This window comes from Rattus norvegicus, chromosome 13 (genome assembly GCF_021556685.1).
Source record: "Rattus norvegicus strain SHRSP/BbbUtx chromosome 13, alternate assembly SHRSP_T2T, whole genome shotgun sequence".
NCBI lineage: Eukaryota > Metazoa > Chordata > Mammalia > Rodentia > Muridae > Rattus > Rattus norvegicus.
This window is the reverse complement of record NC_141546.1, coordinates 106157162-106228358: the sequence shown is the minus strand read 5'-3', so window position 1 is coordinate 106228358 and position 71197 is coordinate 106157162. Positions and strand designations below refer to the sequence as shown.

The 71197-nt window shown below is 46.6% G+C and overlaps 2 protein-coding genes across 17 annotated transcripts in view; both read left to right on the top strand.

The window, feature by feature from the left end:
- Positions 1–10942, top strand: part of Rcor3 (REST corepressor 3) — a 40372-nt gene extending 29430 nt beyond the window's left edge. For 2 of the 15 annotated variants that reach the window (XM_087581639.1, XM_087581644.1), the window contains 2 exons: positions 1570–1627; positions 8531–10942. In XM_087581639.1, the coding sequence (XP_087437765.1) occupies positions 1570–1627; positions 8531–8766 (294 nt within the window). In that variant the 3' untranslated portion in view covers positions 8767–10942. Of the gene's footprint in view, positions 1–1569; positions 1628–7460; positions 7595–7827; positions 8307–8530 lie in introns of those variants that run through there. The other 13 variants (XM_087581638.1, XM_087581642.1, XR_015635399.1 and 10 more) reach the window with 12 other exon arrangements.
- Positions 10943–17400: 6458 nt separating this feature from the next.
- On the top strand, positions 17401–63816 carry Traf5 (TNF receptor-associated factor 5). 2 transcript variants are annotated; one of them, NM_001398702.1, is made up of 12 exons: positions 17401–17535; positions 17655–17757; positions 37727–37945; positions 41691–41748; positions 46065–46166; positions 49797–49961; positions 50995–51072; positions 51377–51451; positions 53569–53661; positions 58802–58942; positions 61574–61742; positions 63035–63816. In NM_001398702.1, the coding sequence occupies exons 3-12, from the start codon at positions 37728–37730 to the stop codon at positions 63610–63612; spliced, it is 1677 nt and encodes a 558-aa protein (NP_001385631.1). In that variant the 5' UTR covers positions 17401–17535; positions 17655–17757; position 37727; the 3' UTR covers positions 63613–63816. The 2 variants fall into 2 exon arrangements, with proteins under 2 accessions (NP_001385631.1, NP_001385630.1); NM_001398701.1 differs by having other exon boundaries at positions 17401–17757.
- Positions 63817–71197: the final 7381 nt, after the last annotated feature.

Sequence of the window (71197 nt, the reverse complement as noted above, 5' to 3'; positions counted from 1 at the left end):
GGGGCTTCTGAGCCCTGAAACTCATATAAAGGTGGGAGGAGACAACCAGCCCTACAGAGCTGTTCTCAGATCTCCACATATCCACAAACGTGCACAGCACAGGCATGCATCATCACACAATGTAATAAATACTTCACTTCATAAAAAGATTGAACGAGTTTATAATGCTCCTGTTTTCTAGGTCAGTTAACTTACAATGGGCCCTTTATTTTTTTCACTATTTACTCCGAAATATTTGAACACATTTTAAATGGCTCTAGTACAGATCTCCAGGAATCCAGTAAGCTCCTTTGGTCACCAGCTCAGCGCCTGCCCTTCCTCTGTGCCGCTGTCTTCCTGTGAATGTGCTTGGGCACCTCAGTGCCCAGTTCGTTGTACTGAGTCCTTTTCTCTGAGGAGAGGATGCTGGGAATTGAAATTCCCACACACGATCTGGTCCGCGTCCCCGGCCCTCTTTGTGCATTTCATTTTGAGATAGGATCCTACCATGTTATCTAAGCTGGTTTAGAACTTGAGATCCTCCAGCCTCCGCCTTCCAAATAGCTGGAAAAGGCCCTGAGCCCCAGCTGATCTGGCGACTTCTTACTCCTGCATCTGTGTGAGCCTGTCCTCTGCCTCCATGCGGCTCTGAGTCTCTGCCGCTGATTCTCTGCTCACCCCAGCTGCCGTCGTCCCTCTTGCCTCCTGGAACTCAGTCACTTATATTTCTGATTTTGGTTTTCCTCACTCTAGATCTTTAAAGCTTTTCCTTCCATCCTTTCAAAATTTGGTTTCTGACTTTGAAGTTGCTTCTTCCTTCTGAATACTTTATAAGGAGGTGTGAACCTCTTTTCATTGGTGCTACCCAGAGGTGAGAGCCGGTGCTCCTTCCCAGAGGATACTGCCTGCCCCTCCCCAGTAAGCACTGTGCCAGCTTGCTCTCCCGCAACAATGTCTCCTGTGATCATCTGTGAACTGGTACACCGGCTCTATCCTCTGCTTGTAATGGCCCTCAGTTTATTTGTCACTGGTTTGAACTACTGAAATCTGGTTACGTTATTGATAAGGTAGGATTTTTAACAGTGATTTTGGAAGAAACATTAGGAAGTCCTGGGATTTAAAGAAAAAAAAGAAGTCTTATCAGTGGTTCATTTCCTGCTTCAGAAATTAAAGACGTGCTTTAGGACTTGGGTTTATCCTCCACTTTAGTCTAATTTGTACAACTATTGTAGGGAAAATCATGGTTTTACTTAATGTGAAGTGAAACAATGTAAGAGTCACACAGACCCTCTCTAAAGAACACGATATCTTAAACGTTAAGACCGGGCTAAAACCAGCACCTGTGGTAGGAAGGAGGAACACCGTAAGTGGGAAATTGTGCGGCCTCCCACGTGGGTGCAGTTCTCTTTCATTACCTCTCTGTGTGGATAAAAGGTAACTCAAGATGCGTTTAACCCTCCTGAAAATGGAACCCCCGTGACTCAGCATATTAGTCTCATGTCTATGATGTGGTGAAAAGTTTTTAAAAAGCAAGTTGGAAAAATGTCTGTCTTCATATCCTCATTAGGAAACTTCTTTTTAATTTTGTAGTCAAATCAGAAAATTAATGCCCGTTGGACCACAGAGGAGCAGCTTCTAGCAGTGCAAGGTATACTAAAGATAAGCGGTTACTGTTGTTCATTACGACTGACTGTCATGCAAGGCGCCTGCTGCAGCCCTCCCTCCTCTAGCAGTGGTCGCCGCACCATCCTGGTGACCAGGGATTATGTGTTGTGTTTCTGGGTGTGGCCGACTGAATCTGCATTTAGGGTCCTGAGGAGCACAGCCAGTGGGGCGCCTCTGTCGCACCGATGAGTGCTTATGAACATAAACTCTGAGGTTTTCATCTGTCTAATTCCTCTATACATGTGAGGTGAACGAAACTCTTTTAACTATGGGCTTTCAGTGTGCCATTTTCTACAAAGAGGTAGACCACCGGGTCCCTTTAAGGGACCATAGACACTGAACATGTGCTCCCATGTCTGGTGCAGTTTGTGGAACACTCAGCGGCTGTACCCGTGGTCAAATGGGGAACGTTGTAAACGTGGGTCTTCTTCTGTTCTGATCTGCTCAAGGGCAAATTGTATATTTCTGTTCAGGATTCTGCTTCTCCTTAAGACGCACTCTCTGCAGAATTCACTGTGTGAATTAAATGCGGTCTGCTGATTGCTTTATGAGCCCTTGTTGTGTTGAGTGGGAAGAGCTTTCTTACTGGAGTTGACTGCTCTGAGAGTGGGGCTCCCAGGAAGCGTGAGCACAGAGTTTATAATATCCCCACGCACTCATCCTTCTCTTTGTGAGAGGCTGCATCATGTGTATTTGGAGCTGTAGCTTAGAACTCTGCCAAGAGTTTGAGCAGGCCTGCCTTTTATTCACGCAAAGCCACCATGGTGTTGCCTGATAAGGACTGACCCCTGCTCTGCAGTGTTTGGTTAGCCTGTTAATTCCAGATCGTGAGAGATACTATTCCAGCAAAGGACTTTCTGAAGAGAATGTCCAAGGGAAATTTGGAGTAATCTTTCTCCACACAGCGCTTGAGATTTGATAGCGTGCTGAACTGCTCTCAGGGGCAGAGTCTTCCAAATGGAATAGCTTGGTCCCACCGTACAGAGCTGCACTGGAAGAAGGGGCCATAGTGAGACTCCTGCACGCAGCCTGAGCTGAGTGTGCACAGGCAGCTAGAGGACAGCATCCACACTGAGTCACAGCCCCTCCCTGCCGAGGCGTGGCCAGCTCTGTGATGCACATTTAGAAAAGTTACCTTTAAACAAATTACTCTAACAGCAGTTTGAGTGGAAGTATGCTTGTTCTTGGGTTTTTTTTTTTCTTTTTCTTTATTAAGGTCCTTCTAAAATAATGTATTAATGCCTCAGTTTTAGTTCTTTAAACTAAAAATCATTTAGAATTTTTGTTTGGCCATTTTGTTTCTATTCTTAGTACATAAATTGAAACAATATGTATCCATTTGTGTCTAAAGTAGTTGTAGAAGGACTAAAAGGTGCTGTTTTGTCCAATATGCCCACACACGGACATAAAGACCCTGCAGCCTATCTTAAAAACAGTGTACTGCAGTGGTGCCCAGTGCCCCCACCTCTCTGGTTGAGGTGTGTGCCTAACTGTAGTGTCTGTTTAATGTGCAGACTTTGCTAGTAAGTTGCTACTAGGGTTCTAATAGCATATCACACCTTTCCTGTTGTTACCAGCCGCTTGCTGACAGTTTAAGCTTTTCCCTTCTTTTCTTCCCTCGCACAAAGTGGAAGCAAGGGTCAGTCAGGTGTGGCAGGAATCTGTGTGCTTCTGTTTCTTCCCTGTGCCCATTCTAGTTCTGCTGTGTTCAGTGGGGCATCACTAGTGACAGTAGGAATGGGTCTTTTCCTGTTTCTCCATGTCCGTGGCCTTTTTCATGGGAGGCAACAATTATTGACTAGCCTCTGAAAAACAGAAACACAGCATGGTAGCAGTGTGGGATGTGGTGTGTACTGCTTACTGTTGTTTTAGTCTACCTCAGAAGTATACTCATATCCTAGTGCTTAGAAGACTCAGCTCTCTGATCTTTTTTTTTTTTTTTTTTTTCCGGAGCTGGGGACCGAACCCAGGGCCTTGCGCTTGCTAGGCAAGCGCTCTACCACTGAGCTAAATCCCCAACCCCTCAGCTCTCTGATCTTAATGCTATTTCAGAAAAGTAAAAAGGCAAAATGTTAACAAGGTGTCAGCTTAAGATGTCTGCTTTCACGTTCCCTGCTGTGGCCTCTAGAACAGGCAGCAGAGGCCCTGTGTCCTAGGGCTGGGCCCGTGTTGAAAGTTGCTGTCTCTTATACACTTTGTACTATTGATCCTTTTAAGAGAAATGAAGCTACAAATCTAGAAAATGCCTTTTTAGATTTATCTGATAGCTACGAGCCCAAAAGGAGAATCATTCATGAAGCAGAAGACTTCACCATTGATGAAGTAGGTTCGACCATTGATAAAATGTAAGGATGGTAAATCTAGCCCATGAATAATCGAAAGGAAATGGAACAGGAAACTAGCACTTTGGTATCTTAAGGACACCCTTTAGATTTGAGGTGTCCTTTCTGTTGTAACAGAGCCGTGAGCGCAGACACCTTAGAGTCTGTCAGCCTCTTGTGCGCTACTTCAGGTCATCACTCATTCAGATCTCACATTGTTTTTGGAGTGGAATTGAACTTACCACATGTAAGATGTGAGGGCAGGAACCAGAGAGCAGCAGTGAGCAGTGGAAGGAAAAGCCATGGTTTGGACCTCACTGTCTGCACTGCCCTTGTCTGTATCTGATTTAATAAACAAGTCTACAGTAGTCTGGGTAGTCATATCCCCAGAGATGTGAGTTTAAAATGTTTATCTTAGTTATTGAAAAGGTCATATCCTTAGTTCCTAGATACCAATACTCTTATCTCAAAATAGATTTTTGATAAACCTGTCTTCCCCAGTTATATTAAGTACCTTACATCTCTCCTTTCACAACAGGAATCTTGTTATGGGAAGGCAGGGGAGAGTCCCTCAAGTTTGATCCCCTCACCACTGTGAGCACTTTGCTTTCTCTTGTCTCTAAATTCCAAGAGCAGTATCCATGCTGTCTGTCCTTCCTGGCTTCTGAACCATGACTGTAATTGGGAGACACTGCCTATGTGCCCCTAAAGTATGAGTGGACACAGTCCTCCAGCTGAGTCTGGGTTACTCAAGCAGTATCTGTGTCCATGTTTACTAGTAAGAAAATCACCTTTAACATAAATAAACGGTGTTTAAGGATATGTATGTGGTGGTATATTTACATGTCAGATGATGTATAACATGTCAGGAAGATGTGAACCATCATGAAGTGTGATGGTGACAGTCCCCTACTCCCACTGTTCCAAATTCCCAGGCAAATTTTTTTTAAATTCCATCAAATATTGAAAGTAATTACTTGCAAGAATAGGAAGTTTAGAAACCTGACTGAAACAATATTTTCCTCTCTTTTTGGCTCTGGAGGGGTCTCCAGATGTTCATCTGCTGACCTTTGAACCTTTTGCCCTTAGACACGGACTGTCCACTTAGATATGCCTTAAACCATTTGATGGATTTAACGACCACATTTAAACTCCCTTGCTGAGAACCATGTAAAGAGCATGGGCCACCTCTCCCCCGGTTACAGAGTGAGACTCAGTGGCTCTGACACAGTGTCCTCTGCTTAACTGCTCATCACTAGGCTGTCCTGATTCCCTGACAGTATAGCAGCTGGCTGCTCACCATTTGTAGACCTAGGCAATGTGCTGAGGCCGACTATTTTGTATAGGTTTTTAAAGAGTTCCATCTCCTGAGCAAAACAAACTGTTGAATAGTTCTACGGATTTAAACATGATCAAGCAATCCTCCATTGGCAAGGGACATGGACCAATCAGTAAAGTGAAAAGCACAAGGACCTTGGTTCAATCCCTAGAATCAAGGTTAAAAAACAAACAAAACCCCCATCAGGTATGGTAGTGTGCACTTGCAGCCCCAGTACTGGGAGGCAGTGAGTGGCAGATCCTGGGGACTCTGGACTCTGACCTGCCAGCTTCAGCTCCTTAGTGAGTTCCAGGACACAGAGAGACCCTATCTCAAAAAAACAAGAGGGACACAGAGAGACCCTAACTCAACAATACAAGATGGATGGTTTGTGAGGAACTACAATATCTGAGCTTTTGTATGCTCATGTATACACACATGTGCACGCACACGCACAGGGCAGGCACGCACACACACACACACACACACACACACACACACACACACACACACTTCAAGACACTGTGTTTGGCCCTCATCGTTTGAGGAAGAACAAGAGAAGTAAGCCTTATGGTAAAGAAAACTCCATTTCCCGGTCACATTATACAGCATTACAGTAACGCTGGTGCCACACTGCATTTTCTTCAGATTTTTCCACATCAAGGTGAGAAACTCTGGAGTTTTCAGAACATAGGAGCAAACTGGTAGGGCTGCCCCAGTCCAGAGATGACTACTAAGGAGCTTCCACTAGTACAAGGTCTGCCTGTTTCTGGGTGCATTTGTTCTCAGGACCCCAATTAGGATCATCCACCAAACCAGAACGATCTGCACAGCAGTGAGGGCTTCACTTGAGTTCATCATAAACATGCCGGGTGAACTGAGAAAATTCACAAGAGTCTTCAGAAGCACTACACTCTCATGGGAAATAGTTTTCAGTTTAGAGTCTACAATGTTGCAAATGTAACAGGCTTGTTAAACCAGAGAAGAGTCTGGAGGGCAACAGTATAAACAAGTCAGTCTGGGAGAGGGAGAGAGAGAACTAAGTAATGTAAATAGTAACTAAGTAGCCCTGGTGAGAGTTAGGGAGCGTCTTGCCTGGCTTCTAATCAGGTTCCCTTCTGTGCAGCTATCTCGGATTGTATTTAGAATTGGCACAGAACCCTTCTAAAACCTGCTACTCCCAAAGAACTCTTAGTGTGTGTTGACAGTCACTGCTATGGGTAACCTGGGATTTCTGTTGCCATACAAACCCTGTGTCACTAGGTCTCTGTTAGAATTCATCTTGAACCATAAAATTGGATTTGGATTTAAAGAGAGATTATGTATTTGTTTATGTTGATTAAACATTAGGTCTGTGCTGTCCTGCATGTCTTTCCCGTAGAACAGAACGTTCATGAACATGGCTTATAAACCCCAGTTTCTGTTTAAAGTGAGATATAGTTAAATGTTACGGTCAGTCAAGCCAGCTAGGTGAATTTAGTTGGAGATAGTCCCAAATTCTCAGTTCAACATAAGAGTAGGATTTCCCAGGAGATGGTATTTTCAGTGTTTTGCACACTCGGTGTCTGGGAGAACACCACTGCTGCAGTGTTAGTAGGTCTTTAATTCACACTTGTCTTTGACCACACTAAGTGGCAAGTACTAAAGCCTCCTTATCTTGGTGTCTTTCTCATCTCTTTCATGAATGATTTTTTCTGATTATAAATATACCTATCAAAGTATAAATCAAAAATAGATGAGCAAGGTACATCTATTTCTAAATATGAATCCTTGTATTTCTTTTGGAATTCAGCTCAGCAGATTATCACCTATTTTAAGTTCTGAAGCAAAATTGTTGATCTCAACTTCATAAATCAGCTGCTGCCTTTCCTCCAGAAGCAGTATGTTCCCTTCTTAAAGTAAGGCAGAAAAGACAGTTAGGAGTAGATGGGCTAAATGTATCTTCCCTTTCCATAACCCATCAGATTGTGTTAACTCTGATTTTATAATTTAATTATTTCTATTTGTTGGTACTCTGGTGGGGTAGGCAAGTAATCATGATGAAGTTACTACTAAGCCCCAAACTATGTTGCTTTTCATCATGGGGGAACCGTGTGGCACACTCAGTCCATTGAGGGGATAAAGAGATGGCTCCTTCCCATCCAGTTTTGTTTACAAATGGTGTTGCTCAAATTTAGGTGACTGGCTACTAGGGAAATAAATGAATGTGGAATTGAGGATGGAACAAAGAATTCAATGCTTTGCAATAAATGGACTATATTTGAGAGTTCAAGAAAGGATTGGAGAAAATAACTGAGTATGTAAAAACATGGTAAGTTTCTGACTGTTCAGTTGAAGGCAAGTGGCTGGCTCAATGAAATGACAAAATTGACGGTTTTCATCTGTGACCTTGGTTGACAGCTTAGCCTCTGCCTCAGGACTGAGAACTGAGCAGAGTTTATCAGAAAGGTTGTTCATTGCTGGTGTTTGTGTGAGCATGATGTATAGTACACACAGCTCTCCTTGCTGATCCTTCACAGGTGTATTATTTACTTTGCCTTCCAGGTGTCCGCAAATATGGTAAAGATTTTCAAGCTATTGCAGATGTAATTGGCAACAAGACTGTTGGCCAAGTGAAGAACTTCTTTGTAAACTACAGGCGTCGGTTTAACTTAGAGGAGGTATTGCAGGAGTGGGAAGCAGAACAAGGAACCCAGGCTTCTAATGCTGATACTTCTGCTTTAGGGGAGGAGACAAAAAGTGCTTCTAATGTGCCGTCAGGGAAGAGCACTGACGAAGAAGAGGAGGTGTGTTTGTGTCTGGAATTTGAGCTAATATGAGCTGAGGAGCCACCCTTCTGGTGGTGCACTGTGAGGGTGTGTGAGGACTAGCTGAACGAGCATAAGGCTGACAATACACTTCCTCGTGAGGCGTCTCTGACTGCTTAGTCCTAAGGCCATGCCAGCTCCTGGTCCTAGCAGAGCGAAAGTGTATTATTTCTACTGTTAAGCTGTTTGTTTACTAATAAAGATGTCTGTTTGGTAGCCTTGTTGGGTTTTTTGTTTCTTGTTTTGGGGTGGGGAGGGGGTTGCTTATTTTTTATTTTGTTAAAAATAAAGAAGCCTGTGCTTCCAATAAACACTGGTTTTACATTTTGGTTTTTGGTTTTATTTGTTTTGTTGTTTTTCCTGTGACAGCCCAAACTATATTGTATCAAATTGGTTAGGATTTAAATCTCACGCATGTATTTTTGTTTCCTCACCTCTAGGCACAGACCCCACAGGTTCCTCGGACTCTGGGTCCATCACCTCCTGCCCCATCATCCACTCCAACACCAACAGCCCCCATTGCCACTCTGAACCAGCCGCCACCACTTCTTCGTCCAACACTGCCTGCCGCCCCTGCTCTTCACCGGCAACCTCCTCCTCTCCAGCAGCAGGCTCGGTTCATCCAGCCCCGGCCAACTCCCAATCAGCCTCCACCACCTCTCATCCGCCCTGCTAACTCCATGCCACCCCGCCTAAACCCGAGGCCAGTGCTGACCACGGTGGGTGGTCAGCAGCCACCTTCACTCATTGGGATTCAGACAGAGTCACAGCCTTCACTGCACTAATTACACTGGACAAATTCTCACCTACCATTGCACCAGTGCTCATTTGACTGATCCAAACAAGGCAAGCTAGTTCTTCCCGCGGCGGCGGTCTGGCCTCAGTGGGTGCTCACACAGGAAGTATGGCGGTGGACTAGTGTAAGTGGTGTGACACAGCAGGAAGCCTCTAGTTGGCCTCCTTTCTAGTGTCCACTGAGAACTCCCGGGAAGAAAGTATTCTGTATACCGAGGGGTTTTCGTTCATTTTTACTGTATTTATTTTGTTGAGGTTTTTTTTTTTTTTATTTCCTGCCTCTTCATACTCAAAACTGTTAGTACAAAAAATATTGACTTAGGAATTATAAAAAAACAAAAACAAAAACAAAAAAACAACTCCTTAAGTTCCTTAAGGATGTTTATCTTTTTCCTTTTTTCTTTAATTTAAATTAAAAACAAACAAACAAACAGACACTTTCCTATGTTAGGAGTGCAAGATAAATAGCCTGCATTTCAGATTTTGATATGTTCATATTTAAGAAATTATAGCTTCATATCCCTTTTTTTCAAAATATGTTGCTTTTTTTCCTAAAGGAATTTTAATACATTCCTTTAAAGGAAAGCAATTAAGTCAATTGCAAAGCAATTATGAAACCACAAAGAATGTATTGAACCTGCTAACCCTTTAACATAGTCTGGGGTCCTAGGCAAAGTCCTTATTTAAAGGTCGTTGCCCCTGTTATTCTGTCAGTAATAGAGGTTTGGAATCACTCACATGCAGAAAAAGGACTTAAAATTTGGTGAGATATAATGTTTTTTAAGTTCTTTGAGAATATTAATTTTGAAAAAAAATGAGTTTCTAATGCTATTTGCTTTTAGCTGGTATCTGCCTATGTTGGGAATTTAGAACAGTCTCTTGTCAGTTATGTAGAGACGGTGGTTATGGAAACACTTATTTACAGTCTATCTTCTGAACTTAAAGTTCATACCCTCTAAGAGGACCTGTGTTTGATACAGAGTAGTTTTGTTTTTCCTGATAAATCTCTGTTATACATCTGAATACGTTCATACAATCCTTACAACCAACCTGGGCTTGTGGTTTGATTTAGGGCTAAGTCACCGGCACCACAAGATGACTTAAGAATTCGTTGTGATATTGCAATAAGTGTGCCGTTAGCTAAAGTACCAAGACCCGTTTTCATGAAGAAACCGAGACTTAAGGTCTTTTTATTCCAACACAAAATCAGTTAGCACCCACAAGGAATATTTTACACTGACAGCATTTTGATGGCGTGTTACTGACAGCTTCGATAGAATGACTTCATTTCGGAAGCATGGCTTGCCGCAGAGGGACAGATTGTTAGGGCCACAGGCTGCCCACATCAGAGGGGTCGTGTATTCCCTACGTACTGGAAAAATAACCCCTTTATGGGCTTTCCAGCCCATTGGTCAGCTTTAATTTTCAGGTATTCCTCCTAAAGGACCCTCTATTCTGATGTAAATGAAGGTGGCTTGCAGGAGAGGCCCTTTTTTTCTCATCAGATCACCTTAACAGTTTATGCCCCGTATAAAATGTAACTGATCTAAAAATAATATTAAAGAATTTATACTTATTTTTACTTTAAAAGCCATGGAAGACGGTTATGTATCTTAAACTGTCTAGAGCATTTTTGAAAGCACTTGTCTTGTGTGTGTGTGTGCATATTATACCGTGACAGCTCTCATTGTCTTGTCTCTCGTCAGTAGACCCTCAGTACAGTCTGTGGGAGATGTCAGTCAAGTCATTCAGCACCAGCATCTGTCCAGATGTTCAGTATCTGTGGTTCATTTAAAACCTGTTCTGACCCAGACGTGGGCTTAGATGCTGTATCTGAGGGATGTGTTGCAATTTTATTTACAAACACTAGAGCACACAGTAGAAAACTCGTAGTTTCATTAGTAATATGACACTTGTATATAGTGAGATGTCTTTATTGTGCGCTTTGCATATTTTGTAAATATTTTGCACGTCATTATTTTCCTTTTTTGTTTGAGCAGTGTTTGGCCTGGAAGAGTAATATGCTTGCTGCTTAAAGGATTAAAGATTTAAAGGTGTCCATGTCTTCTATTTTTATATACCCTCATATTGTATGAGAATTTAGGACCTCTTCACTGTGAAATTCTAAGTATTGGTTTATATATCTATATATATAAAGCAAAGCCTAGAAATCTCTTAATGACCATTTTTGTTAATTCTGAAGTTATCTTTTTTGAGAGATCTACACCAAAGTGTTTTTATAACATAACAAAAAATAAATCACATTGTTGCTACAACTGTTAAAATTAACGAAAAAGTATTTAATTCCAGTGTAATATAGATGGAAACAAAGGTAAGTTACGATCAGGAGCGAGCTTACAATTGAGTAAAACACAAAGTGAAAGAATGTAAAATTGTCATAATGTGGACCTACTTTTAGACAGTAGTAGATGTAGGGAGGAAGCCAAGAGTGACAACCTGTGTTTCCAAACCTAGGAAGTACTTTGGTTAAAAGTACCAAGCTCAGTCGTTAGGTAGGTGTCTTGTATTAATGCTCCATGCTGTCCTTTAAAAAAATCCTAGCCTTGGCTAAAATGGGGATACCGGGACCCTCAGGGGAAAAGGTAGCTTAGTACTCAAGATTCATCATTCTTGGTGGGCTTCTCCAAAGTAAATAACAACCTCGTTTTGATTCAGAAAATCTATGAACAAGAAACCAAAATGTGTTACAATGTTTTTAAGTTTGATGCTTAGAGATCAATGGTAGTAACTGAGTGCAGAAAGAACCCAGCTCAAGCTTAGGAGCCTTGTATGGGGTCAACAGCCTGTTTGATGACAGGCTAGCTTGTGAAAGTGCATAAACACTTTTCCATGAAAGACAGACAAATGGACGGATGGATGGACGGACGGACGGACGGATGGATGGATGGGAGTTATCAGAGTGGCTTACAGGCAGTGTTCTAAGTAACAATGGCTGTCTCCTGACAGAAAAACCAAGAATCCAGTAGTTGTTCAGTCACAAGACTAGATGTCACAACAGTCCTGCTCTGGTGTTGGAGTCCAGGGAATCTCCTAGAGAGCTGCTGGTCTTCAAATTGTGTCACAATTTGAAAGAAGGGGGCTCTGATACCATTGAAAGAATGGCTGGGCAACAAGAGAGCTGGATTTACCAGTGAGAACGAGGTCAATCAGGAAAAGGCAAAAGAAAAGCTTCCTTCTTCCATGTCCCTTTATGCGGAGTGCCGTCAGAAGGTGTGGCCCAGGTTGAAATGCTTCTTCCCAACCAAGAAAAGCCTTTCGTGGGTGTGCCCCACCACTAGGGTTTTAGCTCATTCCAAATGCGGTCAAGTTGACACCTAAGATGAGTTATCACACATACGGTCCACCAAGACCTTCATCTTTGTCTGTTACTGAAGGACCAGGAAGGTACCTGCAAGTCTTTCATTTGTGGGTTTTTGTTGTTGTTTTGTTTTGTTTTGTTTTGTTTTAGTATCATACAAAGTATCAGGTGTTGGCATTTTCAAGCAAACTTCACCCCAGCCTTTTCTCAGATATCTGCTCCCCTCTTGACTTCCCACGTCACATCCTTTGTCCCCTCCCCCTTTCCTCAATATGTCTTTTATCCCTGAACACTTAATGAGGGAGCAATGAAGGAAGATGGTAGTTGAATTGGGGTATTTGCAAGCTGTCATTAACAAATTAGAGACTACTGATGAGGGTGGGTTTTCCAGATGTGATGTCTTAGGACTCTGGCAGGAATTTGGATGAGCAAGATTTTTAAAGACTATGTTGGGGTGCTGTTAGAAATGGGTTCAAGATCCCAGGAAAAGGTCTACACAATCCAAAGTATGTCAGCAAGGTGCGTGCGTGCACCACACACGCGCACACACACACACACACTCACACATTTATATTTTTCTCAAATTGAACAGGTAAGCACAACTAGTGGGGGCTCTGTCGGGTCCTCACTACAAACTCAGCAACCTTGTGTCTGACTCCATAAGGTAGGTTGGCCCCCTGTGTGTGGGCTGACTCAGAGCAGACAGCAGAGAAGCAGATTACAGCGTTGAGATGAGGGGCCACCCTGAGCACATATTTTGATTTCATGAGGCACTGAACCTGAAGGGACTTGAATTTCTGCCAAGAGGCTTCTTCACCTTTTTTCTTAAATAGAATTTTGTCCTATTTAGCCCTTTGATAGGAAAGACATCTGTTTTGCTTACGACTCCCACAATATGAGGCATGAGACTGACGAGGTAACTGTCTTCAGGGGCATCCACATTTCCCCAGGTGTATGATAACAGCAGGTCTAGACTCAGAACAGTAAGACTCCTAACTAAAGTGCTATCCCACCAGACACCAGACACAAGAGGTGTGAAAAACACAGGCATGTGGATTCAGTGTGCCCTTCAACAAACACAGAGGACGGGACCACGGGATCCTGTACCAGCTAGCAGCACAAAAAGCAGAACAAAAGAGACATGGGCATGTCTTAGGTTTCTAGGCTAGAATTGCAGCTACTGGGTACATAGGCTTAGAGAATGCATTTTATGTGTATGGATATTTTGCCCGCTGCCAGGGACTGCTTCACTAGTGACTGCAGTGCTGGCAGTCCTCAAAAGGGTATCAGTTCCCCTGCCACGGGAACTACACACAGTTGAAAGCTGCCTTGTGGGTGCTGGGAATTGACCCTGGGTCCTTTGAAAGAGCAACCAGTGCCTTAACCACTGAGCCATCTCTCCAACCCCAGAAGAGTATCTTTAAAAACAAATTTTATCAGGTTGGGGAGACCTGCCCTCCGCCTGTCTTTTTGTTGTAGTCAGCTCACAGACAGAGCTGAGGGCAGGGTTCTCTGATGGAATGGATATGGTCATCTATTGCTGGTCAGGAAGAAAACGCATAGGTGTTGGTGCAGCACACTTTCTGCTGAGGATTGCTGTACCGTCCTTCACACCTGTCACCTGTCGAGCAGACTTTCCACCGTAGCCTCTAATGGAAGTTAATCATGCAACTTCAAGCCCAGGGAGATTAAACGTGCAACTTGAAGCCTAAGGAAAAGATGTTTTCTCCTTGTCTGGCCACGTCTACTGTTAGGTGACAGTACATATTTTTTTTTCAAAATAATATTTATATTATTCTTTGGGATATTTATATCATCCACCCAGATCACACTCACTTCCCAGTCCTTTCATGTCTGCCCCACCCCCTGTGACCTACACCCCCCCCAAAAAAAAGTCCAATTTGTGTTGTTCACATACTCACTGGAGCGTGGTCAAACTTTCAGTGGCCAAACCCCCTAAGGAAAGCTGAGTCCTTCTCCACTGTATCCCCAACAACCGCAGAGAGCTTCACTTCCATTTATTACAGTTTTTAAGAGTTCTCTTGGGCTGGAGAGATGCCTCAGCAGTTATGAGCAGCTCTTCCCGAGGTCCTGAGTTCAATTCCCAGCAACCACATGGTGGCCCACAACCATCTGTAATGGGATCCGATGCCCTCTTCTGGTGTGTCTGAAGACAGCTACAGTGTACTTGAATGCATAAAATAAATTTGTTTTAGGGTTGGGGATTTAGCTCAGTGGTAGAGCGCTTGCCTAGGAAGCGCAAGGCCCTGGGTTCGGGCCCCAGCTCCGAAAAAAAAAAAAACCAAAAAAATAAATAAATAAATAAATTTGTTTTAAATAAGAGTTCTCTTTGATGGCTTCCTTTTTAGGCTGTTACTTGGGGGTTGGAGTGGGTATTACAGAGGCCTTCCATGCCTCTCTTTCTCAGCTGCATCTGCAGTCACCGACATCACTGCCAAAGGGAGCTTCCTTGCTCTTTGCAGTCAGCTGGTGCTCAGATCATGGCTTCCTCATGGTTTCTGGAAACAGCACAGTCCGTGAACATGGCTACCTCCTGCAGCAAGATCATGGACCCAGACAAGGCCCTTGGAGGCAGCATGGGCTCAGACATCACTATAGCCTCAGGTGGCCACAGAGACCACTCAGATCAGTATGGCCTCTGTTGGCAGCACAGCCCACCAACATCAACATGGCTTCAGGCCAGAGCGTAGACCACAAATATCTGCACGGTATTTGGGAGTAACATGGGCCACGGACATCGACAACCCCCGCCCTACATCACCTTCATGACACCATGGGCCACGGTGTTTCCTCCATGGAGGTCCAATCCGGAAAGTGAACCATTCCCCGAGCTGGGCCTCTGCCATTTCCCAGAGCTATGGCAATCCCGTGGCCTGGTAGCGTGTTGGGAGTAGGAGGGGGGGTGCCTGCATCTGTCTACGCTGTGGATTGCTGCGCGTCATCCCACCAACTCCACTGTCCACCTCAGCCCTCTCTCACGCTGTCACTGCCTTCGAAGCTCTAGCTCCGTCTCTCCTCACAGCGCACAGCACTCTGCTCTTCATCTTTTCTCATCTCCATCGAACACTCCGGTCATCATAAGGGCGTCTGCAGGCCCCAGGACGGCCTTCACCCTGTCCAGCTTCCGCCTACCAATCCTGGAATTATGCATCTTGTCCTCAACTAGCACATGACCTCACTAGTCTCTCTGTAGACTGAGGATAATGCATGCCTCCCCTCTTCATCAGACTGCCTGCCCCCAGTCACACCAGCCGATTAAACAAACCACTGGTGGTAGGCAACTGTAGAGAGTCCTGAAGAACCAGCTGTCTGCCCTTTCCTTCTGCAGAAAGAGTTTGCGTATAGTTCAGTCCTTCTCTTTATAGGGGAATTTAGTTTAAGGACTAGTTAATCAGTTTACTGTTAAACATTATATGGAAATCAAATACTATTTTCAAATACTAAAACTGCTCAAATCCTGCCCTGTCTTTACTGTCCTCATGGCCTGCCTTCGCTTGTCTCAAAACAAAGCAAAACAAAACATAAACATTCCTGAAGGTGTGTGGGAAGGATAAAACATGATGTACATGGAGAAGCAAGAAAGCTGGACATGATGCTGTGCGCTTGCAATCACAGTGTTCAGGAGACAGGAGGAGAGGGGCCAGGAGTTTGAGTGAGCAAATGTGAACCAGCCTGGACTACAAGAGTCTGACTCTGAGATCAATACCAGGAGCTGGGAACATATCCTTCCCTTCTGACTACTACTGTGTTAGCACTAAAAGTACGGGCTGCTCTTCCAGAGGACCTGGGTTCAACGCCCAGCATTCACGTGATGCTTCACAACTGTCTGTGACTCCTGGTCTCTCTTCTGGACTCCTTAAGCGCCAGCAATACACGTGGTACACAGTCATGCATGCAAGCAAAAGAAATTCTTTCTCAGCTTGGGACTTCATTATACCAAGATCTTGGGCTCATATTTAGAATTGATTGCTCCTTTCAGAACCCTAGCTACATTATTCATTCCAGACATTGTCTTTCCAATCTATATTCCCTGTGGTGTCTAAATACTTAGGGTCCTGTCACCTTGCAATCATGTGAAGGGAAGTGGAAAGTAAGGTAAATAGATATACTGTAGGGAAGGTTAGGGAGGAGAAGGCTTGGGCTCAGCCTCTTTCAGTTCTCACAAGAGTAAGCTGGTACAGACTGCCAAAGCACGCCCACAGGCCATCTCCCCATGGAGGATTTAATCTCGCTAACCAAAGAGTTGCACCTGGATGTGGGGCTCCTATTGACTGATCCACCAGATCCCACATATGCTCCCTAAAACTGCTGCCCAGCTTCATTGCACACCTGTGTCCACTGCAAGGTAGCTAGTACCCTTTCCATGATGGGCATTTGATGCTCAAGACAGCTAAGTATTTCCCGCGCTTGTCTGACTTGGAAGGGGTTAGATTTGAGCCGCTAGCTTGCTTTGTTCATAGAGGCTGCAATTACTGTGAACCTGTAGAGCGAATACATTGTAACAGTCCTGTGTTTAGGAGTTGGGAGGCTAGGATTCAAGCTCTAGCCTTGGGTAGGTCCACTCAGATCAGCTCTAGAGCTCAGATAGAGCTTTCATAGTTCAGGCACGCTCCACCAGGTGGCTCTGAAGACCAGAAGAACTGTCTGGGGTGCTTTTGACAAGAGAACAGCCAGCGTTAAGCTAACAGCAGGATGAGGGCTGACGGATTCGCACTGCACTGTAGCAAGCTCAGGGAAGAAGGGATTTGAATCAGACCTCTGATCTTAAGCAAACGTGTCCACTCCAGAACGAATAGGTTTGGCAGGTCGGGAGGGAGGCTGATTGAAGAGCAAAATATATACAATTCAAAGGCTCATAAGGTACTAATGTTTCTAGAAAGAGAAGCCTAGGCTTCTAGAGTCTGGGTGATTCCCAGCATCTAGGGAGATACTTTGCCCAGCTCTGGTGACTTGCCGGCCGCCACCCTAGAAGCCTCACGCCCCCGCCTCTTGGGCGCCACGACCACGCCCCCATCCTTGGCCCTGCCTCTTGGGCGTCGTGACCACGCCTCCGTCCTCGGCCCCGCCTGTTGGGCGCCATTACCTTGCCTCCATCCTAGGTTCCGCCTGTTGGGCGCCCTGACCACGCCCCCGTCCTCGGCCCCGCCCCCCGAAGCCCGCGGCTGGGACTGGCCTAGCCGGCTGCGGAGGCGAAGCAGCCTTGCCCTCGCCGCCGTAGGGCGCCCGCGGAACTCCGCGAGCCCCGCAAGTGGGAAAGGCCGGGTGAGCTCACCATCCCGGCTCCTCAGAAACCGAAAGCGGCTCAGGGAGGTGGGTTGGAGGCGTGTGTGTTAGCGGGTGGACTGAGGCGACCCGGGACATCCGCGCCCGGCCCGGGGCACTTTTGCAAGACTTGTGAACACAGCCCATTAACGTGAGCTTAATGCCAGGGACTCGAACCTGCACCGGTGCTATAGCGCGTGCTCATTTGGAGATAGCACCCGACTCTGCAGAAGCTGAGTTCCAGATTTCGGCAGACCCAGGCGCCTAGAGGTGAGCACCCACTGCAGGGTAGGCGGAGACCGTTCTCACACCACTGCTTGACCCCCTTGCAATCCAACTGCGAGGTCTGACAGTACTGAGGACAGTTCTGAGGACTTTTGTTGCAGGTCCCTCTGGGCCACTCTGGTTGGCTTCTTTCTTCCTCAGCCTCTCCACTCAGGCTGCTGACTTTCCATATTTGGCTATTTCAGATTTGCTTTCATGAGAACTTGGTTTATCTCGCCGCTGCAGGCTCAGGGCTGGTTGGGGTCCGGTTGTGGGCTAAGGTCTGTCTGTGAAATGAGGAGAGATTCCCTTCTCCCCAATCCAGCTTGTTGCAGTAAAGGTGGGGCATAGGTGCGAAAACTAGATTAGGGCCGAGGAGGACGGTTTCCTTTTCCAGGAATATATGCATTTTTAAAGTCGTCGGGAATACTTACATGTAAATAAATTGGTTAAGGCATTTCTGAGAATAGAACTTCCTGGGTGTGTGAGATAATTTTAGACGGTAAAAGCCGGGGTTAACCGGACCTCTCCAATCCAGTTGCCACCGGCTGATCTGCTTCATACAGCCCAAAGCCAGAGATCTTAACACAATTGAGGGTCTGGATGAAAACCTGACACCACGGTAGACTGATTTGAACAGAAAAGGCAGAAATTACAGATGGGAAGGTGGGTGGGAGATGAAGGTGGAAATGCCTCAGTTTTGTTTGTGTAGTTAGTTCAGGAAATGGGTGTCTCCAGACCCTGGACTGTAGTTTCCCTAGGTCTCTTGTAGGGCTAAGCTGTGGAAAGGGGCCAGAACAGAGGAGGGTGACTTTCTCAGGGTCCATGGCTGAAGCCTGTGGTATGGGAGAAGGATGGCCAACGTCAGCAGAGAACCCACTGGATGTGGGTGGATGACCTGAGCTTTCCTTTCTGGGGTGTCTCGGAGTACTTGCAAAGTGGGGGAGCCAAAGCCTCTGAGTCAGTCCCATTAGCCTAGTGGGAGAAACAGCCTTACATAGCTACAATCTCCACTTTCCTGAGGGAAACCTTGAAGAAAACAGAGCCATTGAATGTGAAGCTGCCCCTTACAGCCCGTTTCCTCCTCGCTCACGTCACAGGCTCTCACTCTGTCCCCCACGACACCCTTGTGAGTCAGGGTAGCTTTCTACATCCCCCAGATGTTGAGGGGAAGCCCCAAGTGTCCACAACCCTGAGCTCTGCCTCGGGTCCAGGCGTGGGACTCTGAGGTTTCTGCTTCAGGGCTGTCACCTTCTCAAAGACCCACAACTGCCTACCTCCCCTTTAGTCTGAGGGGTCAGCAAAAGGACCCAGAATCCCCTAAGTGCCTCCAGCATCTGTTCCCAGCAATGTGGGTAAAGTTCTGCTGGAAACTGCCCCTGACATTGTGTGAACCAGTGCCACTCTCTCCACTCAGCCAACCAAGTGACCGGGGCAAGATCTGTGTCTGATTTTGTGGTGGCCTGGAATCTGGCATGGGTTAGCCTAAGAAGATGTTGGCTGAACTGCACTCAGTTTATTTGGGGTGTGTCTCCCAGTTACCGTGGACGGGGGTTAGTGAGAACTGTTTAGTTCCCGGGAATCAAATTAAGATGCAGGTTATAAATAACCTATCACATCAGACTAGCTTCTCTTTCCCAGAGAGAAGGGAGAGGTTCCGTTCCACCTGATTTCAAGCTGGAACTCGGAAGGGATGAGAAAACCTCACAGCAAGGAATGGGCAGTAGCCGAGTCTGGGCCTTCTGAGGTGACTCCTGTGTTCTCACCAGTATATGTTGACTAGAGGAAGCCAAGCTTCTCTGGACTGAGGAGAGAACTAGTGAGGACTTGGCCCTAAGCCAAAGTTTTAAAGACTTAACAAACTAGAGAAAGAGGACACAGGGACAGATGCAGTCTCTAAATGCTGTCTCAGCCTGGGTTGCAGCTCTTACAGCGTTCTTCTGGGCAGGAGCTGGTACTCCAGCAGAGACTGGTCAGAGTGGGAGAGGTGGGAGGAGCAATATCTACCAGCATGAGAGACAGGGAAAGGTGAATCACTCTATAGGACAGAAACAAAAGTACCAAGGGCTGGGGCACCTGCTGTTACCACCCTAGGACTGGGCCAGCATTGGTGTGCTGCTTTGCTGAGAGAAAAGTACTTGAGGAATTCCTGTGCATGGTCTCTGGCAAGCCATGTCTTATGAGGAAGTGGAATACTAGCAGACCTCGAAATAAAAGTGAAAATACTCATTGGTCCTGACAGAAACTCTAGTCCCCAGCACATTTTGCATATTAGCATCTGCAGGCAACTGACTGTGATTGATGTTCTAGCAAAAGCAGTGTGCAAGTGCACTGCTGTGCTCTGTGCTCTGTGCACTCAGAGCGGCCGTGCCCTGCGCACTTCCCTCAGATGTGCAGATAGGTCCTCCACATCAGCGACAGCCCAGAGAGCAGCTCTCATTTCAGCAGTCCCAGTCAGTTTCTCTCCTCAGCAATCCAAAACACCTCTGGAATCCCCCCACAGCCTTTCTCCCCTCTAGGCCAAGCTGTGCTCCTCCCAATCCAGCCAGAAACCTCCACCCATGAACAACCTACTGTGTGCCTTCTTGCTGAGGTGATCTCTCTGCTGCTCCCCATTCCGCTCCCCCTGCTCCTCCCTGCTCCTTGGTCTCAACCTTCTGCACTCTACTAGTGACCTGAGGGGTCCTGTGTTTCCCAGAGTCTCTCTCATCTCCCAGGTTCACTGGAAGTCTCTGGAAAGAGATATCTGCATTTTGGCTTCTGCCTCACTGGGTTCCCTGCACCTGCTGTGGTGCTCTGGGGCTTAAGGAGGACTCCTGAGGTCTGATAATCCTCTGTCGCCAGCAGGCGCCTTGCAGCTGTCCTCCAGCCTGTCCATCAGCTGCCTCCTTGGACCTTGCCCTGTCCTCACTGGCATTCCCTAATGTGGCCTTATTCCTCCGACCCTCCCCCTGCCTTAGAGGTGCCATACGGCCATGTCTGGACACCAGTTTTGTCCCTAGACTTCTCTCCTGGAATTCTTTCACTCCAAGGCTTAAACTACATTCTTAAGGAAAGACACTTGGCATCTGTAGTATTACCTTGATTGACTGTGGTGTCTCAAGAGCTCCCAGGACACCCTTGTCACTCATGTCAGCCCCTTCGGCCTCCCAGTTCTCCCAACTGTTACAAAGTCCGCTGCTGTCTCCCTGTCTTGTCAGCTCCCTAACCAGGCTCAGAGTCTCTTTCCTGGGCAGCCTGAAATACTCACTCACTCTCCTCAGGTCCAGGTTTGACTGTATTTATTTTTCTTTCCACACTGCTGCAGAGGGTCTTCTTAAGATTTAGCCTGGTTAACACGCACTGCTTTTTCTGTGGCAGAGTGTAAGAATATGGGCTGCCTAATCTGGCCAGCTTGGATTCATATCTGGATGCTTTCTTTCATTTTTCGAGACAAAAATCTCACTACATAGTTCATTCAGGCTCCCCTTGAACTCACTATGTAGCTAGGGCTGGCCCATAACTTAACAGCCACCTTCCCACCTTGGCTTCCCAAATGCTGGTATTGAAGGTATTTGGTACCCTAGCACAAGAAGCAATCACATTTTGACTTTGGGGGTGTGATCAAAGCAAGTTGTCCAACTCTTGTGAGCATCTGTTGTTTTCCGGTCGGCTCAAAGAGGTGGCGCTGTCTCCCACCTGGGGCTACTGGACAGATAAAGTGAGCCAATATCCACACTAAGCCCAGGACCCAAGTGCTCATGGAGACTGTGTTTAACACTAGAGCTTGAGGAATGGATGCCTGGCCTAAAGGCATTCAGGTTTAAACAAAAAGCAGACACAGACTGGAAGATGAACTTCCATGTGCCAGGGTAGACCAGAAATCATGACACCTTATGCTGTTGCTTCTCAGTCTAGGCCAGAGACCTCAGTAGCAGGAGAAGGTGGGTTGGGACAGGAACCGTGGGGATTCGATAGCATTGAGTCCCAGGCAACTTCAAAGGCTCCTGGCTTGGGGCCAGGACTCTCGGTCCTTGGAAAGACTCAGACCAGGCTGCAGCTTTCAGAACATTTGGTAGAAGGCAACACAGGGAGGAGCAGAGGGAAATAAAGCAGATTAGAGAAGTAAACCAGAGGCTCCAAGTCACCAGAAGCAGGCAATAGCAGGATGGGGCTGATGCGTCTCCCTCGTTCCTTGTTCAGATGGGTGGCTTAGAACTGGAGGACAGGGGTTGGTGGCTGGGACAAACTAAGCAAATACTGCCAAGGGCCTTCTGAGAGGGAAGCTGGCAACTCACCCTGGGTACAGCCTAGGAAAACTTGTATCTCCCAAGTCAGAATAATCAAAGACAACAGAACAGAGCAGGGCTGGGTAGACGGCTTTGCAGGTAAGAGCACTGGCTGCTCTTGTGGGGGAGCTGGATTCAGTTCTCAACACAAACATGGCAGCTCACAATGGTCTGTAACTGGTTCCAAAGGATCGGATACCCTTTTCTTCGTGCACAGGGCACACACATACATTCAGGCAAAATACGCACAATAAAAATAAAGACGTCTTTAAAGGAAGCAGAACAGAATGATGTGACTACAAAATCAGGTGGGGTTTAAGGGACCTGGGCAGACCTGGGCGTTGAGCCCAATTTGTAGCCAGGGAAGAAGATGCACTTTCACCTAGAGGTAAAAGGAGGAAGCCATGGGGCAGGGGTGTCTGCTCCATTTTAGATGTTTGGGAACTTTTTTTTTTTTTTTGGAGTGGTGCAAGGTGGGTCTCTCAAGGAGGTCATCTGGGTTCAAAGGAGAGGGTAGGTCTCACTTCATTGTACACCGTCTTCCACACCAGAGTGCTTTCAAGGAAGCTATTCAGTATCTGAAAGGACCTGTTGTTAAATCTGAGCAGTCAAGGGTTAACTGTGTCACATGCTGCCACAAGGACCGATAAGGGGAAGACCAGAATGACCAGTGGCACATAAGTCACGAGTGGCCTTGACAAGAGATGTTTGGGTGTGTTAAGAGTCTGTCTAGGGAAGCTGGGGTTATGTGGAATGGAGGCTCATGCAGATGCAGGCTAGTGGGGATGAGACACGGGGACTCCAGCGTCATCTGAGGTAACCAAAGCTGTGGCTGTCCTGTGAGAGCCTGAGACTGAGTGTTGAAGGATGGAGCTGGCCAGTGTGGAGAGGTTAATGGTCAAGCAGGTGAGAACGAGTGAGAAGCCACCATAGACAGTGCCCGGGAGTTCAGAGCAGGCATTGACCAGCTTCGGGATTTGACTGAAATCAGAGGTTACCTCTGCAGCCACCATGAGAGGGCCAATGGCAGATCAGGGGCCCCATGCAGGGAGACACACAGGTGTGGTGGCAGGAAGCAGAGGCTGTTCTGGTCTGATGACTTCTATGTTTTTCTGTGCAATAGGAAGTAAAGGTTCCCGGGGAGGCTGGAGGGAGTGGTCAAGTTTTGCAGAGAAAAGTTTGAAATAGATATTGAAAACACGGAGGGGTGAAAGCGAAATGCTGGCCTCACACTATTGTCACAGTGAAGTGTCGTGAAAGGGACCCTGGCAAATGGGATTTTAGACCTAGGACTTTGTGCAGTGAGCACCTCAGGGTGTGGAACCTACGCTTGAGCCTCGTGGACATTGGTTGACTTGGACTGTTGCCTGTCTGTCCATGCACATCCTTCTCAGCCCTTTCCTGTTTATCCAGGTGCCCAGTGCCCCGAGGCGGCCATTTCCTCTTCCCTGTGTGAGCGGAGAAGGGTTTACTCTCTCCGCCTGCAGCCCACCCCAAGCCACCATGACTTGCTCCACCTGTACACATTCAAGGTGCACAGAAAGTCGACGAAAAACGTCTTGGTCCCTGAGTGGTGTGCTCAGTGGTACAGAGGCTGCTGCTGGGTGTGAAATGCCATCCACTCATCTCAGTGTGTACTAGGCACCAATGGTGTGTGATGCTCCAAGGCCTGGACCTCTGTAAGCAGAAGAAACAGCCCTGCTCCAAGGGTACTTTATTCCGGCAGGGAGGTCAGAGAGCAGAGGCATGAACATCTGATACATGGTAGCAAGTGGAGTGAGAGTCGGCAGGGAGGTCAGAGAGCAGAGGCATGAACATCTGATACATGGTAGCAAGTGCAATGAGTGGCAGGTGTGGGGCTCGGTTGGCTGATGGGCTATGCGTGAAGCAAAGGAGCAAGAGCATGGCAGGTAGAGCAGAAAGCAGAAGCGAATTCTGCACACAAGGCTGCTGTGGCTGCAGAAGCAGACAATGGGAGAAAGTGCTAAAAAATGGGAACACAGATTGAGGACCACAGCCTATTAGCCTAGACTTCCAAGGATCCCCTGAGTATCAAGTGGCCCTGGGAGCTGAACAGAGACAGCTTCTGGGGTTTGTGATTGTCGTTGGGTTTTTTGTTTTGTTTTGTTTTGTTTTGTTTTTATATCATATTACTTCATTTCTCACTTCCTTTTCCTCCCTCCAAACCTCCCCATATACTCCTTGCTCTCTTTCCAATTCCTGGCCTCTTTTTCCCCCTTAATTGTATATATTAACATGTACATATGTGTATGTACATGCATATATATTCCTAACCTGCTCAGTCTGTATAATGTTGCCGTACATGTTTTCAAGGCTGACCATTGGTGTGCCCTGGGGAAGAGTATCTCTCCACTCTCAGCACTCGTGAGTTTCCTGGAGTTCTGTATAGGGTTGAGTCCTCATGCCTACCCCACTCCCAACTTCAGCATGTCTGTTGTTAATGCTCCTTCTGATCACAACTGGGCAGCCACGCTGGTGAAACTGTACATGTGCCTGTCACTTCTGACATTACTAGGGAATACAGTCTCACACTCCCTGCTCTTCTGGGTCCTCTTCCACAGTGTTCCCTGAGCCTTACCTGCAGGAGTATTTTATAGATGCAACTACTGACTTCTGTCTTTTAAAAAGGTCCTTCTGGCTGCAGGCTGTAAGGGAGCAGGCAGCTTCAAAGGCCATCCTTGAAACCAGTGCTGTCACCAGGGCAAAGATGGCTGTGGCTTTGGTGAGGGTAGGTGTGCTGAAAACAGAGAAAGTGGTTCGATGGGGGCTGGCTGGGGGCAGAAGATTGACAGATTTGGTGTTGTGAGCTAGAGAGGAGCCAAGGATGATACCCAAGTTATGGCCCACGCCAACAGGGTGAGGGTGGTAGTGGTGACTTCACTGGGACGGGGAAGGACTAACAGGAGCAAGTGGAGTGGGCATGGGTATTAGATTTGTGGTACTAGCCAAAGTGAAAGAGTGGATGAGGTCGTTGAAATGAGACTGGGGCTGAAGGGGCAGGCTGAAGGGGCAGGTAGAATCAGAGCTCAAAATGTAAACATGGGGGGAGGGGGAGGCTCAGTGATGGAGCACCTACTTAGCTTATGTGAGGTCTTAGGTTCAGTCACATACATGCGCTCACACACATTCTGTAAATTACTACAGGCTCTATAAGGCGTTTATGATATCTAAATGAGTTTCTTTTATTTAAATTTGGATCCCATTCCCAAGGTATCTTGTTATGTATCCACAAATGTTTCAATACTCCAAATTTTTAAAAATAAACTAAAATTCAAAATCTGATCACCCCCAAGTGTTTTGGATCAAGGATAAGCAATCTGTGTTTAAATCTCAATGTCGGGGGCTGGAGAGGTGTCTCAGTGGCTAAAAAGCACTGACTGCTCTTGCAGAGGACCTGGGTTCACTTCCCAGCACCCGAGTGGTGGTTTACAGCTGTCTGTAGCTCCAGAGTATTCAGAGCACCCATGTGGTCTTTGAAAGGCACTGCACACACTGCAAACACTCATACACCTAAAAACAAATCTTAAAAAAAAACTAACAACAACAACAAAAACCCTGTAGATACCAATAAGACATCAAACGGGGGGGGGGGGGGACATGATTTGTGAATATATCTTATTCTGATGTCTTTGCAGTCTCATGAAATAACCTATGACCTCCTATAAATTTAGCTTCTGCTTAGAAAATAATTTAAATATCTTACAAATATTAATACAAAAATCATAGCATGTTCACAATCAACTTAGTACCCGATAATACCTAATAGTGACTATGTTCCAGAGAGACCATGATTTTAATTATTTCATAAAAATATAGGAACAGGAACTTAGGAGCAAATTCATAATTTTATATTGTTTTCTAAGTTTATAAAAAGACAAGATATGGTTTAAAATTTTGACAAATTCCCAAGCTGCCACAGTATATGAGTAATAAAGTTGGAATGTTAAATGAAAAAAAAAAAAAGAAAAGAAAAACCAAACAAACCTTCCTACTTATAGCTGTATGACTTGAGGCAAGTTACCTCATTGCAGGGCTAATGGGGGCCTAAGTACAGACCCTGTGAAAACGCAAGCTGTAACATGAGAAAAATCAGGCTGTAGGGGAGTGGTTCTCAACCTGTGGGTCGAGGCCAGACCATTGTGAAAACACAGATACTTAAAACTCATAACAGCAGCAAAATTGCAGTTATGAGGTAGCAACAAAATAATTTTATGGTTGGGGGTCACCACGACATGAGGAATTGTGTTAGGGGCTAGAGAGCTGGCTTCCAGAGGACCCGGGTGTGTATTCCACCGCCCACATAGTGGCTAATTACTGGCTGTAACTCCAGCTCGAGGGATCCAAGCTCACCCCCTGGTCTCTGTGGGTACTGCTCATGTTGAGCACAGGCATGCAGGCAGGCAAAACATGTACGTAAAATAAAAATAATTTTTTAAAATCAAGCTATATATGCCTTAGAGTTGAGCTCAGCGTGGGAAATGCTTGAGCCACCACATTTTCCTGGACACGGTGTCTGTTTCTCTTTCTCTTTTCCTTACTGGTGTGTTGTTTATTATATAGCCCAGTTGGCCTTGGATTCACTATCCTCTTGCCTCAGTCTTCCAAATGCTGGTTGAAGGAGTTTTCCTTCCACCCCAAATTCACTCTTCATGCTGTTCTTACGTCCCCTCACTGGATGCCCCGCTGCTCCCCTCTCGTGTGGTTCTTATCCAGCCCACCCATCATGACAGTGTTGGAGCCAACCCTGGAATGCCCACCACATGGGTGTGTCACTCCATGAGGCTGGACTGTGAGCTCCAACTTTCACTCTATCTGCTTTCACCATGGGTCCAGGCCAGTGTTGGCCTCCCTGCCAGTTAGAAGGTGGTTTTCCCATGAGCCTCTCTTTAAAATATGACCTCAATGCTTCAGCTCGTTTTGCGGCCAGCTTTGAAAACGGATATGTGTTACTGAGCTTGGACAGAGGCATCGGTGAAAAGATAGAGCTAGAATATGACCTTCGGTAGCTAATAGTCAAGCCAATGCATCTGTGCATCAGAGAATGCCTTGCAGAATCGCCAGTGGGAGCTTGATACACTACACCTATGTCTATTATGCTTTTCCTAGATAGCTGATTGGGTTTCATTCATGTTAATCATAGTAAGAGATGAATAACGACTAATAGTAAATAGAACAGAACAATATGCTGTAATAAACTGCCAGTATTATTACTTGTACATGTGCAACAAAGTTTGCTTGGACTCGGAGAAACCATAGCAGTTGATCTGATAACCAAGACAATTCCCAAGTGACTAATAGGTAGTGAATACAGTCTAGATGCTCTGGGTAAAGGAAAGTTCTCTTTGTCCAGAGAAGATTCATATCCCAAGTAATAAAGGAAAGGAAGGCATAAGATTTCAACATGCTACTACAAAAGGGTGTATGCAGCTTAAAAGTCATTAATTATTTCTGGAACTCTCCACTTACTATTTTGAGACATTGGTTGGTCACAGGTAATAGAAACCATGGCCAGCAGATCTGTAGTCACTGTAGGGGCCACTGTAGTCACTGCCTTGCCTATTCTGGAGCCTGACTAGAACCGTCTTCCCTTCCTTCAGAACACCTCCAGACCATGGAAGGTGGGTCAGGGACCCAATCCTCACTTGAAAGTGCTTCAGAATTCTAAGCTAACTATGGCATGTTGGTTGTTGACTGTGTATCCAAGCTCTGGGTTCATATGGTCACTGGCATCTCACATTCTATGGTATGTGCACCATATGAATAACTCAGATAGCCAGAAAGGGAGAGAGGAGCAAGAACTGTAAGTCTGTGCAGGTAGACCAATGGAGTGAGGTGCCTAGCTGCCTCCAGAAACAGTCTGCTTCAGATGAGGGTGCCTTTCTGATAAGAGGAGGGAGTTGTGGGCAAGACCAAGGGCAGAAAACTAACCCTGAAGATGTGGCCAGTCTTGGAGGAGAACCTAAGAGTTCAGTGTCCCCAAGGCCAGGAGGATTGAAGAGTGGCATGCCACAAACCACCCCTCACCCCAAATGACTCAGCCCCACACCCCAGTTTATTCAGGAGCAGAATACAGATGTGCTCAGAAAGGTGCTGGGGCATTTGATAATGGATGGATCTGTTGGTACCTACAGGAAGGTGTGGTTCTATAAACAATGCCCCGGAGTTGCAGATGTGAGGAGTAAGGAACATTTGACTGGGAGATGCTCCTGGGCTGAGGACAGCCTTTGGACAGGGCCCAAGGAGAGGGAAATTGGGGCCAACTCAGCAGAAATTTTGTTCCCAGTATGTCTGTAGGAATAGATTCTCAGCAAAGGAATGGCTGGCACACTGGAGCTGACTGAAGGACTGAGTGGCTAGATGATCCAGTGGATCTGAATTCTAAACAATGCATTGGGTAAGGAGACAGAAAACTAGCAGTGAAGATAAAATAAAGACATAAAACAGTGGTAACAGGAAGAGGGCTTGGTCAGTAACATGCTGCTGGCCTAGTCTAACTAGTTAGCTCCAGACCAATGAGAGACCCCAACTCAGAAAAAAAAGGACAGCTCCTGAGGAATGACCCCCGAGGTCAACCTCTGAACTGCATATACATGCACACATGTGGGTACAGGTGTACCTGGGGCTGGGAGGGAAGAGTGGTGGATTGTGTGGCTGGGGGTGCTACTAGTCTGAGGTTGGCCTGAGGGTAGGACACACATGCACACACACACACACACACACACACACACACACCACACACCACAGCAGCTCTGGGTTGAAGGAAAACAGCTTACTGAAGGAAGCCAGATGCACAGAGCATCTCTTGGACTTATTTAGGGGCAGCAGCATGTACCAGAGGAAAAGCTCGCATATATGTCAGTTGGTTTTAATATTTTTTTCCGTTTTAAAGATTGATTGATTGATGGATTGATTGATAAGTGTTTTGCTCAAATATGTATCTGTGCACCCTGTGTGTGTGCATGGTTCCTGCAGAGGTCAGAAGAGGGTGTCAGATCCCTTGCAACCGAAGTTATGAACGGTTGTGAGCTACCGTGTGGGTGGTGGGATTCAAACTTGAGCCCTCTGCAAGAGCAGCCAGTGCTCTTAAGCACTGAGCCGTCTCTCCAGCCCCTCCTATTCACTTTCGAGTCCTGAATCTTGCAGTCAGTCAGGTAGTCCCGAGAGTGAAGGGAGATGGCCAGTGAGGGTGGGGTTACGCATGCTTCATATCTTCAGAGCCCTTTCAGCACATTCTGTGCCCCTGGTTATGCTTTTCACGTAGACATGGGTCAGCTGGCTTTTCCCATAGGGAGAAGAAATATACTGTTTTAGGACGTGCTGCCCTGCACTCTTCTGGTTAGATTGCTCAGCTCTGCCATGGTAACATCTGTCAACATATTAACCTGGCTGCATTTCAATAAAACTTCATTTACAAAAGCAGTTAGCAGGCCAGCCGCCTCTTTGTTCATAGTGCTATCTTCTCTTCGGAAGTCCTGCCAGGTCACTACATTGTCACTATTAATTCGTGTGCAGAAACAGAGAAGCCTAGAGACAAAGTAACTTGCCTGAGTTTATAAGATTATGAAGTGCAAAACCAAAATTTGAATCCAGACTGGTCCATCCCAGGGTCCATGAGATGCCACCCACATACACTGCCTCCCTGTGGACCATGAGGAAGCAAGTGCATGGAGCGACCCCAGCTCCCGCTGATTCCTTAGGGGTATCGACCACTTCCTGGAGGATGACCCCTCCAAGCCTCAGTTTCCTCATTTGAAAAATGGGGATGATGGTAAGGTAGCAAGCCACAGGTAGACATTGCCGCCTACCACACTTATTTCTAGCATGTTCCGTGGGTTCCATGCATGTTTTTCTAGAGTCCCCTCAACTGGACCTGTCCTGACCTGCACCCAGCAGCCCCTTTGCACCATGATGTTATTAGGCCCCCACCCTACCCCATTCCCATCCCCAACCCCCTCTCCTTATTTACCAAATGCTGATTGAGTGCTCTCAGTCAGGCACTGCTGGCCCTGTGGGTGGAGTGTAATGAAAGATGGCTGTCCCACGAGAAGTTTGTAGACAGTGAGGACCACAGAGTTGAGGTTTTGGAGAAGGCCCAGAGCCTTGGAGACAAGCAGGCCTTTGAGGGAAAAGTTTTGTTGTTGACTTTTCCTGGAGACTTAAAAATATTCCTGGTGGCTCTGGATGACTTGAGGGGAGACAGTGTCCCCCAGAGGCTTCCCTCCCAACTAAGGGAAGGAGGCAGGCATGGATCAGGACATATATGGGTAATGGCTCTAGAGCTACCCTGCAACCTTCACCCATATCTTGTCACCATTGCTGCTGGAAATGAGGAACTGGAGGCTTCCTGACCAGCTGGAGAGAAATCACACTTCTCTGAGGAACTAAAAGCCCACCCTCCTGGCTCACCGTTCTTCCTTCCCAACACTGGCTTTGTTTCATCTCATCTGGCTGCTGTGGATCCCCTGCCTTCCAGGTCCTCTTTGTGGCGAACAGAGAGTTGACATTGGTTCTAGCTGGGGGTCAGGATTAGAGCAGAGAGCCCTGTCTGAGGGAACTGCTTCTCCATCTCAGAGGGAGGCTCCTCACTGCCACTGAAAGAAGCTTTGGAACAGCCTCAGCCTGGCTCAGCCACTCCCTCAGCAATGTGGGGCTATGAGCTGAAATGAACCCTTTTCTCCCCAACTTGCCTTTGGTCATAGTGTTTTACCACAGCAGTAGAAGCCCTGACTAGAACACTGCCCTCAGAGGAGCTGGTAGGAAGGTGCCAGCTTCTCCATTGGCCTAGGTGAGGTTTCATCTAACCCAGTCTAGAATCTAGGGTCTAGAAAATGGTCACAGAAGACTATAAGAGATATTCTCAGGTCAGATCACACTTGGCTTTCACAGAGATTGTGTTCCCCTGTGGGTGTGCTGTCTTGGGAGAGTAGAGACTATTACATCAATTGCCACCATCAACAAGAAAACTGTAAGGTGAAAAAGGAATCTTAATTCCTTGAGCATATTTTTGCTAATGTTTTAGTTGGTCAAATTTGTATCTCTACCGGAACTTCCCGCCATGCTTAGCATCATGTCTTGTTTTATGCAGGGGATTCATGTGACATGAATTGCACATGAAATGCACCGCTACTTAAATCTGCTTTTAAATCAGACCTTGATATTACAAAGGACACCTGACCTTGGAAGCTGAAAACAGAGAAGAATATATGATTGAGGAGTCGTGATTTACTCTGACAATTTTGTGTGAATGTATGTTGTATGTGGGCAGTAATATGTATGTGCATGTGTGCACATGCATGTAGAAGCCAGCGGACAATCTCAGGTTTCTCTTCTCAGGTGCCAGCAACTTGGTTGTTTCGAGACAGGGTCTCTTACTGACCTGGAACTTGCCCATGTAGTCTAGGCTGGCCAGTCAGTGAGCTCCAGGGCTCCTGCTGTCTCCACCTCCCTAGTGCTGGGACTACAAGTGTGCACTACCATGCTTTAATATGTGGATTCTGAGGAAGCAAACTTAGGTCTTCCTGCTTGCAAAGCAAACACTTTACCAATGGAACCATGTGATTTACTCTGATACAAGAAATGCAGGGTGTCAGCTGTTTTGACTCATAGTTTAGCCATCCCACTAAGATGGTCTGGAAAGCCTCCTGCCCACACCCTTGGCTTCCTTCTCATCCTGTGTCTCTGCCCCCATTTATTGGTCTCTCCTGGAACCAGGGCCTGCTCTTATCTCACCCCACCTCCTGGTACAAAGAATTACCCCAGCAAATTCACCCCAGCAAAATGAGAGTATAGGATGGATATGGGCAAGCATAGATGTGGGCGAGCAGCAAGCGACTGCTCCATTCCATTCATTTTACAACTGGGGATAGTTGATTATTAACCAATCTCAAACTTGTGCCATACCCTCTGGGAAATTTCTTTGTGTTTTCATCCATAAAATGCCACCTTCAGTCTAGCTTAGCTGCTTTGTGAGCTCTGCAGAGACATTTGGGCAACTTTTGCTAAGCTTCACCCAGGCTCCAGTGGTCCTACATTGAAGTCTCTCTTGGTAGCACTTGCGACTGGACTATTGTAACATCATTTTCTGTCAGAATTCTGCCCTTGTAGGAACTGGAGGACAATGGACTATCACAGGCCTGTGCTGTCTCTGGACCTGACACAGGGTACAGCATACACTCTCCCTAAATGGGAGTCAGTGGATGGGTGGGCAGGCGGGCAGCCAAGGTAGAGATAGATGGATTTTACTCAGGGTTCCATAGCTGGTAAGAAGCAGGGCAGAAACAATGCCAGTTGTTGGTACTATGCTTGCTTTTCTCTGAGTTTTATTTTTGAGGTACTAAATCTCCTGCAAGAAGCAGAACTCAAAACCCACTTGGGCCTCTGTCTTAGGAACTGTAACCCAATGTATAAAAACATTCTCAATTTTTCTAAATACTGATCAATCCAAAGGTATTGGGGCACTGGAGGTGAGGTGAACAGAGAAACAAGAAACCATTTCACTTCATTACTTTGTTTACCTTGTAACTTTGTTACTTTGTTTACTGTAGGCATAGAATTTTTGCAACCTACTTTTAATAATGGTTCAACCTCTGCTCTAGCCCACCACCCAGCAAAGGTAGTAGAAGAGAACATTATTAGGATATGGGGGAAGTGAACCTGTTTAGTGATAGTTCTTTGGAGGTGAGCTCCATCTTCTTGGGCAGCAGTTCAGTCCTGTAACAAACACCAAAAATAACTTAGCAGCTACAGACCAGTCCTCTAGGCAGGCAGACACCAGGCATGAACCAGCAGCTACAGTCCAGTCCTTTCAGCAAGCAACCAGGTAGCTGTAGTTCAATCCTGGTGAAACTACCAGGCTGGCCAACCAGTCTGAGGTGAGGAGGCTGAAGCAGCAAGCTTCCATAAGAACTTCACGAGCAGTTCTTGAATGAGTTTCTCTCAATGGCAGCATTATCACAAGTTGAACCCAGCAACGCTATGTAAGGCGAACCAATGCATGTGCATCTTTAGCAAAGAATAGCAAGGCAGAGCAAACTGAACCAAGGCTCAGTGGTTGTCTCCCACTGTCTGTGGGGTCATATTTATACTCCTTCATCAAAGGTCCTTTCACGTGACTGCTTATATCACCTGTGTCTGCTTCAGGAAAATAGTCTTTCATGTGTTTGCTTTAGCAAGACATCCTTTCACCTGTGTGTACCAGCAAAACATCATTTGACATGACTAACTCTCCAAAGAACCAAAAGTTTCCACTTCAGCTTACTTTGTTACTTTGTTTACTTTGTTACTTTGTTTACTTTGATACTTTGTTTACTTTGTTACTTTGCCTTGTTACCTTGTTTGTTACTTTGTTCACTTTGTTATACCTGAGACTGACAGGTGACATTTGTGCAGAAAGCTAAATATTCACAGCAGCCACATTTGAGGATATTTATGTACTCCTAAAAATTAGTCAGAAAACCTACTGTGAGGTAAGTAGAGAATTTAAGTTATTGGGAGCTAGGGAGATGGCTCAGAGGTTAAGGAGTGCATGCTGCTCTTGGGCTGGAGCTCAGGTCCCATTTCCCATATCTGGCTCTACAACCTCCTATAATAACTCCAACTCATGTGTGTACACACACACACACACACACACACACACACACACACACAAATCTTTTTTTTTAAAGATTTATTCATTTATTTATATAAGTACACTGTAGTTGTCTTCAGACACACCAGAAGAGGGCATCAGATCTCTTTACAGATGATTGTGAGCCACCATGTGGTTGCTGGGAATTGAACTCATGACCTCTGGAAGAGCAGTCGGGTGCTCTTAACCGCTGAGCCATCTCTCCAGCCCCAAAATCTTTTTTAAAGTATTCAAAATGTGGTATTTATTGCCTTCCTTTGAAAATTGAAAAAAATGAAGTTTAAAATAACTGAATTTTTTAGAGAACAGATAAATGAAATTTCTATTTCTTTTTTCTTTTTCTTCTTCTTCCTGGCTTAAACTAGTAATTCCCTAGTGATCTGTGCATTCTGTCACTGGCACAATAAGCCACCATTGGTAACAGACTCCCATTCTCTGTGATGATGAATTTTCCTTTTTGCTAAGAGCTGGACTCCTTTTTCCTTGCTGGTCTTGTTTGAGGCCCGAATAACACTTAAAGGAAGGTGAGAGCTCCCATAGTCCCCATTAAGGACTGGAAACCTCTAGCTAATTAGAGAGTGTTAGGCGAATAGATGTCAGCCTATTGTCGTTCTGTTGGGCTTTCCTCTGGGTGACCCAAGTGGGTGGAGGCTTTCGGAAGCTCTGGAGGAAGAAGTAGTGCCCCACCTTAGGACACGCTCCACTTCCTTTCCTGTATAGGAACAAGAGCTGAACATACACGCTGCATTTTAAACATGCGATGAGGGAGAAGCCATGATGGGGCCCCAGCAGACTCAGGTGTGTTGACACAGGCAAGGGCCTTTGGACTAGGTCTAGGGAATACATATGTAAATGAGGAAGCAAAGACAGTTCTGAGGTCCCTGCTCTCTGTTCACCAGGAGCAATAAAGTGTCCATGACAGGAAGAACCCTGACAGCCATCCAGCTAGAAGGGCACAGACCCAGCAGCCAAACCAACTGTGTTTCCCAAAATGAGCTTCAGGGACCCCTGATACCTAAGCAGCTTCTACTGATAAATCACTGCTAGCACATGCCAGCTTCAGGTGAATTTGCTAAGAACCAGCTGTGTCCCTCCATCTCCACCTAGAGTGGTGGCTTCTGCCTTTGGCTTCTGCCAGAGTGGGAGAATACTAGTGTGGTTTTGCCTGGGGCTGTCTGATTCCTGTTTAGGGGATCTGCACCTGCAAACCCATAATAAACCACAACACCACTGGCCACTTCTGCTCCCCCTTCACAAATACACAGAGTTGTTTTACAGAAGGTTCCCTAAGGCAGGATGCTGTAGGTGCCCAGGTGAGGACTCAGTCGTGGCCTTTTGAGCTGGATGTGAAGGAGTTGGACAAAAATGTGAAACAGTGTGACTCTTCTTTGGTTTCATTTCTCATAAAAATGTTGCTTATGTTAAAATGAATTAATGAAATATATTTAAGTTTCTCTATTTTAATTTCAAATATAGCAGAAGTTGAGACAGAGAGAGAGAGGGGGGGGGGGGAGGGAGGGAGAGAGGCAGCAGACAGGAAGTCTTAGGCATCCTCCTTTTACTAAAACCAGGTTTTATTTTAGGGCAATGTTAGGTTCGCAGAAAAACTGAGTCAGGACTGCAGTGGGAAGTGCATGCAAGAAAGAAAGGCCTGCAGCTGACCTGAGCAGAGGCTACTCACCTCTTACCCTGCTTTGTCAGGCCACACAGCTGCTGTGGTGAATTTGGATGATCCACCAGAGTCTGCAGGACAAGCCCTTCTGACCCAGCCATGTAGAAGGATGATGTCCCCAGGGACCACCCAGGAGGTTCCCATATTTAACCATTTGCTAGACTCTGTAAACCACTGCCACAACACGGCCTAAGTCTCCACACTCATGTTGGGGAGGCCACTGTTTACCTGAGGGCCAGGCACACTCAGAAGGCCCTAGATGTGTGTGCATGGTTCATGGGATGGATAGACAGTTTTTACCACATCTTCAAAAGTAGGGGTAAAGAATGCTCACAAAAGGTTAAATTCACTGGATTAAAGACCAGCACTGACACAGCTGCAGCCATTCACAGTCACCATCACAGCAAACACTGGCTTAGTCCCCACACCAGGTGCTGCACAATGGGTAGGACATGGAGATGAGCAAGACCAGATGTGAACCCTACTCAGTCATGTAATCACACAGATGTGCATTTAATCTCAGGCCAGGGATTTCCCTGGATAGAAGCCCTTACCTGGACTCAGTCCACGGTCAGGTTTTTTGTGGTTGTTTTTGGTTTGGTAATGCACCCACTTAAAAATCGAAAAGGATGATAGTGATACACTTTTCTCTTACCCACCTACATTCACAACCACCACCTAAAGACCAGCCATGCTTGAAGGAGGTTCAATCTGCCTTCTGCCTGAAGGCCAGGAGGAGGCAGGAAAGCTTCCCTGAAGATACCAAGGGAAGCCCGAGTGTGAGCTTACTAAGTAGGAAGCCTGGAAGGGATGTGTGATCCCACATGGGACTGGGGACAGACCAGTTTAGCTTGGTGAACTGAAAAGTTTAACTGGGGTTTCTTACAAGGGTGTAGTTGAAGCGTTACCTCAGGAGTGTGGCCACCTTGTGAGCTGCCATGTCACCAGAGTCTCCCGCACTCTAGCAACCTTCAGCACGTACACAGCCTCAGGAAAGGGCAGAGCTGAAGCACTACCCCCTGAGCCCCCTCAGGAGCCCTTCATGTACCTTGTTGAGGGAAATGTTAGTGACCCTAATCTTCTGAGGGTCTCTGGTAGCTAATAATAGTTGCTTTGATGTGAGACAGCAACAGTTGTGTGGTTCCTACAGAGCAATATTCCACACCAGGGCACAGCCCAGGCAGAGGCGACGGCTTTGCATGGGCCCCATGGTGGAGGAAGCACATGAACTTGAAGAACTAGAAGAATTCTATGTGGCTAGAGTGTAGATAAAGGCAAGAGGGTCCTGGGTTTCCAAAGGGGTGGGAGCCTGTTGTCCTGTAGCCTGTTTTGCATTGTAGACTTTTTTCTCAGAGCTCAGAGAAGCTACAGGGATGTAACTGAATCACAGTATCACTGGGAATACCAGCCTGGTGTACAACTTGGAGAATGGATTGGAGGAGAAAGCGGCTAATGGTACCTTTCTTAGTTCAGGTGGGACATGATGTGACTTGGTGCTGTGTTAGCGCTGTGAGTAACAAGGTGTGGTGGCCAGGCGCCTCTTGAGCAACATCTGTTTCCCAGTGGTTTGAGGGCTGGGCATCTAGCTGGGGTGCCAGCATGGTCGGGCTCCAGTGAGGCTCCCCTTCAAGGGAGTTTCTCAGCAGAGGACTCCCATGGAGACACTAGCATTTAATATCTACAGTAGTGAATAGAGAGGTGGAGAGGAAGAGGTTGAGATCGGTGGCAAGAAATGTACAGTGTAAGGCTCTCCTGAGAGGGTTCAGATCTTCTCAGTCTTGGAAGCACAATCTAAACGTTTGCCTGTAGTGCATTAACTGACTGGACTCTTTGGTGTCCTGTGAAAAGCCGGTAGATAAAGTCTGTTCTGGTAAAGTGTATTTGTAATGTTCTTCATTGCTTTGCCCCAACACCTGATAAGAAACAACTGGAGCAAGAAACTTGCATTTGGCCCATAGTTTGAGGGAATGCAGCACGTCGTGGCCGGCAAGACAGAGCAGTGGGGAGGCGTGGCTATGATGGCGGGAGCCTGCAGCTGCCTGCTCACATCTCCGTAGATTTGGAAGCAGAGAAAGGAGAAGTCCATGCTCAGCTGGCTCCGTCCTTTTTAATTCGGCCTGGGACCCCAGTCCACGGATGGTGCTGCCCACAATAGGGGTGGATTCTTCCCTCTCAGCTAATCCCCTTGGGAACTCCTTCTAGGTGATTCTAAATCCAGTCAGAGGAGGGGTCATCACACAAGCTTGCTAGAAACCATCTGCACCCTGGCAGGCGCCCCCCTGTGGCAGGAAGTTGTTAAAATCCTGACAGTGAATGTAGTGATTGCTAATGATGACCCTGTTGTCTGGGTGATTATTTTACACTGAAGTGTTCCATCTGACTCCCCAGAATGGCTCATTCAGAGGAGCAAGCGGTTGTGCCCTGTGCCTTCATCCGCCAGAACTCTGGCAACTCCATTTCCTTGGACTTTGAGCCCGACACAGAGTACCAATTTGTGGAGCAGCTGGAAGAACGCTACAAATGTGCCTTCTGCCACTCGGTGCTTCACAACCCCCACCAGACGGGCTGTGGGCACCGCTTCTGCCAGCACTGCATCCTGTCTCTGAGGTGAGTGGGCAGGGCCTGCAGCTCTGACCGCAGCTGACCAGAACCAGATGGTGGTGTTCCTGGCTTCTGAATCTGCTGTGGCCACAGGGCTGTAATTGAGGTTTGGGAAATTGTGGTTTGGGAAACGCTCTCCAAGGCCCCTGGCTGAGAACCGAACTGTAATCCTCTTTGCTTACCAACTCCTTTGTGGACATTCACCCTGCCTTAAAGTTCACCCTACAGCAGTTCGGCAGACACGGTCTGTTCCTATAGCTGTCTACTGAAGAGGGCACACAGCTCCTGGTGTCTGTGTTGTGGCTGCCCTGATGATTGCTTATATGGGGTAGCAGGCCGTTGTGGCTATAAGGGAAGGTACCTGACTGCCATGGTGCTGTCTGCTGGGAGCCTGCCCTACTTGGAATCAGAGTCAGATGCAGTGGGATCAAAGTCAGAAGTCAGATGCAGGTCAAAAGATTAATGGTCTCCTGCCTTTTAACTCTTTACTGTTTTGTGCAAAAAAAAAAAAAAAAAAAAAACCCACCCCAAAAACAAAAACAAAACTTAACTCTTTATTACTTGTGCTTAAATAAGTGCTAATATCTGTTGATTAACATTTGCTGTTTCGCAGCGGGGAATTAAGTAAAAGATTTATTTCTCCCTTCTCTCTCTGGCCAGGTAGCCAGGAGTCTTTCACTGACCAGGATGATTAACATTTTGTGAACCAGAAAAGAAAGAAAAAGAATTAAGATTCTTTACACAGGCAAATATTCACAGACACATATACATTCATATATTTACACTGTGGTGGGGCCTGCCTGTCTCAATCAACTCCACAAATATTCATGCATGTTTACATACATGCACATATACCTACATATGTACATATAAACAGACATGTACATTTGGATGAATGGTTGGGTGAATGGATGGGTGGATGGATGGGTGGATGGGTGGATGGATGGGTGGATGGATGGATGGGTGGATGGATGGATGGATGGATGGATAGATGGATGGGTGTATGGATGGGTGGATGGATGGGTGGATGGATGGATGGATGGATGGATGGGTGGATGGGTGGGTGGATGGATGGGTGGATAGATGGGTGGATGGGTGGGTGGGTGGGTGGATGGATGGATGGATGGGTGGATGGATGGATGGGTGGATGGATGGATGGGTGGATGGGTGAGTGGGGCAGAGTCCCCCAAGCTACCACATCATCTTTTTTTTGTGTGTGTGGCCTTTTATACCTTCTTAGACAAAAGATCTTTAGAGACTTATCTTTAGAGATCTTTAGAAATCATTAGTTACACAAAATGGGAGTTACAAAAGGATGTTGATATTAAGTTCAAAGCAATGTTTCATTCTATGCTCGTTATAAATTCAAAGCAACAGTTTCTTAATGGCCTTGCCTTATCATAGTCCATACCTGTGGCTTCATCCTCGAACCTGAATGCTTTTCCTTGAACACAAATTTGTCCCAAGCCTATTTCTCTTTTTAGTGTAATTATGAAAACTCACTGTATTTCTTATTATGCATCTTTGCTTACTGTTATGAGTAGGGGCACATTCTATTTTTGGTTCTAACTTTATTATACCTTACTAGCAAAACAATTAAAGTCGCCTCTTAAAACTTTGTCCTAAGATTATTTAAATCAAATCTGGAATTCTATAAAATCATTAATTCATCTAAACAGCATTAATTCATGAAAGTTCGACTTTATGATGATCTGCAGGAAATCTGATCGATAGGGTGGGCTAATGCCCAGGGATTATTATATTTAATAATGACAGGAAAGGTATATCATCTACAAGAAGCAAACCTGAGATGAAGTCTCTTTGGGTCCTTGCCTCTCAGAGTTCACCCACTGCGGACAATGCAAAGAACGGTGGGTCACCTCCAGGAAGGAAACCTGCTAGCCTTAGCCTGTCAATGCTGGAAAGCCTGCAATAACATCACTCCATGAAAATACTCAGGGTTAGATAGGTTTCTTTTTGGCTCGCAGCTTTGGCAGTGCCAATTTGTGATCGATAGGCTTATTGCTTTGGGAATGTAACAAAACAGGCACATCGTGGTGGGAAGACACAAGGGAGGCCAACCAGTCACATGCATCATCCAGGAAGGAAAAAGAAGGGAGAGAACGGTGCATGGGGTCCCCTCTCCCCTTCAAAGACACACCCTCATAAACCCACTAGGCTCCACCTCTCCAGAGCTCCACCACTCCAGGCTCCACCTCTCCAGAGATCCACCTCTCCAGGGCTCCACTCCTCCAGGGTTCCACCCCTCCAGGGCCCCACCTCTCCAGGGCCCACCCCTCCAGAGCTCCACCCCTCCAGAGCTCCGCTTCTCCAGGGCTCCACCATGCGTTCTCTAGAGGAACAGTATCCATAGAATACACATTAAAAGGGGGATTACTGGAATGGATTTCACAATGTAGCCTGGGCACTCCAACATCTGCCTGCCTGTGGAAAGGCTGAGAACTTGGCAGTTACTTAGTCCACCAGGCTGGATGCCGCAGCAGCCCCAGATGGGCTCTGAAGGACTGGCAGAGTCCTGGAGAGCCAGTAGTCACCAATACACATTGGAAGGACAGTGGCAGCAGCGATGGCTGCAGCCATAACAGAGTAGTAGATGCACTAACAGTCAAAAGTGACAGCAGGCAGGTAGTGCTGCTTTTCCCTAGGACCCTTTATGTCTGGGAACAAAGGTGCTGCTGTCTCTAAGGGAGGGACTCCCCTCTTAGGGACTCCTTCCTGGCAAAAGCCCACCCAGACAGGTCTCTTAGTTGATCCCAGAGCTAATCAAGATTAACCTTGACACCAGGCTTCCCAACAGCGCCACTCTGGGGACCACACCTTTAACTCATGGGATAGGGGAGCCTCTTAACATCAAAACCTTAGCAATCTGAGTCATGCCACTTGTTGGAGACCAGGAAAGACATGGAAGCAGGCTTTGGGGGCTTCTAGAGGTGCACATGCCAGGCTCTAGAAGGAGCTTCAAGACACATCCTCACTCATTCCAATGTGTCTGCACTTTTATTATCTGTGTGCTCAGACTGCTTTGCTCTGGTAAGCTCCGGGTTCTAAAGGTGAAGAGCTATGGGCAGCATGGGCCTAATGTTTGCTCTCTAGCAAGTCCCCCTCTGCGGAAGACCCAGGCTGTAGTACAGTGTGATGGACAGAGATCGAGCCATTGACACTGACTGGGGGACTTGTGTTTGTTGGCATGCTGGAGGATAGGTAGGTATCTTCCAGGAAGGTTGTAAGACTGCGAAGTTCCTCAAGTGTGATGTGAGTCTTGGGGTTTTACTGCTATGAGGAAACACCAAGACCAAGGCAGCTCAAAACATTTCACTGGGGCTGGCTTTCAAGTTCTAAGGTTCAGTCCATTATCATCATGGCCAGAAGCATGGCAGCATGCAGGCAGACATGGTGCTGGAGGATCTACATCTGAATGGGCAGGCAGCAGAAGGAAAATGTGTGCCACACTGGGTGTAGCTTGAGCATAGAACCTCAAAGCCCACCCCAACAGTGACACACTTCCTCCAACAAGACCATACCTCCAAGGCCACACCTCTTAATAGTGCCACTCCCCTGGGTCAAGCATTCAAACACATGAGTCTAAGGGGGCCATTCCTATTCAAACTACCACAGCTGCCTTCTGGGTAGAGTGTACAGATTGTACCAACACAGAGTGGCTGGGTGCTCATGGAAGGACCATTGAGGTTAAACAGTTAACTTCAGCCCTGTTTTTTGTTTTCCTTTCCAGAGAATTGAACTCGGTGCCGATCTGCCCCGTAGACAAGGAGGTGATCAAGCCTCAGGAGGTGAGGAGGTCACTAGCCTGCCTTGGGTGTTATAGAAGGTACCAGGGTAACTTCCAGGCTAGAATAGGACATGTCTAGGGACCGTCCTCGTTACCCATAGTCCTCTGCTGTGGGTCAGGTCAAACCTTCCTCATATGCATTTAACTGACCACACACACGTCTTACCCCTTCCTACCCTAGCTCCAGCCACACCAAGCTGCTGGGAAACATAGAACACCCGATTTTGAGGGGTGGGAAGCGGGGTTCACCTTCTAGTCTAGATAATCTTAAAACATACTGTCCGGTTTAATAGTAACTTTGATATAGTATGTATACCATAAGGTTTACCTTTCAAACATCTGGTTCAACAGGTCTTAGTGTCTTCAGAGTTATGTAGCCACTGTGATGTGTCATGGCCCCCAAGAAGAAATCCCATGACTATTGACTGTCACCTGCCCACATCTCCCAGCCCATGAAAACCACAATCTAGTTTCTGCTTTAATTTTGCTGCATTTGGATGTTTCCTATAAATGGAGCACTGCCTTTTCTGTCTGAGCTCCTCCACTCAGCATGTTCTCAGGGTTCATCCATGTGGTCATCTGAATTAGTACTTCATTTCTTTTCATTGCTGTATACTATTCTGCTGTGTGGATATTCCACACTTGATTTCTCTATCAGCAGTTAGTGTGCATTTGTACTGTGTGTACTCTTTGTTCCACTGTGAATAATGCTGTTGTGAATATTCATATACAAAACTTAATGCTTTAAACTTTGGGGATTGAGATACGGATGGCTTAATTTTTAAGGGTGCATTAGCTGTTCTTCTAAGAGCAGTGGGTTCAGTTGCCAAAACCCACATGACGGCTCACAGACAACTGCAGCTTCAGTCCTACAGGATCTAATACCCTCTTTTGGCCTCCACAGGCATCGTATGCTCATGGTACATAGACATGCAGATACACACGTATGAATGAGTATATATCTCCCAGCATACGAAGAAAAGTTGATACATAATATTGGTGCTTAGGGTGTGGTTTAGTGTAGAATCCTATTCATCAACCTGGTGCTCAAATTCTAATCCTGGAAAACAGTTCATGTGTATGGTTATATCCATGACCTAGAAGTCTATTTAAAGAAGCTAATGTTGCTGTTACATTGTAGCTTCAGAACAAAGACAACTCCAATGCCCAATTCCTTTGTTCATACATTTTGTGGCACCCCTGGGTAATGTAGCAGCTCTGGGTTTAACATTTCAACAACTGCTGGGCTGTTTTATAAGACAGTTGCCCCTTTGTACTTTCTGACCCCAAACCATGAGGGTTCTATTGCAGCAAATCCTCATCAGAATATATTCCCAGCCTTTCTGATGTTCTGTTCTAATGGATGTGAAACCTTATTTACCCGGGGATTGGGTCACTTGTGGCTGGTGACCCTGTCAGTTTAGCTGAGCAGCTGCATGTCTTCTCTATAGGGATGCCTCTTACTAGTCTCTGTCTCTCTGTCTCTCTCTCTCTCTGTCTCTCTGTCTCTCTCTCTCTCTGTCTCTCTCTCTCTCTGTGTGCGTGTGTGTGTGTGTGTGTGTGTGTGTGTGTGTGTGTGTGTGTGCGCGTGTGTGTCTTATGTCTGTACCCATGGAGGCCAGAAGAGGGCATCAGATCCCTTGAAGCTAGAGTTAAAAGTGGTTGTGAGCCACCAGATTTGACTGCCAGAAACTGAACTGGGTCCTCTGGGAGAGCATCAAGCCCTTAACCACTGAGCCATCTCTCCAGCTCCATCTTTGCACATTTTGACTGTTTTCTTTCTGCTCTAATTGTCAAATTATTACAAGTTCTTTGGTATATTCTAGATACCATTTTTTTCTGTTATTATCAGACTTTTATTACATAATTTATTCTCACTTTGTTAATGGTGTCTTTTGAAGCAGATAGCTCTCAATTTGTTGAAGTTTAGTTAATCTGTTTTTCTTTCCTTGTGGGTTTTAGTTTGCTTCTCTGTTACTGGGATAAAAATCACGATCACAAACCCCTTGGGGAACATTCCACTTCACCTTACACTTCCAGGTCACAGTCCACAGTCTAAAGAAGTTCAACATCCCTTTAAAATATCTAGTCTCTTAACTGTGGGCTCCTAGCTGGGCAGCGATAACACATTCCTTTAATCTCAGCACTTTGGAAGCAGACTAGTGAATCTCTTGAGTCCGAAGCCATCCTGATCTACAGAGCAAGTTCCAGGAGGGTCAGAGCTGCACAGTGAAATCCTCTCTCAATCAGCCAGCTGAACAACCAATAAAACAAAACCTGTGGGCTCCTGTAAAATTTAAAAGGAAAAAAAAGTTAAATGTTTCTTATTCCAAAAGGGAAGAACCAGGGCACAGTTATAGTCAGATAAAGGAAAACCAAATTCCAAAAGTGTAAACAGCTAAGTGTCGGATGCCTGAGACTTGCCGTTTTCTATATTTGGAGAAGGCGTGGCCATCCGCGGCGCTTGTGCAATAGGCTCAAGTTGGTACCATGGCAAACCTGCCACTGTCCTCGGTAATCTTCCCAAGGTCCTGGCTCACCAGTCAGCTTGGGTCTCCCCTGCAACTGAGGCTGCACATTTGCCAGTGGCCTCCTGGCCTCTCTTCGGGGCTTCAATTCTGTAGCATGCTGTAACAGACATCAACCCTGCAGCTCTCGGACCACCAAAACCAGGGAGCAACACTGGGCTCTGGTTGCTTCTTCTGGCTCACTCAGCTTCCTTTCTTAGACAGTCCAGGCCCAGCTGGATAGGGATAGCGCTGCCCACAGTGGGCTGGGCCTTCCCACATCAACTGGCAATTTGATCATCTGACCTGGGAAATTCCTCTGTTAAGGTTCCTTCTTTCCAGGTGTCCTCCATTCGTGTCAAGTTGACAAAAACTAATCTGTACTGTTGTTCCTGTGGTGGTTGTTGTTGTTTATTGTTCTTTTACTGTGTCCAAGAAAGTATTGTCTAACCCAGGGTCATGGAGATTTTTCTCTCCACAAATATCTGTTCAGTTCAGTTTTCTTTTCTTCTTTGTGTTTCAGGAGCTCAAACTGTGTCTCCTCCTGAAGCCTTCCCTGAGTAGCTCTGACTCACCAGCCCCTCCCCCTTTAATTGCTTTCCAGAGGACCGTGTGTGTGTGTGTGTGTGTGTGTGTGTGTGTGTGTGTGTGTGTCTGCTCTCTCTCTCTCTCTCTCTCTCTCTCTCGCTCGCTCGCTCGCTCGCTCGCTCTCTCTCTTTCTCGTGCGTCAAGCTCTGGCATACTACAACTTTGGGGCAAATTGTTCCAGTTTTTCATGGCCTCTGAGCTAAGAGAATGGCTTTCACATTCTTAAACATTCATGAAAAAAGCTCAAAAATTATGCTAGTTTTGCAATCTCATGGAGTCTTAACTGAAATAAATTATTTTAAAAATCAAGGGGGCTGGAGCAGTGGCTCAGCTGTTAAGAGTATTTACTGAGGGCTGGGTATTTAGCTCAGTGGTAGAGCGCTTACCTAGGAAGCGCAAGGCCCTGGGTCCGGTCCCCAGCTCCGAAAAAAAGAACCAAAAAAAAAAAAAAAAAAAAAGAGTATTTACTGCTCTTACAGATGACCTGGGTTCGGTTCCCACTACCCACACGACAGTCTCAACCGTCTATCTCTCCAGTTCCAGGAGATATGATGCCCTCCTCTGGCCTCTGTAGGTAACTGGATGGACATGGTGCTTGTAAACTCATGCAGCCACATACACATATACAAATAAAACACCTAAAAATTTAAAATCAAAGACTAAGGTTCTGCGGCACATGGAAATTATACTGTTTCAGTGTCTATGAGTTTGAGTGTTTTATTAGAGCAGATTGTGCCTGCTGTTGTAAGTGTTGTGGATATCAGAGTTGAAATATGGTGGCAAGGATGGTTACCACATGACCTGCCAAGCTGACAGAATTTACTCTGACCCTTTGCAGACGAATCATACCAATACACATGTTGGGGTGAAATCTCCAGTCAGCAGAGCTTCAGGGTGCTGATACTTCACGTCAGGGGGGAGACAACAACTCTACCCTTGGCCACAGCCCCTTCTTGACTTTTGACAGTAGGGTCAAGTTCACCCCATGCTTCCCTTTGTCGCAGCCTGTTATGTTGAGCACTGGGCGTTTGTATGACTTGCCAGAAGTATGTGTATGAGGGGGTCTTCACTTTCAGTGTGGTTGTGTGACATTTCCGTTTCAGTCACTGCCTGGAAGTTTCCATCTGCTGCTGAGATAGCCTCGAAGACCAATCTCACCAGAGCTTCCTTTCCCAGATGTAGCTCGCTGGAGGGCGTGAGACTGATCACATCTGTCTTTTAGGTGTTTAAAGACAACTGCTGCAAAAGAGAAGTTCTCAACTTACACGTCTACTGCAAAAACGCACCTGGATGCAATGCCAGGATTATTCTGGGACGGTTCCAGGTTGGTATCTTTGTGACCCATGCTGTCTATGGCATTCTTCTAGTGGCGCCCACCCATGTACCCTGTCTGTGATGGTCTGTGGTTGAACTTTGTAAAGGGGTTCCCTGGGTGCCTCTTAGATTGTCCCCAATCTACCAGTACCATGAGCACCAAGAACAGAAGTATAACCAGCGGCCCAGAGAAAGCATGGTCTGTGTACTAGGCCTATATGTGACTGTTGAGTCCAGAAGAGGGTATGGAACTTACCACCAAAGCCAGCTGCTGGTGGTATACACCTTTAAGTCCCAGCACTCAGAAGCCAGATGCAGGTAGAACTCTGAGTTTGAGGCCACTCTGGTCTACAGAGCAAATTCCTGGACAGCCAGGCTACACAGAGAAACCCTGTCTTAAAACACTGGGGGGAAAAAAGCATCCATCAAGAGTGCATCATTCTGGGGCTAGAGAGATGGTTCAGTGGTTAAGAGCATTGACTGCTCTTTCAGAGGTCCTGAGTTCAAATTCCAGCAACCACATGATGGTTCACAACCATCTGTAATGAGATCAGATGCCCTCCTCTGGTGTGTCTGAAGACTGCTACAGTGTACTTACATAAAATAAATAAATAAATCTTTTTAAAGAAAAAGTGCATCATTCCATGAGGCTGTGAAGAATCTGGAGACCTGAGGAAGGGAGGCAGGTGTGACTGGCACAGGGCACAGCTGTAACAGTCAGGCCTCTCCCTCAAACATTTGTTTTGTCTCTTGGTGCTGTGGATCAAGGGCTCTGATCTAATGCTTGTGAGCCATGAGCACCAGGCCAGGCCAGGCCAGGATGTGCTGTATAAGTGAGAACTGAAGGAAACGTGCAGAGGCGTCAAGGAAGGTCAAAGGGAAGAGGGCTCCTGTCAGATGCAACTTCATCCAGCTGGGGGAGGCTCAGTCCCCACCAGACACTATCACACCACGCTCAAGTGACTCAACCACCTCTAGCTTCCAGGGATGGCTTGGCAGCTGCTGAGATTTTCCTTTCACACCCACACAGTTTGGAACATGCACGGCAGATGACTCAGCCCTTTATCAAGCCTCCAGAAAACTTCCACACACACACCTACACACACATACCCTCACACACACACACATACATAAACATACATTAACACATACACATACAACACACACATTCTCACACACAAAACATACACATACATACACTCACACATCACATACAACACATACCTACACACACATACACTCACACATACACATTGATGCACCTACATGTTCATATATAACACAACACACATATAAAACACATACCTATACACACATACACTCACACATACATACAACACAAACATACACAAACATGCACCTATGCATGCATATATAACACAATACACATACACATATATAAAACACTCACAACACACATTTGCACATATGAACCTACACACTCACACACATATACAAATACACACATATACAACAATACACAAACATACACACATACATACATATAACACACACACACACACACACACACACACACACACCCTGGGCTTTGAGGTGATAAATGTGTAATGATTTCTTTGTCACCCTGGGAGCATTCACAGGACTGTATTTTTTCTGTACAACAGTCTGTTGCTGCTTGCTTTGAGTGACAGATTCTAGACAGGGCTTCTTGTCCAGCGTCATGGTCACCAAGCCTGGATGAACTGCAGAACCCTGTAGAGACCAGAGCGCAGCTCTAGGGAGCAGGGGCTGCTTTCTACAGACATTTGCCAAACGCTCCGATGCTGGTCTCCGAGCTCCTGTGTGGTGAGGTGCAGGGTCTTACAGCTGTAGCAGAGTTTGGGTGAATGTTCAGTTCGGAGAATCGTCAAGGAGAATATCAAGTCAGTGCTGGATTTTCCGTTTTCTTACCACTAAAGGCAGAAGAAGATAACTTTAATCTTTATCCTAAGGAAGAAAATCTCCTTGGTTGTTTTTACTTGAGGACAGGCAGCGAACCGCTTTGTCGAAGAGCCAGTGCTAGGGGCCAGAGGGAAGGCTCAGTGGTTGAGAGCACTGGCTCTTCCAGAGGACCCTCGTTTAATCACCCACATAGTGGCTCAAACCATCTCTAGCTTCTGTCCCAGGGGATCCAATGCTCTCTGGTGTCCTTGGGTTCCAGGTACGGATGTGGTACATAGACAAACTGCCCATGCACATTTAATTAATTAATTAATCAATCAATTAATTAAAAGACGATTGATAGAATTATTTAGGCCTTGCTATCAGCGTATCTCTCCCCCAGGTCTTCAACCCATCTCTCCATGAAGAGCCTGACTTAGTGTAGAAAGATGCCTGTTTCTGGGCCTAATGACCTGAGTTTGATCCCTGGAACCTATGTAGTAGAAGGAAACTGACTTCCATGGACATCTTCTGACCTCCACAAATACACTGCCATGCTGTCTGCACCCCACCCCTCACAAATAAATAAGTGTAATGAATTTATTTATTTTTGCTTATATATGTATGTATATATGTGTATACACACACACACACACACACACACACACACACACACACTATGTAGCTATGTAGCTCTGACTGACCTAGAACTCACTATGGAGACTAGGCTGGCCTCCAATTAGATTCACCTGCCTCTGCCTCCAGACTGCTAAGGTTAAAGACCTGGGCACCATACTTGCCACTCAAACAAAAGAGCCAGATAGTTACTGTTGCCACTCAAAGGAAAGAGTCCGACAGTTACTGTTGCCATTCAAAGGAAAGAGTCAGACAGTTACTGGCTTAGGTTTTGCAGGCCCTGCATCGCTCCCATTACCACCTCCCTCACCCTTCAGAGCAAACCAGCCCTAGCAGTATGTTTATGAAACGGCTCAGAACAAGACGTGGTTTCAGAGATAAATAAACACTGGGCCACATCTGGCAAGCCCGCTTTAGTGGACCAGCTGCGTGGGGCTGTAGTACCAAGAGATGGGTTCTTGTTGCCTCAGCAGCGTAGTAGCGATGTGGAGAGGTGGCCTATTCCCTGTGTCTCTCCCATGACAAGCCCTGAATGAGTACTGTCAGTTCGCTCGGGCTCTGACTAAGAACGTTTCAGATTGTATAGTTGAACAAAACCTGACTGCCCTCCTCCTGCCCAGGAACCTGCCCAAGAACCTGCCTTCCCTCTCCTTTTTCCCAAAATGTGCCTCCTTCATGGTTATAGTCTGTACTCCCTTCTGTGGAGCTGGTGTGCTTCCCCCCTTCTGCCTATCTTGCCTCTACTGTGAGGTGCTGAGGGTGAAGGTGAGAAAAAGTACACAGAAGAATCAGAAATCTCACAGAGATGCTCACTGGCAAGGCTCGGGAGAGCATGCATGACCTGACACCTTCAAATAGGAGCAGGCCACTCTGGGTTCTCTAAAGGAACTTCAAAAGTCTCTCACCTGCCCCACCCAACTCCATCGTTACTGTCCCTCCTAATTCCCAACAAGCCAGAATGGCTTTCATAGTACCGGCTAAGCAGCCTGTCTGCCCTGGCCCTCATAAGAGGCAGCAAGTCTCTCTGACAGATGGGGAGAAGCTGGCCCACGTGGCACTTACCTCTCTGCAGAGCTGCCCACACCAGCCCCACCTCTGAGGCCACTGTCATTCATTGTCACAGGACCACCTTCAGCACTGCTCCTTCCAAGCTGTGCCCTGCCCCAACCAGAGCTGCCGGGAAGCCATGCTCCGGAAAGATGTGAAAGAGCATCTGAGTGCCTACTGCCGGTTCCGAGAGGAGAAGTGCCTTTACTGCAAGAGGGACATAGTGGTGACTAACCTGCAGGTGAGAGCAGGCACCGTGGGTGGCCATGCAACTCAGATGGAGCCTAGAAGGGCACTCTTTGCTTAACTGAATTTGGACTAAGGAGAGGGTTTGCCTGGATGGGGATGTGGCTCAGTTAATAGAGCGACTGTCTAGCACGCAGAAAGCTCTGGGTTTGAACCTGAGCACAGTAGAAACCAGTCCTGGTGGCTCACATCCCTCATCCCAGCCCTTGGAGATGGTTCACACCCCTCATCCCAGCACTCGGAGATGGTTCACACCCCTCATCCCAGCCCTTGGAGACAGGAAGGATGAGCAGTTTATCCTTTCCTTCTTAGCACTAAGGCAAGTCTGAGCTAAATGAGACAGTGTCTTTAGAAAGAGGTGATCCTGTATCATCTGAGGCTGGAGCTGGAGCTCTCTTGGTAACCTGCTTGCCTAACATTCACAAGGCCATAGGTTCGACCCACCACCACACAAACCAGGAGATGCACACTTATACTCTCAGAGTCTGAGAAGTGGAGGCAGATCTGAAGTTCAAGGGTAGCCCATCTGTGGCTGCATAGACAGGAAAGAGGGGTCAGTTTGAGATCCTGCGAAGAGTTCTAAACTTTCCCTTGGTGGAGTTCTATTCCTTTATCATTGGCGAAAATAGCATATGGTGTCTGTAAGCTTGGGAGGTGAGATGCAAGGTCTGGGTCCCTTAGAGGTGATGATAATGGCTTCTCCAGATTGCTATCTGGCTGCAGAGGCAGCATCAGCATAGAGACCACCGGTGCTTTTACACGTGCAGAGGAACCTCGCTGGTAGGTCTTAAGTCTGCCTTCTTGAGCCCCAAGCCGTCTGATCTTTCAGACACTCAGAAATCTTAAATTTTTTTTTTAGTTAAATTCATTTACATCAAGAAGTCAGACACCACTAATCTCTCTTTGGAACTGGGCTATAGCTTCCTATGGAGAGCAAACCACGCGACATGTCTCTCCAGAGAAACCTGTATGAATACCTTGAGGCAAGCGATCTTAGCTTTGTTTCCCACATGCTCTGTCTGTTTCAGGATCATGAGGAAAACTCGTGTCCTGCATATCCAGTGTCTTGTCCCAACAAGTGTGTGCAGACTATTCCGAGAGCTGGGGTGAGTAAACGGTCCTCCCCGGAGGGTGCAGGGCAAGTGTTTAGAATCCTGGCTTAAGGTTTGATGAGAACCGTAGATAGCCAAAGGCCTGGGGACTACACGATCCTGGGGATGCCTGTCGCTCTGCCTTCTGAGTGGTCTCTTGCACACTCTTTTGTTTCCATCCCAGCCCTCTGACTCATCAGAGTCTCTCCTCCTGTCCCTCGCTTCCCCCCCCCCCTCCCAAGTCATCCTTGGCTCCCTGATCCTACCAAATGGTCGGAGAATCCGTGTGTTTCCACAGCACAGGTTGTCCATTTTGCAGGTGAAGGAACACCTCACTGTGTGCCCTGAGGCTGAGCAAGACTGTCCCTTTAAGCACTATGGCTGCACGGTCAAGGTAAGCAAGCTGTGGGCCACCTTCATCTCTGCCTCTACAGCTCCCCGGCGAGTCCATTTCACTCTGTAACTCTCTTCAGGATCTGGTAGGGTAGACAGACAGCAGAACCCTAAGACTACAGAGGTGTTGGGGCTCGCCAGAGAAAGGGAGCTGCTGCATACATACAGGTCTGCATTCGTATGCATCACGTTCATATGTTTGCTCACACAGATGTGTGCCATTGTGGGCTTCGTATGCACCACATCTGTAAGCCATCCCAGCACTCTGGACACATGTGCAAAGCAGTTCAGCATTCCAGAACGCCGTTTCTGGGCGGCGTTTCTGAGTTGTAGTCATGAAAGTCTGCTGCTTCAGGGTTTGCTCCTAGGCCTTCAACTGATTGGACAAGGCCCACCCACATTATGGTTGGGTCGTCTTAAGGTTGACCAGTTGTATTAATCCTCTCTACAAAATATTCTCACAGCTACACCCCGATGAGCTTTCACTGAACGTAACCTAACCAGGCTGCCACGTGAAACCAAACATAGTGGTTAATTTCTTCTAGCTCTGCTCTGTTGTGTCTATCAGGGTCAGGAACCTTCCAGAGTCATCCTTGCCGTGATTCCTGGCTTTATAGTACCATCATTTACCACTCAATGGTGAAACAAAGAGATTCGAGGCTGTGGCTCTGTAGTGAAGTACCTACCTACCCAGCTGATGGGAGGGAAGCGACAGGTTTGGTTCCCAGCACTGGGGGAAGCACTGAAATAAAGCAATTTAAAATCATTTTCAATATTTTATAAGACCTTACAATACTTATTTAATAAGTGGTATGAAATAAATTTAAAATAGAGAGAACAAAGTTTGACCTCCGTTTCAGGCCTTTTGGCAGATTCTATTCGACCAGAGTAGAAATCGAACATTTTGCTGAGTATAACCGATATATTCTCTAAATCTAAAATTACCTAAAATTATCTAAAAATTGTATTTTTAACCTAAGTACATTTCTTTGGTTTAAAAATAATATTTGAATAGTAGGAGTGTAGGTCCGTGGTAGATCAGGTAGGGAGCATCCTGATGGGTCCCCATCACCACCCCCAACATGTGTGTTAATTGGAAACTTTAAATACATTGTGACAACTGGTGGTCGTGTTAGCTGCGGAATGGCCAGGGCTTTCCTTTCACATGACACCATTGCTTCCAGCGCCGCCGAAGTCTTTACTGTCAGGCTCCACCTCCAGCTGGGCCTTGTTCTAATGCTAACCTCAGTGTCAGGAGCTGTGGAAGGGTAGGAGAGTCATTCTCTGGAACCTTCCTTGGAGTATCCAGCCACCCAGCAGCCAGCCCTCAGCTGGAGGGAAGCTGGTGGCAGCCGCTTGCTTAGACACATGTGGAAATGTGGGCCTTTGCTTTTATTGGCAGTAGAGTCTGTCAGCAAATAAACAGTATGATCACCATTTCTTCTCTCAAATGTGTGTAATCTTCAGAGGAGGGGGAACCATTCTCACCTGTGTGTATCTCTAAGTGCAGTAGTAATTCACACAGGCTGGAATGAAAAGCAGACTGCAGGCTCACTACAGCAGGCAGTATAGAAATATTCACTGGAGGGGCTGGAGAGATGGGTCAGCACTTAAGGGGACTGACTTCTTCCATAGGTCCAGAGTTCAAATCCCTGCACCCACATGACAGCTCACAACTCTCTATAACTCCAAGATCTGTTACTCATAGAAATGCATGCAGGCAAAATACCAATGCATATAAAATAAATGTAAATAAATTTAAAAAATTAAAGTTAAAAAAAGAATAGCCCAGGCTTAAAAGCAGTCTTCAAGGAAGATAAGCTGTGTGTGTGGTGAGTGGTGGTGGTGTCTGTGCTTCCTACCTAGCCAAGGCAGGAAGAAAATCAGCATGGAGAGTTTTGCTAGCAGCCTGATTCTTTGTCTTATCGGCTTGTTTGGGCCTTGCTACTGGACAATTCTGAAGAAAGACCGGATAGAGTCATTTTTCCTGCAGTATTGCAGGGAAAGAGTGTGTTTGGAAACTAAGTAGCAACTTGCTGAGGCTCTTGTAGCCATGCACCTGCCGCCCTGCTCCTTTGGGGAGCTCAATAACTGCCTTGCCTGTTCTTTGTGTTTCAGGGCAAGCGTGGGAACTTGCAGGAGCACGAGCGGGCAGCCCTGCAGGACCACATGCTTCTGGTTTTAGAGAAGAACTTCCAACTAGAACAGCAGGTGAGTCTTGGGGCCACATGTGAAGGAGGAGGGGGATTGCTGACACTTGGCTACTCTGTGTTTCGTTTGGTTTGGTTCAATGGTCTCTCTGGTTCCATGCACGCTGATCAAAGGCACACATTTTTCAACCAGTAGGCAGACACACTCATGGTATTAAGGAAGCTTCCAGCTGGAAGGTGCCTTGGAGTTCTGTGAATTCATCCCCTCCCCCTGCAGATGAGCTAAGATCAAAGAAGCCTCAAGTTTGTAACTCCTCAGTGGCAGAATGGACCTCAAGCCAGCTCCCTCCATGGCCTACCGTCCACTCCACAGCCTGCCCACCCACACTTAGCACCTTACCCATCACATACTAGATTTTTGATATTTTAAAATTAAGTCAGTCAGAGCATTACAGTAGATGGCAGTCTGTCCTAAGTACTATGGAATTTTGATGTCGGTCTAAATGCTTTGTAACCTGATAAACATATGCTAATTTCATATATACTCACTCGAGCCTGTCAGCTTCCTGGAGCATTCGTCCAAGACCTCCATAAGGCTGGCCTTCAGGGGCAGTTGTATGGAAGGTAATGGTCTTAGAGGACCATTCCAGAGGCTTTTCAGGCCCACTGTCAGCGAAGAAGTTTAGCACCGCAGAGTACTTTGTGATATCTAATTCCACATTACAGTGGATGGGTGCGTTTCTCGGGGTCACAGCCAGGAGAACATTAGAAACCCTGACCCAGGAGTAACTCATCACAGACCTACTGTCTGGGAACTTCTGGTTCTTTATAGACCCATCCATTGATTAAGAAGAAGTATGTGCATTGCTAGAGACACTGAGTCCTGGAAGACACAGACTCTCCATGAAAAATCACAAAAATACAAGTAGATCGGCAGCCGTGCCTCCTGAAACACAATAATGCTTGTGGGATGCAAAGGCTGCAGGGAAGCGTTTCTGGGAAAGCTGTGCAGCAAGGCACTCTGGGAAAGCTGTGTAGGCTTTTCAGGGTAGAACACCTAAGTTGTATCTTTGTTTATTTCATTTCATTAAATATGTGTATGAGGTGTGTGTGCATGACTGCAGGCGTGTGACCCAGGAGAGGGTGTCAGATCCCTTGGAGTATAGGCAGCTCTGAGCTGGTCAGATTGGTTTTGGAAACTGAATTCAGATCCTTTGCTAGAGCTCTATGTATTTGTATCTGCTGAGCCTCTCTCCAGCTTCCTAGGCTGACCTGAAAGAAAACAACAGTCTTCTCGGTTGAGCAAAAACAGGGTTTTCCGAAGAGGGGTTTGTGCTCAGACAGGCTGGTATAGAAAATACTGTAGATTTAAGGAAATGGAGTATTAGGGTGCCTGGACCCCTGAGTGTGAGACAGGGATTCCTGGAGACTGGTGTCTTGGGCTGAGACAGCAATGGCCTTCTGTGAGCGAAGATCCAAACACTGTGGTCAGTTACTGATTTGCTTGTCTGTTTTCCCTGTTTCAGATGAGATCTAAGGATCAAAAGTTAGAACTAATCTTTTTCCATGTTATGAAACACTTTGCCAGCTCCTTGTCTAATAGTAGTAGCACACAAGCCCGAGCCTGCAGGCCGCACACCACTCCGGTTCACAGGTCTCTGCCCCATTTCTTCATTTGTGAATGGGGCTGTGGTGGGTGGGAGTGAGCGTTGGCACTCGTAGCATGGTGCCCGGCACACAGAAACATTTCAGTGTTGAGAAGAAGAGGCTGGAGGTGGAGATGGCAGAGGGGCATCCCCGGGCCCATGAGCCACGGATCACATGGAGACATTCTGAGCTTTAAGACTGGGAGGCCAAGAACCTGGAAATGTTAGTAACTGAGATGGGCACCGCAAGAACAGGAGCAGGTTAGAGGCAAGGGTGGGGAGGAGGACAGTCAGGTGGGCGTTATGACCACGTGTACATTCCTTCATCAAACACACAGCCGATGTCTTCCATGTCAGGCATCATGCTGGGTCCATGAGACACGGTCTCAGCAAACACTCTAGGAAGGAAAAGGACGCACAGCACTAAGAGCACGTTCTAAGGGGGGTGAGATGAGCTAGGGCCTGAGCGGGTGATGCAGGTAAGGAGATGTCCCCAGAGGCTGTTCCTTTGAGTGGCCGCACCAAAAGGGTAGCTTCTGGAGTAGGGAAGTTCCCTGATGGGAGCCAGGTACTGAGCAGTCTTGTTAGATACACATGGGCTAGGTCGGTGCTGCACAGTTGTTGGACGGGGTACCAAAGGGTTTGCTAGGTGCTGTGCGGTCTTGCTGGATGCACATGGGTTAGCTCTCTGTTTTACAGTCATGCTGTATGCACATGGGGTTTGCTAGGTGCTGTGCAGTCTTGCTGGACAGGATGCACATGGGTTAGCTAGGTGATGTGCAGTCTTGCTGGATGTACACAGGTTAGCTCTGTGTTATACAGTCATGCTGGATGCACATGAGTTAGCTAGGTGCTGTGCAGCCTTGCTGGACAGGATGCACATGGGTTAGCTAGGTGCTGTGCAGTCTTGCTGGATGCACATGGGCTAACTCTGTGTTATACAGTCTTGCTGGATGCACGTGAGGTAGCTAGGTGCTGTGCAATCTTGCTGGACAGGATGCACAAAGGTCAGAAGTAAGCATGAAGCCACAAGGGTATCAGATTATGTAGAGCCCCATTTGTCCTTTTTGAAAAAGCCACTGGAGACATTGAAGCAGGAAAACAGAAGACCAAATCTATCCGTTGGTGGTGTTGGTTGTGGTGTGAAAATGAACTGGAGGAGGACAGGAAACAGAAGACCAGATCTGTCTGTTGGTGGTGTTGGTTGTGGTGTGAACATGAACTGGAGGAGGACGTTTGCCACCAAGCAGATATTTTTCCAGGACCTACTGGTACCAGGCTCCATCCAGTTTCTGTGAGATCCAGACAGGCCCCAGCTCCCATGGAGGGAGCACTCCTGTGTGAGGGCACAAGCTCTCAGGGTAAGAACAGGTGGGAAGTGTCACAGCCTAGGTAAGAACTGATGAAGACTGGAAGAGCTAAAACAGATAGGGTGTGTGTGTGTGTGTGTGTGTGTGTGTGTGTGTGTGTGTCTGTCTGTCTGTCTGTCTGTCTGTCTGTCTGGGTGTGTCTGGATGTGTCTGGGTGTGTCAGTGTGTATGTGCCAATGTGTGTGTGTGTCTGGGTGTTAGTGTAAGTGTATATATTTGTGTCTCTGTATGTCAGTGTGAGTGTCTATGTATCAGTGTGAGTGTGTGTGTGTGTGTGTGTGTGTTTCTGGGTGTGTCAGTGTGTATGTGCCAGTGTGTGTCTGGGTATTAGTGTAAGTGTATATATTTATGTCTCTGTATGTCAGTGTGTGTGTCTATGTATCAGTGTGAGTGTGTGTATGTGTCTGTGTGTGTATGCCTGTGTGTGTGTCCAGATGTGTTGATATGTGTCAGTGTGTATCAGTATATATGTGAATGAGCATGTGCCAGTGCGTGAGTGTGTGTCTATATATATTAGTATAAGTAAGTATATGTGTGTCTGTGTGTGTATGAGTGTGCATGTGTCTGTATGTATATGTGTGTCAATGTGTGTGTTTCTGTGTATCAGTGTGTGTATGTCTGTGTGTGTATGTGAATGTGCATGTGTGTCAGAGTATATCTGTGTATGTGTGTGTCTGTGTTAGTGTGTGTATCTGTGTGTGTACATGTGTCTGTGTGTGTATCTGTGTGTGTACATGTGTCTGTGTGTGAGTGTGTGTCAGTATGTGAATGTGTGTCTGTGTATCAGTGTGTGTGTATGTGTCTGTGCGTGTGTGCCTGTGTGTGTGTCCAGATGTGTTGATGTGTATTAGTGTGTATCAGTATGTATGTAAGTATGTGTCAGTGTGTGAGTGTGTGTGTCTATGTATTAGTGTAAGTAAGTATATGTGTGTCTGTGTGTGAGTATGTATGTATATGTGTGTTGATGTGTGTGTGTTTCTGTGTACCAGTGTGTGTATATCTATGTGAGTGTGTGTGTGTCAGCGTGTATCTGTGTATGTGTCTGTGTGTGTTTGTGTTACTGTGTGTGTGTCTGTGTGTGTACATGTGTCTATGTGTGTGTCAGTATGTGAATGTGTCTGTGTATCAGTGTGTGTGTCACTGTGTAAATGTGTCCTAGGTATCAGTGTGTGTATGTGTGTCTGTGTGGGTATGTGTGAGTGTATGTCAGTGTGTATCTGTGTACATGTCTGTGTGTGTCAGTATGAGTGACTATGTGTGCCAGTGTGTGTGTGTCTGAGTGTGTGTTATGTGGTATGTATCTATGTAAGGTATGTTTCTGTGAGTCTGTATATGTGTATGTGTATATATGTATGTCTGTGATACATACACCTGAAATTCCAGCACTTGGGAGGTAGAGGCAGGAGGGCTAGGTCATCCTCAGCTATGTAGTTAGTTCCAGGTCAGCCTGGGTCACACCAGAAACCAGAAACCAAGCAAACACGCAGATGAGATGAAGTGAGGAATGGATGTAAGAACTTCTCTTGGTATGATGTGTGTGAAAGGTGCCCAGCACTCAGGCTGAGCGGGACCTCTCTCAGGTGTTGGGGGATGGCTAAGTAGGTATGAACACTTGCTGCATGAACATGAGGACCTAAATTCAGATCCCACCCACAGAGGTGTGGTCCCAGGAGGGCCATCAGCCTAAGCCCAGGTTCAGTGAGAGACTATGTCTCAAGGGAAGAGATAGAAAGAAGTAGAGGAGGCACTAGACATGCATGCGTGAACACACACGCACAGATAGTGACATCTATGTTTGGCAGTGCTCACTGGGTTGGGCTATACTTGCTGATGGTTACCTGAAGGGGCCCTTTGGGGTAGGGCAGAGACAGAGCAGACGAATGAGGTCTCCCGTAGCACTGATCGGTGTCTTGGCTGGCTGACCGCACGCACCGAAAGAGTGCACCAAGCCAGTTCATCAAGTTCGGCCACGTGACACTCCTGACCGGCTGGCCCATCACTGTGGGTGAGGAATGGGACATTCTATGGTCCTGGTTTTAGAGAGCACCGGCAAATCCATTCTTAAATCACATGGGATTCTGCCTGACAACAATGGCCTTAGAAATCCACGTGTACTGTCGCCCCCTAGAAAGTCTTACCCTATTACCTGTGTACATGCACTTAACTCTCTCCTGCCCGTTGTTAGATCTCTGACTTATATCAGAGTCTCGAGCAGAAAGAAAGCAAGATCCAGCAGCTTGCAGGAACTGTGAAGAAGTTCGAGAAAGAGCTTAAGCAGTTCACACAGATGTTCGGCAGAAATGGAAGTTTCCTCTCAAATGTCCAGGTAAGGGCTGGTCAATGATGTCCCAGGGGCAGAAAGTGCTGACTCGGTGTCTCAGGCCACCTGTAACTTGAGTTCCAGAGGATCCAATGCTCTCTTCTGACCTCCACAGCCTCCTGCATACACACGGTGAATACACATGCACTCGGGCACACACACATGCACATAATAATTCTTGAAGAGAAAAGAAGGGCTGGAGAAATAGCTCAGCACTTAGGAGCACTTGCTGCTCCTGCAGAGGACCTGGGTTCGAATCCCAGCACACACACATGGTGTGAGTTTACAACCATCCATAACTCCAGTTCCCAGGGATCCAATACCAAAGTTTTGACCTTTGCGGGCACCAAGCATATACAAAGTTCACAGACATACATGCAGGCAAAACGTTCCCATGAAAAAAAAATCCAGGGCTAGAGAGATGGCTCAGCGGTTAAGAGCACTGACTGCTCTTCCAGAGGTCCTGAGTTCAATTCCCAGCGACCACATGGTGGCTCACAACCATCTGCAATGGGATTAGATGCCCCTCTTCTGGTGTGTCTGAAGACAGCTACAATGTATCCTATACCTGAAATAAATAAATAATCCTTTAAAAAAAATCCAGCTGAGGCATGGCTTTTTTTGTTCAAAGCTATGATCCACTTTTAGTCAGCAGCAAAGGGGTCTTCTTAGCTTTCAACATGGAAGCCATTTCAAATGCATAGAAAAGCTGCCAGGGTTAGGTGATGCCGGGGGCACCTGCACAGCTCTCCCACATCCCATTCAGCACCTTGTCCCATTTGCTCTGTTTCTGTCACCCTCCTCTCTTCTGGCTGTGGCCGTGGACCACCAGAGAGAACACTGCATGTGTGCGGCCCTCTGCATGTCTCTTACACGACTCAGTATATTCACACCAGTGTTGGTGCACTGGTTCATGTGTGTGTCAACTTGACACGAGCTGAGGTTATCACAGAAAAAGGAGCCTCCCTTGAGAAAAGGCCTCCATGAGGTCCAGCTGTAAGGCATTTTCCCAATTAGTGATCAAGGGGAAGGACCCAGCCCATGGTGGGTGGTGCCATCCCCAGGCTGGTGGTCTTGGGTTCTATAAGAAAGCAAGCTGAGCAAGGCAGGGGAAGCAAGCCAGTAAGTAACATCCCTGCATGGCCTCTGCATCAGCTCCTGCTTCCTGCCCTGTGTGAGCTCCAGTCCTGACTTCCTTTGGTGATGAACAGCAATGTGGAAGTTATGTAAGCTGAATAAACCCTTTACTCCCCAACTTGCTTCTTTTTCATGACGTTTGTACAAGAATAGGAACCTTGACTAAGACAGTTGGTAAATGCAACACTTATGCCACACTTCCATAGTATGTGTGGAAATTAGGGTCTTAATGAATGTCGAGTTATATTTTCCTGTTTGAGAACATTGTTCTTCATTCTGCAGAATTAATGATGTAAATCCATTAATTCCCCTGGGAAGGGCCTTCCTTAATCAACACTCAGTGGATCCCAAATGTTAACTAGCCACAAACGGATCCCTAACGAATAAAAGCTCTCTCATGTCAAGATTTGTAGTGGAAGATTTCAAGACATACAACATGGACAATGTATTGTTCCAGAAAGTCTAGGCCATATAAGCTTTATACTTGTTCACTATATCATATACATATATACATACATACATATATGTACCTGTTCTACATGTGCTGTGCATGTATGTGCAGGTATGTGTGCACACATACATATGTATGTGTTAGTATATCCAGAAAAAAAGGAACCTGTCACTCTGTTAGTTCTGACTTTTTTCTAAACACAGAGCAACAGGGAGGAATTAACACTAAATGGGTTGGGCTGAAGAGATGGTTCAGTGGTTAAGAGCACTGATTGCTCTGCTCTTCCAGAGGACCTGAGTTCAATTCCCAGCACCCACATGGTGACTCACAACTATCTGATGTGTCTAAAGACAGCTACAGTGTACTCACATGTATAAATATTAATTTATTTATTAATATGTAATATACTATATTAATGCCTCAATAAACAATTATAGCATTAATATTTGTTTATAATAATGTATTAAAATGAATAATTAAAATTATCCATATATTAAAATATTGATAATATATTGTTAATATATAAATAGTATGTGTGGGAAATTTATGTATTTATATAAAATTAAAATATGCATTTACATATTATATATAAAATAAATGAATGCATCTTTTTAAAGAGACAGGCAAGGCAGGCAGATTAATGCCCTCCATGTAAGAGATCCACAGAGCAGTTAGGTCTCTTCCAGACTTGTGTCCTGCTCTCCCTCCTGCTCCTGCTCAGCCTCCTTACAGAGAAGGAACTGGGGAAGGCTTCTGAGGGAAGAAAATGCTAAATTGAGAGGAGCACAGAGGACCATGTGTGTACATGGAGGGGGGACTTTAGACACATCCAGGAAAGCTCAAAGGTTTACAAGAGGAGTGCAGCCTGGAGAGGAGGAACAAGACAAAAACAGTGGCTACAGACTCTGCAGTGCTCACCGAACTCCCTCTGTGACACTGCCACTTTCATTGGTGGATTATTACATGTGAAACATTTGTGTTAAAATTCAGCCAACAAGGTACGAATACGTTTTCTGATTTCCAAGAACTGTGCTCTCTTTTGTACCAAGGCTCTCACCAGTCACACGGACAAGTCGGCTTGGCTGGAAGCGCAGGTGCGGCAGCTGCTACAAATAGTTAACCAGCAGCAAAGCCGGCTTGATCTGAGGTCTTTGGTGGATGCTGTGGACAGTGTGAAACAGAGGATCACCCAGCTGGAGGCCAGTGACCAGAGATTAGGTAGGTGTGCGGGAAGCAGTCCAGTTCCCTCTCGTGACTTCCCTGTCTTCGTGCATTGGTGGCAGAAGTTAAGTCACAGCCAGCTTTCCAGGACACACAGCGGCTGAATCCTGTTTGTGAAGCAGCATGAGGTCCTAGCTGTCTCAGAAAATGAGGGTCGCCACAATGTGTGTGGGGTCAGACAAGAGACTGAAACAGCCCAGGCAGTCCCAAGCTAAGGGAGAGGGGTGATGGGTGACTTAGGGTTTGGCACACAGGGGCCAGTGAGATTGCTTAGTGAGTGACTTGCTATGCAATCAAGATGACCCATGTATCAGTGACGTCTCTGTTGCTGTGACAAAGCACCACCAACCAAGGTAACTTACAGGAGGAAGGTGTATTTGGGCTTATGGTCCCAGAGAGATAGGAATTTACCACCATTTCATAGAGAAACATGGCGGCAGATGGGCAGGCATGGTGTTGGAGCAGCTAAGCCCAGTGACTCGACTCCTCCAACAAGACCACACCTCCTAATCCTCCCCCAACAGCCACCAACAGGGGACCAAGTATTTCAATGACTGGGACTTATGAGACACAACTCATTCAAACTATGACACCCAGAGTTTGATATCTGGAACTCACACAATGGAGGGAAAGAACCAACTATGGAAAGTGGTTCTATGACCTCCACAAGTATGCCGGGGCACACATGCCTTCACTCACACATGCACACACACACACACACACACACACACACACACACACATACACACACACACTAGTTAGAGGAACATAAGGCTTAGCAGCATGGGAATTCACTTGAGGTGAATGTCCTGTGTGTCTTATACTCAGGCAAGCTAAGAGTGAAGAGGACACATTCATGTCTGCTTGGTGTCAGCTTACCAAAGCCAAATTAACATTAGCAATATGTGTGAATGTGTGTGTGGTGCACATGTGTGTAATGCACATGTGTGTGGTGCACTTGTGTGTGGTATACATGCATGTGGTTCACATGTGGGTGTTAGTATACATGTTGGTGCATGTGTATGGTGCACATGTGTGTGGTACACATGTGTATGGTGAACATGTATGTGGTGCGCATGTGTGTGGTACACGTGTGGTGCACATGTATGTGGGGCACATGGGTGTGGTGCACATGTATGTGGGGCACATAGGTGTGGTGAACATGTGTGTTGTGAACATGTGTGTGGTGCGCATGTGTATGGTGCACATGCAGACAGCATGCTGATAGTTCACTGGCAGTGTTTGATGATGGCCCAAGCTGCAGCCTCCTGTTCTGTGTTTCCTTTCAGTTGTTTTAGAGGGGGAGACCAATAAGCACGACGCACACATTAATATCCACAAAGCACAGCTGAATAAGAACGAAGAACGGTTTAAGCTGCTGGAGGGCGCCTGCTACAGTGGCAAGCTCATTTGGAAGGTGACAGATTACAAGGCGAAGAAGAGGGAGGCTATGGAGGGGCACACAGTGTCCGTCTTCAGCCAGCCTTTCTATACCAGCCGCTGTGGCTACCGGCTCTGTGCCAGAGCGTACCTGAACGGGGATGGGTCGGGGAAGGGAACGCACCTGTCTTTGTACTTTGTGGTGATGCGGGGTGAGTTCGACTCACTATTACAGTGGCCATTCAGGCAGAGGGTGACACTAATGCTTTTGGATCAGAGTGGCAAGAAGAACCACATTGTGGAGACCTTCAAAGCTGACCCCAATAGCAGCAGCTTCAGAAGACCGGACGGGGAGATGAACATTGCCTCTGGCTGTCCCCGCTTTGTTTCTCATTCTACTCTGGAGAGTTCCAGGAACACCTACATTAAAGACGACACCCTATTCTTGAAAGTGGCCGTGGATTTAACTGACTTGGAGGATCTGTAAATGTTAACTGATAGCTCCACACAGGAGCCGATGTGACTGTCCTTTAAGCCATGCCCTTTGGGCGGAGCATGCTTTTGTTCTTATCTTCCTGCCTTTAATGTCCGATGTGACACCTTGGATCCTTCCCCGGTTCGAAACGTCAGACTCTTAGCTGTTATTTATATTTTTATATCTTCTGAGAAATTATAATAATTTGTCAATAGGGCCTGGGGCTCCTCTCTCTCACCGATGTTTGGGAAGTGTTTACAGGGAGTCCAGTGCTCAGTGTGACTGACTACTCAGGGGCAGAATTCCTGCTGAAATGCCTTGGCATTTTATCAGCTGACTCACCGCTCCCACACCCGAGCCCGGGCCTGCAGCAGCCATCTTGTCAGAGGCAGGCAGGCTGTGCCGGTCAAGCATGGGTGCTGCAGCTCAGTAGGCTGCACTTGGAGTAACTCCTGGGAACCTGCACCACCTGTGTTTTATAGGATTCACTAGCAGCATGTAGGCACAGTTTTCAGACTTCGGTAACAGCTGGTAAATGGGTGGGTTCTTCGTCCTTCTCCACTGACACACAAGGTGCCCAGGAGCAGATGTAAGTTCAGATCTGATTAGGTTTGACCAAGTGAAGAGTATCTTCTTAGGTCAAAATAGTCAACTATACCAGTTTCACAAACTCAACACGGTGACCTTTGTAAGGAAGTACGTGTGAGGATGAGCGAAAATCATTATTATTGAGAAAATATGAGAAAAAGACAAAGGGGGTTCCCTTCACTATGGATAGATAGCAGCTGTCCGAACATTCCTGTTCTTTCAGAGGAACTTTCAAATTCATATGTTGACCAGAAGATGAGCATTTGTAGAAACTTGTAGAGTTTCCTGTCAAAGTCCTGAGTACTCTGTGACCAGAAATGACCAGGTTCTTGTACATCTGTCTATTGCAATAGTTCTCAACCTGTGGGTCACGACCCCTTTGGGGGTCACATGACCCTTTCTCGGTGGGGTTACCTAAGACTGTCAGAAAACTCAATATTTGCATTACAATTCATAACAACAGCAAAATTACAGTTATGAAGTAGCAACAAAAATTATTTTAGGGTTGGGGGTCCCCACAACATGAGGGTCACAGCATTGGGAAGGTCAAGAACCGCTGGTCTTTTGGGTCTGTGTTAAATGCAAGCCACAATCTGTCCTTTCAGCTCCGTAAGCCTGAGACTGATCTGCCATCCTGCCCTGACTGGAAACGGGAGCTGTGCTCATGTAGCGTCACAAAGGACAAGTGTCCTGGGACAAGGGCCACGTTAGAGCTCAGGTGATACCATGCTCTTGCAGCTAGTACTTAATCTGTATAAGAGACAGAACCTGGGGGGCTGGGGATTTAGCTTAGTGGTAGAGCGCTTACCTAGGAAGCGCAAGGCCCTGGGTTCAGTCCCCAGCTCCGAAAAAAAGAACCAAAAAAAAAAAAAGAGAGAGAGAGACAGAACCTGGCCCGCAGAGACGGCTCAGTGGTTAGAGTGCTTGCTGCTCTTCCAGGGAATGTGAATTCAGGGGTATGGCCTCTGTGGACACCTGCACACACCTTCACACGGATGCTCACAGATACACAGATTCTTAAAAACAAAACATGGGGCTCAAGAGATGATTCAGCAGTTAAAAGACTGTTCTTTCAAGGACACAATTTCAATTTCTAGCATTCATGGAGGCTCACAACCACCTGTAACTCAAGTTCCAAGGGATCTGATGCCCCCTCCTGGCCTCTGTCGGTACTGCGTTCACGTTTGCAGACATGCAGGCAGGCAAACCACCCATCCACATAAAATAAAATATTGTTTTTAAGTAGAAATTACCTGACTGGCCTCTGGGAGTCCAGCAACCCTCTTAATCTCTTCTGTGAAAAAGTGATATACTAGAGCCACAGGACTTGTCCCAAAGGAAAGAACGTGAGTCAAATGTAGCATAGAAATACATCACTTTGCTGGTGAGCAGTGATGGTCTGTGACCTTAGAATAATCCAGGAGCCCAGTTTGTAGCCCACAGGCCAGACTGGGGGATTCTGTGGTTTGTTCACTGCTTCATGTCTGTATTAGGGTTCTCTGGAGTAACAGAATGTTTATACAGTGTGTGTATGTGTGTGCACAAGTGTGCATGTGTACATGGTGTGTGTGTGTGTGTGTGTGTGTGTGTGTGTGGCTATTGGCTGTGGAATGACAACCCTGCATCAGTGGACTAGCCTGTCGATGGAGACATCACTGACTGCATTGTGTGCAGCAATGAGGCATGCCTGGAGGATGTGGGTCACTGGGCTATGCCTTTGAAGGGCATGTCTTGTCCCTGGCCTCTCCCCCCTCCCTCCACTCTCCACTTTCTCAGACCTAATATGCCTTTCCATCACAATGCTCTGCCTCACCACAGGCTTGAGTCAGTGAGGCCCAGAGAGCATGAAGCTTCTGAGGCTGTGAGCTGAGTTCTTCATCCTGAGCACTGTGTCCTCGGGCAGAGAAACCAGCATCACCTCTAATTCACTTTCCATGCAGCTACACTGGTTTGTTGTGTTTTTCGAGATGTGCTTGCAAATAAAGCAATCTGAAATTATTTTTTCATCTTGGGCCCTGCATCTTGACTGGACAGCACAGTAGAACTGGCTATGGAGGTGTAGGTGTGGGTGAGCCGACTCAAGGGCAGGAGAGCAGGAGCGCTGACCCTGTGTCCTGTCTGTGGCAGCATTGGGTGGACTAGCCAGAGCCATGCTCAGAGCTTGCACGGATGATGCGGATAAGGGAGGGATAGCCAGCGCACTGACCAACTCAACTACCACCCAGATATCACCTGCCAATCGTTAGGATGCATCAAAAAGGCCAGACCTGCCAATCCAAAGCTGCAGGATCTCCATGACACAGGTCAGCAACAGGAGTCCTGCTGAGGAGCCAATATCAATGGTGTCACAGAAGCCAGAGACCTCGAACCAGACATGCAGGCAGTCTGAATGAACATTTGTGAGTGAAGATGTGGGGACAGAGGAATCTACTGTGGGACATGCTGTGACTTGCTACAGCTTCCACAGCGAGACGTTTTGTACCTTTGTTCTCTCTCTCCTCTCTCTCTCTCTCTCTCTCTCTCTCTCTCTCTCTCTCTCTCTCTCTCTGTGTGTGTGTGTGTGTGTGTGTGTGTTTATTTTGGGGGAAGTTGCAAGAAAGAAGAGGGATATGAAGGGTAGGAGAGATAAGCAGGACTGGGGTGCATGAGGTAAAACTTAAACCAATAAAAGTTTTTGGTTTTTTTTTTTTAAAGAATAATAGAAAGAGAAGATTCACAGAGAAAACCTATTTCCTCTTTCTTCTCATTTAGAGACACAGCACTACAATCCATCAAAACAATTCAAGAAAGACGCCCACAACCACAAAGGCAGGTAGTAAAAGATGAAGTATTTTACTTTTTTATTTTATTGTGGAGTTAGGGAGGAAACCCAGAGCCTTACTCATGGTGGACAAACATCCCACACCTGATCTTCAGCCCAGGCTGGGCCCATGCTCCATGCCCTCACTCACAGCGTGCCTAAATTTCACTGTTTAAGCATTCATCCTGTACCCAACAATGCATGCTACATCAAAGTTTATTCAACAAATCAGTTTTTGGATAACCATCTGTGTGCGTGTGTGTGTGTTTCTAGGTACAAGCACACATGTGTGCATGTGTCCAGAAATTAACTCCTGCTACATTTTGTTGTACTAAATCAACATCATGAGATCTAAAGGTGCTAACCGCGATATAGAAACACTCACTAAAAAGTTTTCATCGACAGTTGAAAGAAAACTAACAAATAATTTTTTAAAGGCTTCTGAATATTAACAAGTGCTTCTATTCCCGAGGAAAGAGTTCACAAGCCCAGGAGGGCTGAGTTTTCTAGCTGGTTCTGTCCTGTTGGCCTGCTCAAGTCCAGCCATGGATTCTCTGTTGAAACAAACATGGCGCTCCCAAAGCCTGCTCTCCCTGTCCTGGCTGGAATTTGGCCAGGGAGATCGGGGAAAGACTGGATCTGGACAAGACAGACTGAAAGGAAGAAGGCATTCCAGGTGCAGGCTTTTCCTCTCCTTTTGAGCTGAGGGCTGTGCTGCTGTCAAGGCCACTCTGGTCCTCACAATCGTCCAGGCTTTGGAACTCAGGGCAAAAACAGTCACAAGCAGAAAGGAAAGAGAGCTAACCAACAAGGCTTCGAAAGGAGGCCAAGTAAGCCAGCTGTGACACTGCCAAGTCGTGGAGAGGTGCCCATAAGAACTTCTGACTGGTCCTTACAGGTCACAGCACCTCAGTTTCATCTCAGGAACTGACAGGCAGCATGCCTCATCTCAGGTTTCAGGTCAGCTGGCCTGGTTTTGGGGGGCAGCATTGGGGCTAGGTCTCCTCCACTTGCTGCACCCCTCTATGCAGTGTACCCACTCAGAAGGACAGAAGCATCTGCCACTGTGCTCCTCACCCAGGAGTGTAAATGCACTTACTCAGCCTTCTCTCCCCCTTCACACCTCCTGCCTCCTTGTGTGAGAGCCCTAGGTGCAGGAGCCTTTATGCCCCTGTCTCTTCCAGACACACAATGTAGTTACCCAGAGCAGAGGCAGAGGAAGGACCCTGGTGTATCTGCACCACTGCATAGATTGCTAGTTCTAGGCAAGGGGCCGTGTCGTACAAGTTATGACTGGCATGTAGCAGGTGGTCAACGCACTTTTTATTTCACTTACTAAGCTACTCTTATGTCACTTGACACACACTAGAATTATCTGAAAGGAGGGGACCTCAAATGAGAAAATGCCTCCATAAGATCAGGCACATTTTCTTAATTAGCAATTGATGGGAGAGGGGCCAGCCATTGTGGGCGGTGTCATCCCTAGGCTGGTGGTCCTGGGTTCTATAAGAAAGCAGGTTGAGTAAGCCATGGGGAGCAAGCCAGTAAGCAGCACCCCTCCGTGGCCTCTGCATCAGCCCCTGCCTCCAGGTCTCTGCCCTGTTTGAGTTCCTGCCCTGACTCTCTTCAGTGATGAACAATGATATGGAAATTCAAGCCAAATAAAGCCTTTCCTCCCAACTTGCATTTTGGTCACGGTGTTTCATCGAAGCAAGAGAAACCCTGACTAAGGCAGTATCCCCCTGGGAGATGGGTCAGGAGCAGGGTTACCAGAGTGCTCTACCAGATGACAGAAAGCTAAGCGTTTATTACTCAGGAAGCTCTTGGAAGATTTCCCGAGAACACAATGACAAGTGTGGGTGACTCTGTCTGGATCACCGTACCCCTTATTTTGATAGTGCCTTTCTTGCTCTCTGCTGCACTTTAAGATACTTGACATGTGACCTGCCAGGAGAGGCAAAGGAACCCAGCTCTGCCTTCCTGCTCAGTCCTGATGGGTGTGTACACAGCAGTGGAACCACCCTTAGGCTGTTTTCTATCTCACTCCAAAACAACTCAGCACAAGGGGATTGCTCATGTGTGAGAGGCAAGAACCCCAGAGGAGAGCCTGTGTTTATCATCACTCCTGAAACGTACTTCAGTGGGACAGTATGTGGAGGTGCCCATGGAGAATATAATTCTAACGCAGAGCAGGTGACAGCCTCCGAGAAACATGGCCAGACCAATATGTATATTCATGTCTTAGTTTTCAGCAAAGGTAATAGGAAAATTTAAATACAATAGCAAAAAACGCTTAGCTTACAAAGAAAATATAAAGAAATATTGGTTATTTGGGGAGTTGGAAAGATGGCTCAGTGGTTGGGCCCCAGCTACTGGTACATTCATGATGGCAAAACACCCATACACACAAAAATAAATAAATAAATAAATAAATAAATAAATAAATAAATAAATAATAAAAAAATCTTGAAAAAAATTCCAAAGTGTCTGGGAGGTGAACGTCCGAGAATGTTTCGGAATGCCATTCTGCTGTCAAAACATTCCACGTTTTCTAAAGGATTTTACCCCACTTCTGGTTTCCACCGGTGTTCATTTCAAACTTTTTCTTTGTCCTCAATAGTTCCACACTGTCTGCAGGATAAAAGCCTTAAACTTAATTCTTTTCAGTTATAGTTCCTTTTATTTTCCAACGTCAGGGAGTTTTTTGAACATGTAACTCTAGGAACGGAGAGCCTCAAATCTCCCAGCATTGAATACAAAATGTTATATGAATGTGCTGTTGTCTCCAGTACAAGGTATAGCTAGCTTTAAGTGTTCAAAATGATGCGACTTTCAGCTTAAGCTTGTCCACACCAGGCACAAGCTGTCTCTCACCACCCGATCCTGCTCTGCTGCCAACCAGGACTCACTGGAAACTTCCAGCACACCAGGAGCCAGAGGAATACGCCCACCACCCACAGCCCGACGCTTGACAGACAGAGCAAGCTGGGCGGGACTTCCGGGCTTACATCCGCTGGAGCGATCCAGCAAGGGGCGGGGCCTAGGGCTCCTGTCTCTCGCCGTGTCCGGGGGCGAGGCCGCTTCCGGTTAGGCTGGCCCCTTTCACGCATGGAGAGAACTTTTCCACGCGTGGTGAGCATCCATGCCTTAGGAGGAAAATTTGTGATCGACTGTGACAGGATGGCGCACGTTCCCAAGACGTGAGACTACATGTCTTCGCGGGTTAATCCCCCAGGTTGGACGCCCACTTCCGTCTTCCTTTACTCTTAAAGGGAAGTGATTTTTCTTCAGGTTTCGGAGTATTTCTTTTAGGTTTGGCTCTGGCAATTTTATGCTACGCTTTACCACAGTGTGGGGTTTGTTGGCTGGTCGTCCTGGTTTCATTATTCGACCTTTGTATCCTGGCGGTTTGACAGTCTCTTAGCTTTGTAGGTAAGGACGCATTTGTCGGTAACAATTTTAACTTTTCCCAGGAGTCCAGCACCTCACTGGATTGTACCCCTAAGGGTACTTTCTTCAAGGTGGCATCTTATGTTTCTCCAACCTTCTGGCAGACAGTTTTTTAAAAGTTACAATGTTCATTCCCTCGTCTGTGAGTCGTTTTGGTTTTTGTTTTGTTTTGTTTTGTTTATTCTTTTACATTAAAAATGGTTAAGGTGACCCAAATATTCTCAAATATCCGTCGTGGAGGTGATCCTATCCTTTCTCCGTTGTTTAAAATAGTAGGCTTTCCAGTGGTGAGCCCCCACACGCAGTAAATGAGTATGAGTCATAGCACCATGTTAATGAAGTTCTGAGAAATGCAGAGATAAAAGTAAGTGATACAGAAGTGGCAACAGATGCAGCAAGGGAGTGTGGGATACATGGCCAGCTCTGAGCCTATCACCCGACCCTAATGAGCCCCCATCAGCATCCAAATCAGCCTAGCCTCCACACCTTCCAGGACAGCACACCCGTCGTTCTTTCTCCAGTCAGGTGTGTTCTCCACGGCCTGTCTCATGCACAGCCCTAGCCCCCACTCAGCCTGGCCCTGAAGAGGTGGACTCAAATATTCACACCATCTAGTTCTTCACATCCTGGACTGATAATAGCCCACCAGCCCCATGGAAGAAGGCGTTTTACCAGCCCAGCCCAGGATTCCATGCTTCCTCAGCTTACTAACAACACAGATGTGGCAGACCTCCACAGTGCAAGTGCACGGAACCAAGA

Coding starts and splice junctions, on each gene's coding strand:
- Traf5 (NM_001398702.1), top strand. CDS start 37,728: ATGGCTCATTCAGAGGAGCAAGCGGTTGTGCCCTGTGCCTTCATCCGC. Junction 58,943..61,573: donor GTTTCCTCTCAAATGTCCAG/GTAAGGGCTGGT, acceptor TTTTGTACCAAG/GCTCTCACCAGTCACACGGA. Junction 61,743..63,034: donor GGCCAGTGACCAGAGATTAG/GTAGGTGTGCGG, acceptor GTTTCCTTTCAG/TTGTTTTAGAGGGGGAGACC.